The 56,540-nt window shown below is 39.3% G+C and overlaps 2 protein-coding genes across 2 annotated transcripts; both read right to left on the bottom strand.

Annotated features, from left to right (window-relative positions):
- Nucleotides 1–10,088: 10,088 nt before the first annotated feature.
- Nucleotides 10,089–26,408, bottom strand: LOC121398003. Its single transcript, XM_041576327.1, has 8 exons — nucleotides 26,395–26,408; nucleotides 25,640–25,704; nucleotides 24,258–24,356; nucleotides 19,447–19,620; nucleotides 17,720–17,787; nucleotides 15,325–15,655; nucleotides 13,191–13,397; nucleotides 10,089–10,552 (listed from the first exon to the last, which is right to left on the bottom strand). The coding sequence occupies exons 1-8, from the start codon at nucleotides 26,406–26,408 to the stop codon at nucleotides 10,098–10,100; spliced, it is 1,413 nt and encodes a 470-aa protein (XP_041432261.1). The 3' UTR covers nucleotides 10,089–10,097.
- A 773-nt stretch (nucleotides 26,409–27,181) lies between these two features.
- On the bottom strand, nucleotides 27,182–34,457 carry LOC108701973. Its single transcript, XM_018236985.2, has 4 exons — nucleotides 34,015–34,457; nucleotides 32,691–32,817; nucleotides 32,045–32,118; nucleotides 27,182–28,545 (listed from the first exon to the last, which is right to left on the bottom strand). The coding sequence occupies exons 1-4, from the start codon at nucleotides 34,328–34,330 to the stop codon at nucleotides 28,247–28,249; spliced, it is 816 nt and encodes a 271-aa protein (XP_018092474.1). The 5' UTR covers nucleotides 34,331–34,457; the 3' UTR covers nucleotides 27,182–28,246.
- Between the last annotated feature and the right edge of the window lie 22,083 nt (nucleotides 34,458–56,540).

Here is a 56,540-nt window from a genome sequence, read left to right as displayed (position 1 = left end):
ATTCACTAACGAAGGCTGGCGTAAATTCGCTAGTGTTACTTCGCACCCTTACGCCTGGCGAATTTTCGCAAAGGACGTAACTACGCAAATTCACTAACGCGGGCATTGTACTGAACGCTACCTTTTACGCCAGACTTCCTTCGCCACCTCAGACCAGGCGAAGCGCAATAGAGTGCTTTAAAAAAAGTTCACATTTTTCCTAAGTCCCAAAAAACGCTGGCGTTTTTTCTATATTATGGGTGATAGGCTGAAAAAGATCGAAAAAAATTTTGGGGCTCCCCTCCCCCCCTACATTTCCTGACTCATGGCAACTTAACTATACAGTGGGCACATGTGTAGGGCAAAATAAAAATTTTATTTGATGTTTTGAAGGTTTTCTAGGCATTTGTAGTGATTCTACGTATTCCTCCATTGTAATTTGAATTTGGCGCCGTATGCAAATTAACCATCGCTAGCGTAACTTCGCTTCGCTTAGCGAATCAATGCTAGCGCAACTTTGCAACCTTACGCTACCCCTGAGCGCAACTTCGGATTTTAGTGAATTTGCGGAGTGCTGGCGAAACTACGCCTGGCGAAGTGCGGCGAAGTTACGCCTGGCGCAACTACGTGAATTTGCCCCTATGTGAGAAATCACAACATGAGGGAAAGCCTTGCAGATTATATTCTGGATTTAAAACGACTATCTGCCTCCTGTGAATTTGGTAAATTTTTGGATCAGGCCTTGAGAGACAAGTTTGTGGCCCGCATGATGACTTCTACCTGCATAAGCTGCTAAATGAAAAGGATCTCACTTTCAAGTCTGTTTGTAATATTGCCTTGGCTATAGAACTAACCAATGTGACTCTCAGCAAACTAGTTGTTTAGTTATAGGTTTCCTAAAATAATTGCAATGTTTAAATCCGTTGCACCAAATTCACCGCAGCCACCTACAATGTCAGTCACAGATGAGCAAGCACTTCAGACACAGAGGGGCAAATTCACTAACCTGCGAAGTTGCGCTAGCGCAGGCTTCGCCACACTTCGCCAGGCGAAGTTTCGCTAGGGCGCCGCTAATTCACTAAAATCCGAAGTTGCGCTCAGGGAGGCGAACGGTAGCGAAGTTGCACTAGCGTTAATTCATCAAGCAAAGCGAAGTTACGCTAGCAATGCCTAATTTGCATACGGCGCCAAGTGCAATGGACGTATATGTAGCGGCAAATACATTACACTACACAGGCCTGGGAAAGCTTCATAAAATAAAATAGAGTTGTTATTTTGCCCTACACATGTGCCCACTGTATAGTTTATGTGCCATATGTTAGGAAATGTAAGGGGGAAGGAGGGTACCCCAAAATTGTACAATCTTTTTCAGCCTATCACCCTTAAAAAAGGAAAAGACGCCAGCGTTTTTTAAGTTAGTGAATTAGCGTAGTTACGTCCCATCGCCATAGCGCAACTTTGCCTGGCACAAGGGTGCGAAGTAGCGCTAGAGAAGGTCCACTTCGAATTTGCGCTAGCTTTAGCCACTTCGCGCTTTAGTGAATTTGCCCCAGAGAGTTAAAAATCTGCTACCGCTGTGGGGGCTTCATCAGCAACAGAACTGCAGATATAAATCAGAGGCCTGTAGAAACTGTGGAAAGTTAGGTCACATTGCTGGTGTCTGCAGAAGTAAATCACGCAAACCCAGGGCGCGAAATGTGAATAGTTGTAACAGCCCAGAAAGTGACTGCACAGACTTGAATACAGTAAATACTACAAATGGGGGAGATGATGGTATACATATTATTCTAGAAATTGATAGGCATCCAATAAACATGTTACTTGATACAGGTGCATCTGTATCGCTGATATCAGAGACTGTTTACAAGAACTGTGTAAGTAGAATTGCATTGCAGAACATTTACATCTCACTTCTTATACTGGAGAGAAGATTCCGGTGCTTGGAGAGATCCTAGCACCAGTCACATATGAAGGTCAGCCATTTACATTGCCCTTAGTGATTGTGAAAGGTGACAGGTCAGGTAGAAAATGTTTGAAGCGCATGAAGTTTAATTGCTAAAATATTCACTATCAAACAAACTCCAGCTACCTTTCACAAAAATCTGGAGCAGGTGTTGAGTAAGCATGACTCTCTCTTTATGGAAGGTTTTGCCAATATAAAGGGGCTAAAAGCAACTATCACAGTAAATCCAGATGCAAAACCCATTTTTCATAAGCCACGTCTCTTGCCATATGCCCTTAAAGAACCTGTGGAGAAAGAACTAGAAAGAATGGAACATTGTGGTATTGTGTCACGTGTTAAATACAACAACTGGGCTGCCCCAATCATAGTGGTTCCCAAGAAGGACAAAACTATTAGACTTTGTGGTGACTACAAAGTCACTGTCAATAGCTGTATAGAACCAGAACCCTACCCTCTACCAAATGCTGAGATCTAGTGATGGGCGAATTTATTCGCCAGGCGCGAATTCGCGGTGAATTTGTGCAATTCACCGCCAGCGAATAAATTCATGAAACGTCCGCGAAAATTCGCCTGAAAAAATTTGCCGACGTCGAAAAAAACCGAAGCCGGCGTTGCAAACCGTTTCGCGAATTTTTCGCCGTTTCGCAAACGACGCAAATTCGCCCATCACTACTGAGGACATGTTTGCTACACTTGCTGGAGGTAAATACGTATTATTATTTATTTATCAAATCAGCTAGTGCTGTATTCGGATTCAAAACCATATCTTACCATCAACTTTCCATTTGGAGTATCAACAGCACCAGCAATTTTTCAGCATGCCATGGATCAGATTCTGCAAGGAATCGATCATGTGGTCTGTTTTGTGGATGACATATTGATGACATATTGATTACAGGGTCATCTGAAGATCACTTCGCACTGTTAGATAAGGTGTTATAAAATTAAAAGCATCTGGGGTGCGAGTAAGATTATCTGTCACTTTCTCCAAGAGTCTGTAGAACACTTAGGATATCACATAGATGCACAAGGTCTTCACCCAACAGAAAGCAAGTTAACTGCTATTGTTATTGCACCCTCACTTTCAAATGTGTCTGAACTACCTCTTTCTTAGGACTGATAAATTACTATGGACGTTTTTTTTCCAAATTTGTCCACATTGCTGCAACCCTTACATGAACTTTTGCAGAAAGATACCAAATGGACTTGGTCAGCTTGTAAGGGGAATTAACACAGGCCCCCAACATAAGAAAGTTGAGAACACCAGCTCTTAAAAAAAATGAAACTTTGTTTATTTCTTGTACGTCACTGGCAGTCACATACAAAACTCAACAGACCTTTCAACAGTCATTTCCACTTAAAGTTTTACAATTGCTTTCCGACTTAGTAGTCTGTGCATTACTACCCAGCGATTAGAATAGGGTTTACTTTTTACTCAGAACCTGCTGGTCCTCATCGGTCTGGCTCGGTGATCCGGTGCACCACTACACCCCTTCACCATTCCACCAGTCCCCCGCTTCGATCATCCCGCACTCGACCAGTGCCCCTTAACCACTCCGGCGGGTACCAGCCACCTTGACTCGAAGTCTTCTACTTCCACCATCTCTTGTCTAACAACCTCACCACTATCACCCTATCTTGGGAATTATTCCCCGGATCCTAATCCGACTACGCTCCTTGTCGGGGCAAAAGACTACCCTTTCTTGCTCCCTATCTCTGACACCTAGTGCCAGCTATTACTGAAACTTCCTATCTAGTTAACTACCTGATTCCGGCCCGGTGTTCTTCTTCTCAACAGAACTCTTGCATCACTTCGCCTCCTCCCATCAAAAGCCTCTGACTATGGGTGTGGCTGCCCTTTTATACCCTATTTGGGGAAATTCCCTCTAGTGGTAGAAAAACAAAATTGCTTCTAACTATAACACTCTACTGCCACCTAGTGTTTTTTTTTTTAAATAACCATTTACACAGTTTTACATACAATCTCTCATTAACATTACATAGTTCACAAATAACATTTTAACTCTTTCACCCACCCACAACACAATTCACTCTCTTACAAGCTGAGTGCGAAAAAGCATTTCAGGATGCAAAGCAAAGACTAACCAATAGCAAGTGGCTAGCACACTATGACCCTAGTAAGCCACTAAGATTATCATGTGATGCCTCACCCTATAGAGTTGGAGCAGTTATATCACACATACTGCCTAATGGAGAAGAACATCCAATTGCTTTTGCATCTAGAACCCTAACTCAAACAGAGCGCAACTATGCTCAAATAGACCGGGAGGCACTAAGTATAATTTTTGGAGCAAAAAAAATGTCATAAATATCTTTATGCAAGGAAATTTTCATTGATCACTGATTACAAACCACTTCTGGCCATTCTTGGGCCAAAATCTGCCATCTAAACATTGGCAGCACTTCGAATGCAATACTGGGCACATCTCCTATTTGCATATGACTATGAAATTGTATATAGACATTCTCAGGATCATGGGAATGCAGATGCTTTATCACCACTTCCATGACCACATACAACAGATGTCCATGAAGAAGGTGTCATTTTTCAAGTTTCTTTTGCAGAGGAACTACCTATTTCTTGCAAACAGCTGCAACAAGTCATGATCCCCTTCTGGCCAGAGTGTGGGATTTTACTTCCAAAGGTTGGCCCAACTACAGCTCTGACAAAGTGCTTACGCCAAATTTTGAAAAGAGAGATGATCTTTCCATAGATCAAAGTTGCTTACTGTGGGGAATACGGGTTGTCATACCTCCAAAATATCAGCAGAGGCTCCTGCATGAACTCCATGAGGGCCATCCAGGTGATGAAAGCACGAGCTTGTGTTTACCTTTGGTGGCCAGGTCTGGATCAGGACATAGAAACCCACAGACTTGTGCTACATCGGTATGGGAAAGAATTCATATTGACTATGCTGAAATAAACCAGCAAACAATTCTTGTGGTTATAGACACAGGAGGTGTTACCCACTAAAATGAGTACAAGCGAGAAAACTATTGCTTTGCTGCTTAATTTGGTCTGCCAAAGGAATTGGTTTCTGACAATGGACCTCAATTCATATCTCACGAATTCCAATCGTTTTTGAAACAAAATGGTATCAGGCACAAATTGACCCCCACCTTATCACCCAGCTTCAAATGGTGCTGCTGAACGGTCCGTTGAAACATTTAAGAAAGCTTGGATGAAACACTCATTTGCCAGTGAGTCGGCTGGCACTACAGCAGAGCTAAGACTATGCCGATTTCTGTTTAATTATTGGAATACTCCACATTCAGTCACTGAAAGTACCGCAGTGGAACTGTTTATAAAGTGGCAACTTCGAAGCAGATTGGATTTGCTTTATTGAAACAGCAACACTGTGCTCCATAAAAAATAACGCTTATTTAGTCCATAGAAAACAGACCACCACTAGACCGACAACTTACACATTTTGGGCATTACAGGCCTTAATCATAGGCATAAAGCAGGAATATACCTGGAGCTGGGAGAGGCAGTTCTGTCTTATATGGTAACATTTTGCCTAGGACGGCTCCCATTGACTCCTACATTCACATTTTCTTAGCTTAATAAATATTTGAACTTAGAGTATAGAGGTACCAGCTCTTTTAATAATTTAAAAATGAAGTTAAAACTTGCTGTACCTCCCCCCCCCCTTTTTCTTTTCTGTATCCCGTTTTTTTTTTTTGGTTTTTCCTTTGGAAATGTTAATAAAAAGTTACCTATTAAAAAAAATGAAGTTAAAAAGTAGCAATGACTTTGTGATGAAACCTTGTTCAGCTCAGCAATTGAAAAGCATGAAAACACCTGATTATGAAATTCGTCTGAGCTGTGAAGCCCATTTTTGATGTTCCACTTGTGCCTTGAATTCAGTATTAGGGTGTTATAGTTTTTAGAATAAGTTGAAGCATAACTCTATACTATAAAAGAATGTCCCCTCCTTCAAAACTTGAGTTTGATAAGTACATTCTTCTGTGATATTTGTCTCTAATAAGAATACTAAAGGCTTTTTAGAACCTCCGATGGTTTTTATACAAACGTTGCATAGCAATATATACAACAGAAAAAAAACAATGAAGGACGGGTTATTCTGTTTATTCATTACACTTAACCTAGAACCTCTTTGCTGATGTACACAATGTTGTGTTATTGTCCTCCTATGGAGATGGGATGGAGTTTATGTCCTTGTTGCACATTTCTTCACTCAGCGAGGAGCACATCTGCAATTGTCATATGTACGGGTGAATATACTATAAACACAACTGATTCTAAACAGTTCATACACTGAAGAATTTAATCATGGGAATAAATGACACCACATATATATTTAAAAACAACTTTGACAATGCCTGCCCTGCTTCACACCGACAGATATGACAATATATGTGGCTACCAGCTGCTCCTCATATGCATGTGCAACTGTCATTTACAGGTGGATCACTGCAAGCTGATCTGAGCAGGCTCGTCTCATACACTAAACAATATAGAAAACAACAAACTAAAGGCATATATAACCGAAAGACATTGTAACTGAGTTTTAAAAGTAGCAGAACAAAGCCTACTTTGCTGTGCCAATTTAAGATGGAAAACCAGGGCACTTACATTTTTGTGCTTTAGTGGTACTTTTTCCTAGGAACCAAAAAAAACCTCTATTTTTCAGAGACAACACACAATGCAGTGCAAAGTGCCACACACACAAAAAAAAATGTTTTATGTTAGGAAGACTAGAGTTGAGTGGCCTATTTCAATTCTTTATGCTCTATTATATTATAAGAATTAGTTTTAGTATTATTTTACTAACACTACTCAACTGTAGCAATTATAGGAAGATGTACTCCAACAACATCTTTCTGCTCAACAACTCAACAGTGTCAGACTGGCCCACCTGGATACCAGGAAAAGTCCCGGTGGGCCAAGGTGTCAGTGGGCCCTCACTGCTAGACATTTGGCATATTTCATGGCTATTCCCAAATTCTATGAGAACAAATTGGCTAAATAGATGGAATAATAGATTATAGTATGTAAAAGAAAGAGACTAGGACAATAGAGGTTGAGTGAGGAGAGGAAGAATAATAGTACTAAGAGTGGGACTCTGATCTAAGATTAATTAGTGGGCCCCTAATCAAAGGTTTTTGGGTGGGCCCCTGGTGTCCCAGTCCGACACTGCAACTCAAGGAAATTAAATCACCCAAAATAAAGTTTAACATTTGTTCATATTCCCCAACAACTTGCCTCTCATGTTGCCACATTGTGGTTTCCAGGATATGTTTAATGTGATGTTTAACTCTGCCTTGTATGACAGTTACTTTCACAGCAGTTATTACAGAAACTGGATAGGGAGTCAAGCACAGCCTTTTTGTTAACTCACTTCCTTATGGAAAACAGCAAATCTGGGAAGGGATATCAAGGCTTTTTGCAAACATAACATGTGGCACAGTCACAGTTTGATCTCACCCTATAATAAAAAGACTGCATATAATTTGCTTCTCAACTGGATTGGGATAGGGGGTCATATATGGCCATTAAAGCATGATCGTGCTTAAATGGACATAGTCCTTGCACATATTCTTTAAAGGTACTTGAACCCAAAGCTACTCCTTGCGCTTGTGCATAGTTGTGCACGGAACTAAACTGTCATGTTCCAAATTGTACACAAGTGCACGTATTGATGCAGGAGAACACTGGAACTACCACCAGTATACCCACTGTGAGCTGGGTCTATAGACACAGCAGATATGTAGTGATGGGGGATTTTTTGCCGTTTCGCTTCGCCGAAAAATTTGCGAATTTCGCCCGAAATTCGCGAAACGGCAAAAAATTCGCGAAACGGCACCGGCGTCTCGTTTTTGACGCCGGCGGGTTTTTGACGCAAATTTTCGCGGGTGTTTCGGGAATTTATTCGCTGGCGGCGAATCGCGCAAATTCGCAGCGAATTTGTGCCTGGCGAATAAATTCGCCCATCACTACAGATATGTGCCTGAGAATTGGGCGCAGGTGCCATTTTGACAGCAAGCTTTTCATAATATAGTTTTTAATGGTTACATAAGCAATGGCACTGGAGTAAGGGTAACATAAATTAGTGTCTTACAATAAGCTTCTGTATTGGCCACTATCAGTGATGGAATGACCATTGCCACCCTTGTTGTTTTTACTGTACTTCACTTCACTGACATGTTTACAATATTTATGAAAATGGAAATGTAAGACACTAATTTATGTTACCCTTACTCCAGTGCCATTGCTTATGTAACCATTAAAAACTATATTATGAAAAGAAGCCAGTGGTTTCTGCATAAGAGCTTATTAATAATCAGTTTAAGAATCTCGTTTTCTGCTTTGAAATCACGGGCACCATCGTCTTTCTTCGGTCTTTTTTGGAAGATTCGGTGCATGTGCAGTTGGAGTAAATTTCCAGTCCCGTACCACTGTGCATGTGCCGAAAGTCACAAAAATTTGCAAACAAATTTCGGAAATTTACTGCGCATGCACCGAAAAATGCCGTCAAGACACAAAGATTACCGGAGAAGAAGAAGATGGCTGCCGTGAACTCCGAGGCCAGAATCTGCACGGAGTGGTGAGTAAAAAATTAGGGGCATTAGCCCGGGGGAGGGCAGGTAGGCTGGGGGGAGGAGGGTCTACCCAGGGTAGGGGGAGGGGTTTTTTTTATTACAGGTTGAATTCTCCTTTAATTCCCCTCCATAAGTTACCCTCCCATTTAGTCTGAAATCTTTTTTCAACCTAATTTACTATGTTACTATGTTAAACCATTTGCTTATTTGCCATTTGCTACACTTAAATAATAAAAAGGGATCTTGTTGTGGTTAGTCTGGGAAAAGGTATGGGGTGTCTCAGGCAGTTTCCCCCTATATAGTTGGACACCTAAGTGTTCCTTTGATCTACCAAGCCAGCTATGTCTCCCTTCCTGGGTCGACTATAATTTGATCTAGTTTATTGTTGCCCAGTAGGTGGCAGCCTTTAAAAGTATAAAAGGGTAGAGCACAATGTGCTCAGGGGATATCCTGGGACCTCACCTCTAGTGCAGGGTATTCAGTGGCTGAGTTGAGGACCAGGTAGGGTGCCAAGATACAAGACCCCAGACTGAGGATCCCTACCCACAGTGCTCTACTCTCAGGGAGTAGTTGCCTCAGGAGTGTGGTCACTTACTCTTTGCCTATTTTACCTCTGGGAGGATCTGTCACTATTGCATTTGAATTTACACCAAAGAAGTGATTACTGACTGCACTTATATTTTTGTTCACCGTAAATAAACAAGTTATTGTCGCAAAGAAATCCCTGTGACTGGAATCCATGCTGCCCAGAGGAGCACTCAAGGTAACAGGAGTTGCCCGGGTACAAGTGGGTCTGTGGTACAACACAAGCAGCATAATCCTGTCCACACACTATGAAAACACACAACTCAGGCCCACCTACCAGTGTGCTACATAAATATATGTATAGAAAGATCATTCAATTGGAACAACACTCTTTAAAAGGTGAAAAAAGTCCAAAATGTGTCCCTTTTTCCCCAGGTGGGACCGGAACACTGGATTAAGATGTGTCTCACCATGGACTTTTTTCACCTATAGAGAGTGTTGATACTGTACAATCGTATGATAAACAATTAATTTTTGGTCACCTCGTGAAATCGTTGTGGATTGAGTGTTGCCATATTGGATGAAATATATATATATATATACAGTATATACAGGTATGGGACATGTTATCCAGAATGCTCGGGACCAGGGTTTTCCAGATAAGGTAAGGTAATCTGGATCTTCAAAGTAGAAAATCATGTAAACATGAAATAAACCCAATAGGCTGGTTTTGCTTCCAATAAGGATTAATTATATCTTAGTTGCGATCAAGTACAAGCTACTGTTTTATTATTCATACAATACTTTTGCGGCGTGCACTCAACAGATCAGTAGAGAGCGTTTACTGTTTGATTATTACAGAAAAAAGAAAAACATTTTTATTGATTATAATGGAGTCTATGGGAGACAGCCTTTCGAAGCCTAATATTGAGCTTTCTGGATAATGGGTTTCCGGATAAGTATTTGCAAACTTGAATATTTGATCAACAATATCTCATTGTGATCTAACCATGATAATTCCCAGGAACAGGATTTCTCAATTTTAATACATGCCAGTTCTTTGTATAATCATCTGGTTTTGTCGCACACTTTGGTCATCAAATCTCCTTGGCTGATGGTGAGAGCAGTATGTACAGGTCCTCATACTGAGTTCTTCCACTTGTTGTTTCAGTTGGAATATCTCTGAGCTGTGCATTATCATTAAATCTTCAATCTGTTGTTCCAGTTTGGCTAACTCTGATTGATGTTTCTTCTTCAGTGTGAATATTTCTATGGAATGTTCCTTCTTAACCTCTTCTAACTGTTTCAAGTAGGCTGCCTCTCTGGATGAATGCTTTAACATTGAATCTATCTTTTGGCAAGAAACATTGTTCATAGGTGCCGCGGCTGATTCTAACTGCCGGGAAATGTGATCAGAGAAATGTGCTGTGGGTACAGGAGATGAGGAGATACAACATTCCACTTTGTTCAAAGGAAATTGAGTAGAATCGCCACCATCTTGGGAAACAATAGATACGTTTTTTTTTTTAAGTTTTTATTTTTGCATTTTCAAAACAAAACATACAGACACAGACATGAAAATAATAAGAAGACATACATATCGGAAGCAGAACCAGCAGTCAGAATACCGTCACATATTCAATACAATCCTAGTGCGTCTCTTCATACTCCAACCAAGCTCCCCAAATGCCCTCGAACTTCTTGGGGCATCCCCTTGCGACATAAACCAGTTTCTGGTAAGGGAGGATATTATTAACCTGTCTCCTCCAGAAGGTAACGGTCGGGGGGTCCACTGATTTCCAGTGTAAGAGGATAGATTTTTTAGCATAATATAAAAGCTGTAGGTAGCATAGTTTAACTACAGATTTCAAACGCCCAGGAGACAGACTAAGGGGGTTCTAAAACTTGGGACATCCAAGACTAGAGAGATGTGCTGCAGAACCCCTTCCCAGAACCCCTGAATCCTCGGGCAATCCCAGAATACATACATAACAGTGCCTACCTCCTGGCTGCATTTATTGCATTGGTCCGAGACCATAGGATATATTTTCGCTAGTCTACACGGTGTAAGGTATACTCTGTTTAGAAACTTGGTTTGGATATACCTGTCTCTAACTGATATGGTGATATCTGGGACCTGCTTCAGTGCATCAATCCACATCTCCTCCTCCAGGCCTGGAATATCCCTAGCCCATTTATCCCTTATCTTGGTTAGAGGATCCGGGCCAGCCTGTTCTAGTATGACATAGAACCGGGAAGTAGGTTTCCGTAGGTCCTCCTTTCTCAGATAGACCTCTAAAGTAGTCTCAACCATTGCAATGGGATTAGGGAATTGGGTGGTAAAGGCATGCCTGAGCTGGAGGTATCGGAAAAACATGGAGTGTGGTAAGTGGTAAGTGCCTTGGAGGCTCTGGAACTGCTGCAATTCCCCATTTACTACAATATCGTTCAAGGTTTTAACCCCAACAATAGATAAGTTTGACATAATTATTTTTAGATAAAGCGTTATTGAGCTGAGTCACCTTGTTTTCTTCCATAATTTAAGGGGAACTATAGTGAAAATGAAAATTCAATACAAGCTTCATCATACTGAAATAAGAAACTTTCTAAATACAATCAATGAAACATTATGTATGATTTCTGAAATAATCAAGTTTATCTTCACTCTTAGCATCTGTTCATTCTTGCAGGAGTTTGGTTTCAGATTTTCATTGACAGTTAGATCCAATATATCTTTTAGCGAGGAACTACTTTTTTTAACAGATGTGTTAGAGCTCACTCAAATTACATAGAATGAAAAAGACTGTAGAGCCTTTCAGTGTGAATAAATTTAGTTTTTATTAAAGCACTACATGTTTTGAACCACACAGTTCCTTCCTTTGGTGAAAATTACTTTTTTATTTTTGTAATTTGCACCAGAGGAAGGACCTGTGTGATCCGAAACATGTAGTGCTTTAATAAAAACTACATTTATTCAAACTTGAAGGCTCTCCAGTCTTTTTCACTCTATATGATACGGATGTGGAGATGGCTACTCTACTAAACTGTTGAAGAGCCTGACTAGAAAGTCTTTTGGAGGATCGTTGGGGAAATAATCAGGTATATTGTATTCACTCAAATAATTGACTCCAGCACAAACAAAATATAAAACAATAATTGATTTTGGCACGAATCCTGCATGTAGAGAGACAGAATTTCTGCTGATTTTAAAAGTGTGCACTCTAATATATCTTCTAGGCAAAAGGAGTCCCCCCCCAAAGACTGCATTGGACCTAACTGTCATTCAAAATCAGACTCCCAACTCTTACATGAAGACAGAATGAATAGAAACATGTACTGAGTGTGAAAATTATCTTAATTTTTTCAGAAAGGGGTCAGAATTTGTAATTGATTATATTTATAAAGTTTCAAATTTTATTATGAAGAAGCTTGTATTAAATTTAAATTTTCCCAATAGCTCCCCCTTTAACAATGCAGTATATTTGCAAGTTCATAGTATGGGTCACTTTAAGGGGCAGATTTATCGAGGGTGGAAGTGAATTCGAGGGAATTTTCGAAGTCAAAAAATGTGAAATTCGAAGTAATTTTTTGGATACTTCGACCATCGAATAGGATACTACGACTTCAAATCGAAGTAAAATCGTTTGAATATTCGACCATTCGATAATCTAAGTACTGTCTCTTTAAAAAACTTCAACACTTCGCCAAATTAAACCTGCCGATGTGCTATGTTAGCCTATGGGGACCTTCTAGAGCATTTTTCTACGTTTTTGGAATTCAAAGTAAAATCGTTCGATCGACCTCTGAAATCCTTCGAATCGTTCCATTCGCAGGATTTAATCGTTCGATCGAACGATTTCACTTCGACTGCAGGATACCCAAAAAACGTTGACTTATATTGATATTCGAAGTCGAAGTATTTCAATTTGATGGTCGAATTTCGAAGTATTTTTAACTTCGAAATTCGACCCTTGATAAATCTGCCCCCAAAAGAAGACTTTACTCTTTCAGTCCTGTCATATTAAAGTATAACTGCAAGTTGTATTGTTATAATGTAGAAAATAAGACACAGTTTTCTATTCTGACATATTTTTTATGAAGTTTCGGCTTATCTAATGCTATGTAATAAACTTACGGCTGGTCTCCAAGGTTTTTTTGAGTGCCTCCAGTTGATTCCGTACAGTGTGAGATGTATAATTTCCCACCTTTGTTTCTGTTTCACTGAAGAGGAGAAGTTCTTGGGAATATCGCCCAATGCTTGGCTGTTCACAGAGTATATTTCTCTTCTCCTGAAAACTGCTATCTTTCAAGTCATCAATAACCACAATAACTTTCTTCTTGCCTACAAGCCCATTAAAGAAAAATATTCATAAATATTACAGATATTTAGTTGGTAGGAAACTTGGTTTTTAATTCTCAATATTAAAATATGTAGGAAAAATTAAAACATCAAACAAGTGGCCTATTAATTAAAATTTGAGGGTTTTTTCTGCAATTCAAGAAAATCTAGGAGAAATTTTTCATCTTGCATTCATTCATCTTGAAAAATTTTTTCCGTATAAGTCAATGGGAGAAGTATTTTCAACATTCAAGTTATTTTTTTTAACAGTCAAATTTATAAAAATAACGGATCAGGTCGAGAATGAACACATCAGAGTATTTCTAATCAAGAAAAAAATTGCAATACCACCAAAAATCCAGCTTTAAGTTTAATCACAATTTTTTACTGCAAAAGAATTTTGATAAAACTTTTTTAAAACTAGTTGGAATTTAATCATTTATTCCATGAATTGTTATAATCTGCCCTAATGTCTGCTACTTAGTCATTTTTTAAAAAGAATAATGGTTGATATAGCGGTAACAATTATGACAATATGGCATTATGCAAGTTGAGCCTACAACATAAATCCCATAAGCCAAGTAGATCAATTATCACAATTCCAAGGGAACGTCAAGTGACAATAAGAAAATGTTAATTGGGTGATATTTACTACTGTGTCAGACCTCAGAGATGCACTAATAATAGTCCAGCCAAATTTTCCATTGCAATTTAAAGGAAAAACAATACACCCAAACAATGTAGGTCTCTATAAAAATGTATTGCATAAAACAACCATGCTTCTTCTAAATAAACCATTTTTTTATAAAAAAAATATACTATTGAGTAGTACTGTATGTGCCATGGGGAAATCCTAAATAGAAAATTACCATTTTAAGTATTATGGGCCACCCCACATTAGGTCACACGAGCCAATTACTGGACAAAGTTCTGTTTTTTACTCTCACATTTCATCTTAAAGGGATACTGTCATGGGAAAACATGTTTTTTTCAAAACGCACCAGTTAATAGTGCCGCTCCAGCAGAATTCTGCGCTGAAATCCATTTTTCAAAAGAGCAAACAGATTTTTTTATATTCAATTTTGAAATCTGACATGGGGCTATACATATTGTAAGTTTCCCAGCTGCCCCTGGTCATGTGACGTGTGCTCTGATAAACTTCAGTCACTCTTTACTGCTGTACTGCAAGTTGGAGTGATATCACCCCCCAGCAGCCAAACAAAAGAACAATGGGAAAGTAACCAGATAACAGCTCCCTAACACAAGATAACAGCTGCCTGGTAGATCTAAGAACAACACTCAATCGTAAAAGCCAAGTCCCACTGAGACACATTCAGTTACATTAAGGAGGAGAAATAACAGCCTTTCAAAAAGTCACATGACTGGGGGCAGATGGGAAACTGACAATATGTATAGCCCCATGTCAGATTTCAAAATTAAATATCAAAAAAACTGTTTGCTCTTTTGAGAATTGGATTTCAGTGCAGAATTCTGCTGGAGCAGCACTATTAACTGATGCGTTTTCCCATGCCAGTGTTTTGGTGTCTTCTATATCTCTGTAAACTATTTGATAGAGGTCTAATCACCAATAGCAACCAATCAGCATTTAGTTTTTACTAGTCACCTGTGTAACAGCATACATTATTGTTCACTTAGACCTGGACAACGTTTGCACCTTTTAAAATACCCCACTTAGGGTCCAATATCTAGTCTGGTGATCAGATAAAATATTTTCAGCATATTTAAAGCTGTGTTAAATAAATTGGACCTTCTGAGATTTTTTATACACTCGGCAAAGCACATACAGAAATGCAGGTTGGTTAATCTGTAATGTGCAACCTTGAAAAATATTGTACAAAAGCAATTCCCATTGAATTACAATGTGCATGTGATTCCTTCAGTGGTTGGACAATACTTAGCAGAGACTCACCAAAGCGCTGAGATAAGGTCTCCAGGTGTTTATCATACAAGGAGTCAGGCACATCGGTGAGGCTTACACGTCCATAGTTGAGTGAATGATACAGAATGGCAAATGTGCAGTTACTAATATCAGATAAAAATTGTGAATAGCTGTTCGATATTTCTACAGCATGGACCTCCTTCACTAGGCCCCCAAAGTCTTCACTTCTCAGCAGGGCCACAAGCCATTTAAAATCACTTTTTGCACACCTAGAGAAGACCCTGACTGAATGACTGTGGCCAGATGGAAAGTCCATCTTTGGATTCTTCCTGCTGAATTGTTCCACCTCACCAGCATCAAACTGCAACATTCACAAAAGAGAATATTCCAGATTAGCTCTTTCAAAAACAGTCATGGGAGCTTTATTTTAGGTAAAGCAAGAATTCTTAATTCAGCATGCAAATAATAAAACAGATGCAGCCAGGCTTCCCCTCTTCATAGGACTTTCTACAGTAGCTCTGGTATTGCCTTGGCCAGCATAGGAATTCCTTTGTACCTACCTGATTCTGTTTTCTGGCTTTCAACCCATTTACACCAAGTTATACATATTGGTCCAAATTGTACAGTTGTAAGATCCCTTGTTCCATTAATCCCATCGTTATATAGTGATCACCATAATGGAGGGGACATGCTACAGCTTATTGTACAGACAAAGATGTATATTTGGTACACAAGGCCAAGCTTAGGTGGGCTTCAAAAATAAACACCAGCTCTTCATTAGGCATGCTGATTAAATGAACACTTGAGGAACCAAATCTGCAAATGTTCCCAGAGAAAACTATCATATCAGAGATATAACTTGTCTCCTAAAGATTTTGACACACCATTGGAAAAAAAAGTACAGCAGGACAGGAACAGGGACAAGAGTTAAAGAGGTGTGAGAACATGCTTGCCCTATGACCTAAAGAGGACCCACAGGTTTATAAAATTAAGTCTTTCTGGATAACAGTCCCGTAGCTGTACACTTTAAAAAAAAAATGTTTTTGTTTACAAAATAAAATTGATCCCTCCTTCCCTATAGTGACTATATTTCTCCAGATGAAACTGAATGGCCATCATTCTCTAGAGTAACAACTGTAGCCCGTGAGAACAATAGAAACCATTCATATTTTTCAAGAATAGAAACATATGGCCTGAATCTCCTATAGGCCATACGTAAGATAAGAGGTTGCAGGTAGGTATCAGATGTTCATTTTGCAACTCTAGTCCAGCAACTATACTGTAGGTCTCCTTACTAGGGGATTACCCTCTTGTATCTCTGGCAGGTGGTGGAAAAAGGAGACTATCATTGTATCTGGAATTTAAAACCCCTTTACTGCATTATCATATACATTATCTTTTAGTTCATTTCCCCCCACTTCAGAGAGTACTCCTACATTCCTTTTGTAGGGTCTCTGTAAAGTTTTTGGTAGGCATCATCTGACAGTTGGCCTTCTGGTGGTAATCCATCACCACCAGTAGGCCACCCTTATCTGCCCATCGTATAACCATAGACTTATCTTTTTGTAATGAAAGAAGGGCTTTTTTTTTAAGTATTATTCAAATTTGACTTGATTTCTGTGCTTAGTTCTATTTTGTTATGATAAAATATATTTTTTCACTATATGTTGAAAAACATGTATAATGCTTCCTCTACATTTCCTGGATAGAAGCAACTTTTAGATTAAAATCATTCTGACTTTTGCCTGTTTTACTAAAGGCTTTTTCATACAAACAAAAAAGCTTTTTTTTGTTTGTTCTCCTGTGTGGCATTGGCTTCCTAAGCTGATTGTCTGGGCCTTGAGCACCCGGACCTCAACAGAAAATGTGGTAAGCAATCACATAAATGACTTTTGTATTTGTCTGTGACTTAGAGTAGAGTAGAGTTTCTAATATGGACATTGTCTGCATCTCTTGGAAACCTGTTAAATTTAATGATATTAAACTTTAATTTTTGGGTGTTACTGTTCCTTTAATAAGCAAAGTTCATGCAAGTGCGGCCTTACTAAAATGGAAGCGAATGATATGTATATTGATGCCAATCATTAAAGGTATTTGCATTGCTTGCACTTACAATATGGATTCCTGCAGCTTAGTTTCCATCAAGTGCAAGGTTCTGTATTATTACAAGAAGCCATCTTTAAAAATTACCGTATCTTAAAATGGACTCTATATGGGATGGTCTTCTTGTAACAGATTTCCGGAAAAGGGATCCCATACCTGAACTATTATTTCAATATATAAACAGTATTTTCCATTTCCAGGTTTCTCCTTAAGTACTGTACTAATATCATGTGTCCTTGCTAGCCAATCACATGACTGATCAATATCATGACTATATTATATCATCGCTCTTATTAACACTTCATAGAATTTCCATACTTACGGAGTTTATATGAGTGTAGCGAGCTATAGAATCACCCAGTGAAGAAATTGAGGTTCCTTCGAACAGGCCTTTAGGAGGAAAAGTAACACAAAACAAATACATTGTAAGTCTGTAGCAATATCATTGAAGGTATTTAGTAGTTTGAGTAATAATTGAGGTTTCCTAAACATTAAGGGGGGTTATTTATCAAAGGTCAAATGTTAGAGTTTTTTTTATACCTCGAATGAACTCGAAACAACTCGAATAGTATTTTATTAAAGAAATAACTCGGATGTGAAAAACCCAATTCTGTGAGTTCAAGTCCCGAAACCCGAAAACTCAAGTTAATCGAGTTTTCCACAGGACAAAACTCGAATCACTTGAATTATTTGAGTTTTTGGGAAAAACTCTCGTTAAAAAACTCCAACATCATGCAGGCTGTTAACCTTTTCAAATGGTTCAAGGGACCACTGCCATTGACTCCTACAGGAACTCAACAGGTTTTATAGATGGTGTATTTTTGGATTCAAGCTATTTCCATGGTCAGGGTATAAGAAATTGTAAGAAATTTGAGGTTTCTAAAAACGAAAATATGAGTTTTGACCAAAAAATACAATACACATACTTTTGTGGAAAACACAACTCGAACCTTAATAAATCTGTCCCTTAATAATGTAGTGAAATTCTGTATTCATGTTATAGCTAAGTTATGACTCTGTTTCGCCTCTCACTCTGCTATGCAGCCAGGATACCCTCTTAAAGGAGAACTAAAGCCTAACTAAAGAAGTAGCTAGAAATGTTGTACATTATGTTTTGTGCTTCTGTATAAACCCAAGGCAACCACAGCCCTTTAGCAGTAAAGATCTGAGTCTCCAAAGATGCCCCAGTAGCTCCCCATCTTCTTTTCTGCTGATTCACTGATTCACATGCTCTGTGCTGCTGTCACTTACTGAGCTTAGGGATCCACTCACAATATACAGTACACATAGAATAGAAATGTCACAATATAAGTCTGATTAGTAATTAATACAGATAATTACTACATGGCAGCACAGAAACCAGTGCAATTAGCATCAGAATTTAATAATCAGCAAACCTGTAGCATCAGCTTATATTACAGCCAGGGAAGCTCATTTTCTGCTGGATAATTAGTGACGAGCCCTAAGCTTAGCTTCTCAACAGCCAATCAGAGCCCACTGAGCATGTGAGTGTCACAGACACTTTCCAAGATGGTGACCCCCTGTGACAAGTTTGAAGTCCTGGATCATTGCTGCTATTGACAAGCTCAAACTTTAGCCTCGTGCAATAAGTTCACTATATAAAATATAGCATTTTTAGTCATATTCATTTTTAGGGTTTAGTTCTCCTTTAACAACTTCAACAAACCCAGTTATACATGTGGCCATCATTGTTTTCTGTGACAGAGGTTCAGTGCCCTTTGTCTAATTCCATTTTCTACTGTTACTGGGTATCTAGAAGTTATCCAGAAAGTACAGTCTTGATGCAAGAGTGTCAACAGAGGAGGGCCCGTATGTAACAGACAGATGATAAAGGGTGTTGGTATTTAAAGAACATCAAATGGAGGTGCTGATCAGAGGTCGATTTCTTGTTAGATCTCATCAGAGTAGCACAAGACTTCTGATTCTCTGTCTACTATAGGTATAGACTGCCTTATATTATCATATTATAGAAAGATCTTACGACCAGTATTTGTACACCCAAGAGCAAATAATAAAAAAGTATATTACCTCTTTTGAAAAATTCCGATAATGAAGCATTGTGGGCCTTAAATGCCCTTTCCTTACTGTCATTTGGAATAAGTAAAATAAGAGAGATGGTGGGAGTTGAACTCAGGATTCTCTGATTTTCTTTCAGGTTAAATTGACTCACATCGTCCAACACAACCATGACGTTCTCCTTGCCTGTGTGACAAGTGAAATGAGAAAGTAAATACACTATGGGTTTTTGTTTGGTTTTTTTTGCCAAACTCCGAATGCAAAAATCCTGAAAAAGTTGTGATTTTTTTTTATAAAATTGGCCTTTTAAAAAATCACAAATTTTTTGGAATTTATTAAACCCCGAGGATGGAAAAGTCCAAATCAGAAAATCCAGCATCTCAGACCTGTCCAGGTTGCATATAAGTCAATGGGAGACGTCCCAATGAGTTTTCGGGTGAAAAATCCAAAAAAAATTTGAAAATCTGTTTTTTTTTTCCCGCAAAGCAAATTTTCGGGAAAAGTGTAATAATAAATAAGCGTAAAAACCCTGAGCGGATTAGATCGGAGTTTGTAGCACAAAATGTTGAGACAAAATTGGACTTTGATAAATAACCCCCAATGTGTATTGGAAAGGAACTGCTCAGACAAATAATATGTTGAGGAAACAATAATTCTGTAAAAATGTTTTCTCAAACCAAAATGAATTTGAAAATAGACCAGAGAGTGCTGTTACCTAGACAACTGGACATGTGGTTAAGTTCCTCCTTGTTTAGAACTTTGACCATATTGTGTATGTTGGTCTGTCTATTTTTCAGGCTGTGGTATAAGATACCAATAGAACATGTCTGCACATTCTTCTTCCACTGGTTTGAATTAGTGACTGGAATATACTGCACCCTTGACACGAGCTCAGAGAAATCTGAATTAAGCAGGTTCATCAACCACTGAAGGTTATGCTTAGGACATCTGGAGATGATCCCTACATGCTGCCGTACTCTATAAGGAAATAAAGAAATGCTCAGATTAGAAAACCCTTGCACTGCCCACAATGACTTGCTCCAGTGAGTAGCCAATGCCTAATTCCACTCTGAAGCAAGGATTTGGAGCAAGGATTTTGGATATCAATGGCCATTAAAACCAAGGTGCCTTCCAGGATGTATGGATGGAATTATGTCTAGACTTGGGGGATTCTCCAAAGAATCATAAGATAACTTAGATAACTCAGGAAGAACTATGACCTTTACGGCATTCGATTGCTGCTGTACCTGTGGTCCTGTGGACTACCTATTGGCTGCAATGGCAAGTAAGGTGACTAGGTATTAAATTAGAACCCCTGGAACTTACTGGTAGAAATTAAAATATCTAGTGCACCGTAGCCCTACTTGTGTCTATGTGGAACGCATGGGTAATCTTGTGTTTCTGAGACTACTCTTAATATACAGTAACTTGGTGCTTTGTCCTGACTCAAAAAGAAAAACGTAGATTTCGTAGGAGCTTTGAAATGCAACCACAATTCCGAACGTTTATATACACGTATGGGATCCGTTATCCAGAATGCTTGGGACCTGGGGTTTTCCGGATAACAGATTTTTCCGTAATTTGGCACTGCATATCTTGTCTACTAGAAAATCATGTAAACATTAAATAAACCCAATAGGCTGGTTTTGCCTCCAGTAAGGAGTAATTATATCTTAGTTGGGATCAAGTACATGGAATTGTTTTATTATTACAGAGAAAAAGGAAATCATTTTTAAAAATGTGGATTATTTGGATAAAGTGGAGCCTATGGGAGACAGCCTTTCTATAATTCAGAGCCTTTTGGATAACGGGTTTCTGGATAGGAGATCTTTCTGTAATTTGGATCTCTATACCTTAAGTCTACTAGAAAATCATGTAAACATTAAATAAACCCAATAGGCTGGTTTTGCCTCCAATAAGGATTAATTATATCTTAGTTGGGATCAAGTACAAGCTCCTGTTTTATTATTACACAGAAAAAGGAAATCATTTTTAATAATTTGGATTATTTGGATAATATGGGGTCTATGAGAGACAGCTTTTCCATAATTAGGAGCTTTGTGGATAACGGGTTTCCAGATAATGGATTCCATACCTGTACTGTTTTGGGAGATTAAAAAATATTATGAATTGTTAGCATAGCCACCTATGCAAACATGGTGTGTTCTGCCTGAGCATAACAATGAATTCAGGTTTTGATTGGCAAGCATTGTAAGAGTCTTGGAAACAGAACAAACAACAAAGCTCTTGTATTTGTATTAAATAAATTGCACATAGCAACTGTATGGAACCGCTCATCTCTATGCAACAATATAACATGTACAATGTGCGAAATCCGTTGCAGCGTATTCCGAGTATCAGTCCATTGTTGATATTAAACATCTCTCCTTAGCCCAAAGGTCTGAAGTTTTAGGGCTAGCCCTTCTGGAAGCCTGAATTGGGATCAGGAGAAGATTTGTGCTTATATGTAAATGCTAAAATGTTTCAATCCTCTGGAAGCAATGTATTAATGAATCTATGACTTGAGATGTTGGCATAGAGGGTTACACCCCAAAAGCTAATAAAGTATGATAATCTTGGTTTGGTCTGTATGTAGTCTTCATTTATATTATACATTTATATTACTGCCATTATACAACCAAGATAACCACCTTGCATACCTCTCTTTTCATATTGTTCTAGTAAATATGATTGTGCCCAGCTCTCTCCGCTGTTCTCACATATGGATTCATATATTTCTATACTCTCTGCGGTTAGGATTTTCTAACATCAGTGGTGTAACTACCAGGGGAGAAGGAATTGTACCTAGAAACACATGCGCTCAGGGCCAACCAAAGACCACATCACAAAAGTTTTTTTTTTACCATCGAGTGCTTCCAGAAAATGTTTGTCTGGAGGGAAAGGGATCTGGAACAAGGATAGTTACTGACTTAACACATCACACTGTATACTTATTGTACATCTCAGACTCTGCACCTACATTTTAGAGTTGTTCACTCTAACCAAATCTACCAGCTCTTTAGCTCCTCTATACTTGACATTATAGATACTTACAGTCTTAGACCCCAGAACCCCCTGAGGTTAGAATGATTGAATATATAGAGTGTCTTACCTCTCTTGTGCACAGCTCATGTTTTTCTGCTGCCAGGGGCCTCCAAGATGTTTCTAGTTTGCTTGTTTTTGTACCTGCTCTTTTCTTTCTCCCTCTCTTTCCTCCGGTCTCCTATAGACTGTGATGCTTGGATTGCTGCACTTTCACTTTCATTCTTATTAACCGTTGCTACAGTAGCTGTTGTTGCTAGAGTGTCAGTTTAACATAGTTGAGACTCTTTGGGCTGGTACCTTATTGCAGAGGGTAAGTGCTCTTCTAGATAATAAACATTTAAAAGGTGCTTTGATCTACCTGTACACATTTTAAAACTTTGTGAGGCAGTGGACTCTAAAGTTTAATAACATGAATTAAATTACTGAACTAGACCTTTCAGGAATAAGTACCTATAGTAACAGTGGGATAATAGTCTCTGGGAAGGGAGTGTGACTGTGGGATAGCAGGTATAGTAGGGAGAGATGGTGCCTATAGTAACAGTGGGATAATAGTCTCTGGGAAGGGAGTGTGACTGTGGGAAAGCAGGTATAGTAGGAAGAGATGGTGCCTATAATAACAGTGGATAATAGTCTCTGGGAAGGGAGTGTGACTGTGGGATAACAGGTATAGTAGGGAGAGATGGTGCCTATAGTAACAGTGGGATAATAGTCTCTGGGAAGGGAGTGTGACTGTGGGATAGCAGGTATAGTAGGGAGAGATGGTGCCTATAGTAACAGTGGATAATAGTCTCTGGGAAGGGAGTGTGACTGTGGGATAGCAGGTATAGTAGGGAGAGATGGTGCCTATAGTAACAGTGGATAATAGTCTCTGGGAAGGGAGTGTGACTGTGGGATAGCAGGTATAGTAGGGAGAGATGGTGCCTATAGTAACAGTGGGATAATAGTCTCTGGGAAGGGAGTGTGACTGTAACTTAATATAACAGTTGGCACCCTAAATCTAGAACCGATGCCAAGCACCCTGGTCTCAGCTCGTGCTTCTGCCTGTAGCAGCCGCCTTTGGTCTCGGGAGGAGTCCTCAGCTGCCACCAGGTCTTAAAACGAGAGGTGCAAGGCGAAGGGGTTCTAGACAGGCAGAGGGGCTCAACTGTAAAGCAAAGTCTTTGGGCAGAAGGTCGTAGTACAAGGCGTTAGGCAATAGAGTAGTCAGAACAGGCCGGGTCACGGCAGGCAGAGAATAAACGTAGTCAGGCAGGCAAGGGTCAAACCAGGAAGTCAATCAGAGGGGCTAAGCAGCATCAAAGTCGGTAATCAGGCAAGGGTCAGGATTCAGAAGTCAGGGTCAGGATTCAGAAGTCAGGATCGTCAAATAGCCAGGCAGGGGTCACAACAGGAATCAAGCAGGTTCAAACAGAATAGCACAACGCTCAAATAGCACCAGGAACAAACTCCTATAACGGCGTCATCACGCCAGCGCCTATAATTAAAGAACAGGCACACGGCACGCGCCCTAGAGATCCAGCGCCATTGAAAAATTTCGGCGCTGCGGGCATCCCCGCCAAGGGGGCACTAGGCATCCCTGCCGTCCCCCCACTAGACTACCAGGGTTAGTTGTCACATTACCCCCCCCCCTCTAGGGGAGGCCACTGGACCCCCTGGTCTCTCAGGAAACTTACGATGAAATTGCTTCCTGAGACGATAAGCCCTAACATCACCAACATGAGCCCAAGAATTCTCCTCAGGGCCGTAGCCCTTCCAATGAACAAGGTATTGTAACTTACCCCACACAAGGTGAGAGTCAAGGAGTTTTTGGATTTCAAATTCAGGCTGACCTTCTACCAACACTGGGGGAGGCAAAGACTGTTGGTGCACCTGTGTAGCTGGTTTCAGGAGAGACACATGAAAGGAATTAGAAATTTTGAAGTTATCAGGAAGTTTGAGACGAACAGATGAAGGATTAATTATTTCAATGATGGGATATGGACCAATAAACCTGGGCCCCAACTTGAGGGAAGTGACCTTTAACTTAATATTTTTTGTAGACAACCATACAGAGTCTCCTACCTGATATTTGGGTGCCTCTCTACGAGACCTATCAGCTTCTTTTTTCTGAGCGGCTGTAGCTGTAGAAAGAGAGTCGTGCACCCCAGACCAAATTTTTGCAAACTGTTTGACAGAAGCATTAACAGAGGGTAAAGGGGACTATGAATCAGAAAAAGATTATGCTTTGGGATATAAACCATTAACAATAAAGAATGGCGATTCACCAGTTGAAGAATGAGTTGCATTATTGTAAGCAAATTCTGCCCAGGGTAATAGTTCAGCCCATGAGGACTGGTTGTCAGAAGCGTAACACCTCAAAAATTGTTCAATGGACTCAACCTGAGTAACACCTCCTGCACGTGTTTACAGTGATCACTTAAATTGGAAGAAAAGATCAGGATATCATCTAGATAGACCACTACGAATAACCCCAGCAGGCCCCGGAAGATGTCATTGACAAATTCCTGAAACACTGCGGGGGCGTTACAAAGACCAAACGGCATTACTAAATATTCATAGTGGCCGTCCCTGGGGTTAAAGACCATCTTCCACTCATCTCCTTCCCTGATACGGATGAGGTTATAAGCACCTCTAAGATCAAGCTTGGAATACATTTTGGCATTTTTAACCTGGTCAAATAGTTCGGAAATCAGAGGACGGGGGTAACAATTTTTTATGGTGATCTTGTTAAGACCCCTGTAGCCTATACACAGGCGAAGACCACCATCTTTCTTGCTGACAAAAAGAATCCAGCACCGGCAGGGGAACTAGAGGATCTGATAAAACCTCTTTCAAGGTGTTCACTGATATATGGGCTTCAGGCAATGAGAGAGGATAAGTTCTCCCTCGAGGGGGAGAAGACACAGGGATGAGGTCAATTGGGCAGTCATACTGCCTATGTGTGGGTAAGGTCTCTGCAGCTTTCTTGGAAAAAACATCAGTAAATTCGGCATATGCCGCAGGTAAACCTTCAAGGGATGCAACCACCATTACCTGAGGAATGCAAGGACCCTCACATTTTAAACTCCATTGTAAAACCTTCCCAATTACCCAGTAAATATGTGGGTTATGTGTTTGGGCCCAAATTTGGGGATCACCCTGTAATAGGGTCATTACAAACCTGACTTTTTCTTTGCCAGTAGCGAAAGATTGAGGAAAGAAGCTGAGGTATAATTTGCATGCCTCCTGGAACACAAAAAATTTTGATCTATCCCCATTAAATTTTTTGGGGAAAATTTTTTGGGTTCATGGGTTTTTGATACGTTAGCCATCATGGCAGAAGAACCCACAGGAACGGCCATAGGAGGGGTGACTACTGGAGCTGGAGACTGTAAGGAAGTATCCAGTCGGCGGGTCGGATTATGGAAGCCTTGCATCAAATAATCTTGCTTCCACTCGTGGTCTTCCAAGCGCTGTAGCAGAGTAGCGAGGAGCGCTTCTGTAGTGGAAGGAGTAGCGGCAATAGTGGCGTGACCTTCTTCGTCCGTGGCTTGTTATAATGTAACGGTTGGCACCATAAATCTAGAACCGATGCCAAGCACCCTGGTCTCGGCTTTTGCTTCTGCCTGTAGCAGCCGCCTTTGGCCTCGGGAGGAGTCCTCAGCTACTCAGATTCCGGCAGGTCTTAAAACGAGAGGTGCAAGGCGAGGGGTTCTAGACAGGAAGAGGGGCTCAACTGTAAAGCAAAGTCTTTGAGGGGTTAAGCAGAATCATAGTCGGTAATCAGGCAAGGGTCAGGATTCAGAAGTCAGGATCGTCAAATAGCCAGGCAGGGGTCACAACAGGAATCAAACAGGTTCAAACAGAATAGCACAAAGCTCAAATAGCACCAGTAACAAACTCCTATAACGGGCAGTGTGGAAATGAAAAATTTACCGCGCTGGCGTCATCACGGCGTCATCATGCCAGCGCACCTGCGTCTATAATTAAAGAAGAGGCACGCGGCGCGTGCCCTAGAGAACCGGCGCCATTGAAGAATTTCGGCGCAGCGGGCATCCCTGCTGTCCCCCCACTAGACTACCAGGGTGAGTTGTCACACTTAACTCAAGTTTTCCGGTTTCAGGACTCAAACTCACAGAACTGTTTTTTTCCCAATGAAGTTTTTACTTAAAATAACATTCGAGTTCATTCAAGGTAAAAAAAAAAAAACCTCTTAACACTTGACCTTTGATAAATAACCCCCAATATGTAACATCAAAAAATAAAAGAGAGAGAGAGAGAGCACTTGAAAGAGCAGCCAAGACAGATAGATAAACTTTGTTAATATAAAAAATAATAATAATAAATGTAAGAATAAAATATATTTTATTATAAGATTTAGTAGACATTATACTAAAATAGTACAGGTGATAGTACTTATCTTTTAGATCTAAAAAAAGATCCAAGCCAGACTTGCCTTTGCCACCTCAGACCAGGCGAAGTGCAATAGAGTTCTTAAAAAAATAGTTGATAATTTTTCCCAAAAAACACTGGCGTCTTTTCCTTTTTACAGGGTGATAGGCTGCAAAAGATCGTAACTTGTTTTTGGGGTAACCGGCTTCCCCCCTACATTTCCTAAAATATGGCACCTAAACTATACACTGGGCTCATGTGTAGGGCAATAAAACAACTTTATTCTATTTTATTAAGGTTCCCTGGACTTGTGTAAAGTAATGTAGTTACTGCAACATATACGTCCATTGTATTTTAATTTCCCGCCGTATGCAAATTAGCCAACGCTAGCGCAACTTCACTTAACTTGCTGCGGTAACGCTAGCGTAAACTTTGCCAGCTTTCAGCGCCCTGGTCGCAACTTTGTATTTTAGTGAATTAGCGTTGTCCTGAGGAATCTACGCCTGGGGAAGTGTTGTGATGTGAGCGAAGCCGTCGCTGGCGCATTTTCTGAGGTTAGTCAATTTGCCCCAATGAGAGGCAGCCATAGGGCAAGTGGCAAGTACAGAGCCCTTTGTGGCCTGCACCTGTTATTTCTCTGTAACTTGTGTGTTTGGATGATGTGTAAGTTAAGGGATGGGTAAGGGTACCAACATGCCACCTGCCTACCCCTTATGAATACAGTAATGCCAAATACCAACACTGCTGTATTTATGGGGTAAACTCAGCTCGTTCCACTCCATTCTGAGGATGAACATGGCTAGATATAACTATTTTTAATTCATATATTTAGCCCTGACTCTTCCTGTTTCCTGTGCTTGTATTGGGTAATGCTGGGCTCTACAATAACAGGGTTAACATTGGCCAGGTTCTGTAGAAGTCAATTAGATTTATAGAAGCCATTTAGATCTAGAAGTCAACCAGATGTTTTTCTCCTGTTTATTTTTATAGTACTAGTCCATTAACATCTTTATTGGTTGCTGATGGATACAAGGTGTAGGCACTTTGCTCTGTTTCTACAAAATCCCCATAGTTTCTCTCTCTTTCGGGAATGACAGTGATAAATGTGAAAGCACGGGCAGTAAATGAAATATACTTGTTTTCTCCATTTCCATAACTCAGCACTTTCAGATCTGCTCTTTATGCCGTGTCCCAATCAATTTAATCAAATGTTTTATATTGGCAAATTTGCCTTTTCCCCATAAACTCTATGCCATAGAACAAACTTACGTCAGTGCATGAATTAGATAAGGCTGATTTAGTAAAGAAAATGAGTTGGGTTTACAGGGGTAGAAGTCTACTGTTAGAATGTTATAATCATATCATGCACAGTACTGTATATTTTTTTTCGAGTAGCTTAGTTTATCCTATATTTTGTATAATATGCCTTTGCTAATTTGAGAAGAGTCTCCTTGTTCTTTATCCGTTCCAGCTTTGGTTCCTTGGGTCTGTCCATACAGAATTTGACATTTTCCAAAGCATAGTTGATAATATTTAAGAAACTTGAATGTCTCTCCTGAATGGGATCCTTTTCAGTGTAGTTCTCCACTTCCATCACTGACTCTGCTCCCATAATCTCAAACGTTTGTTTCCATCGCGTTATTGTTTCCACGTCAAACTCTCTTGTGAAGGTGAGGACAACAGTGGGCACAAAGCCTTACAAACAAGAGAAAAAAACAAAGATTAAATACATGTAAGTGGGCAGAAACCCTTATGTAACAGGAGTTCAGTGAATAGTGCTGAACATAGTTTTAGCAGTTATGTAATAAAGTACCTGCTCTGAACTGTATTCATCTTTGTGTAATGTCCCACTTCAAGGATCATTTATTATTCCCTTGGGCAGAAATGCAATACCATTAAAGGCTGCGAGACTGCCTATGTACCGTCCCCTGCCTTCCCAGGTGAATATACTGCTGCAACACAGTCAGCTTTATATTCATTTTTTATATTTTATATCTCATTTGTTTTTAATTATTAAAAAAAATCTATGGCTTTTGTTATTTCTTGAACTAAACAGGGAAACCAAACTTGTACCATATTTGATCCTTGGAGGGTGGATAATTAGATTGCCAGTATATAACCCATATCTTTACCCTTTGCTGTGACTGTTTTGTTAGCAGGAGTCTATTGTGCTATGGGAATGTAATTATTAGTGATGGGCAATTTGTCCCGTCACATTTTTTGCAAAACGGCGAAAAATTTGCAAAACACATTCAAGTCAATGGGCATCAAAATTATTTTGACGCGCATCAATAAAGACACCCCGCGACAATTGTTATACATGTGCCTATTTTGGCCGACGTTCGTCCGAATAATTTTGACACGCAACAATATTTATGTGAGCAACTATTCTGACGCGCGCCAATTTTTTTTTGACGCATCAAATTTTTCGCCGGCAAATTTTCACTGCAATTTCACAAAATGTATTTGCCCATCGCTAGTAATTATCTACATCGCAAGGACCAAACATAAACTAGCTTTAATTTCCTTCTTTACCCTGTTTAGCTTAAGAAATAACAAAAAATAGAGATTGAGAGTGCCCCTTAGTACTTCTGCACTTCTGCTCAGGGGAATAATAAATAACCCCTTGTGTGTGACATAGCCCTAACAAAAATACAGTTCAGAGCAGCCACTTCATTTCAGCTTTTAACAGTAATAGTGGTAGGATGGACATGAGAGAAATATTAATTGGTACAAGGCACAGTGGGCAATTATGTGGCTGCAGGAGACCCCTTTTGATCAGATGTTTATTACAGGGCAAATGGTATTGTGTGTTTGTGAGTTACATATTTGTGTAACCATAACTGAAAAAATTACATACATGTACCAGTAGGCTCACGCCATGCCCACATGATGCCAAAGTCATTACAAATTCAACATGTCCACAGTTTACATTGTTTGCACCTAGCATTACATGCAAATATTAGTGAGGAAATAGAGCATATACTACAGTAAGAAAATAATAAATTTATAAATGTGTAGAGTACTTACAATTAGTTTCCACATTTAGTATGCATTTCCCTACAGTTTGGCCACTGAAGGGCCCCTTAGATTATACAGGAGCTAGACTTCTCTTCCTGAGTCAAAGCATGACCCCTAGTTTCCCAAATTTAGCCACTAGATGGCATTGTGTGATCATATATAAACTGATCACACGTGCTCAGTGTCCATTTGTTAGATCCCTTTCCTGAGCAGACAGGAAGGGTGAAGTGAAACCTAGACAGGTCAGGTCTAGTAAGCATAGGCTTAATAGATCATTATAGCAGTGATGGATAATCAAAGCTATTTATCTGAGCAACAAAGGCTCCACCAAGAAGTGTTGAGTGGGATTAGGATCCCAGGTACCAACAGCCTAGAAGTAGGGACTAAGTGTCAGAGCTAGGGTCTATAGAGTGTTACCCAGGAGCTCCACTTAGGGTAATGGCAGAAACCAGAGAGTGCCTCTGTTTACGCTGAATATTCAAACTCGTACTCTGCTGGGATTTATACTGACCATTAGTGCTTGGGAGTGTATCCAGGAATGTTCCTGTTTTGTGTTGAAATCTAAAGTTGCAGTTGCACTACACCCTGCCTCCACACCAGAATCTCATTCGGAGCAGATTTATGGTAAAGCTCAGGAGAAAAGGTGCCGTTTTTATTTTACTATGGCCATACAAATGTATATATTACAAAAGGAGTAGGTATGCTCTTTCTTTTTATTTACGTTTTGCAAACTGGATCATTGGACACTCCCTGAAATTGAATGAATGATGATCAGTGTTCACTGTTAGTGGAGTACTGCAGGGCTCTGTACTAGGTCCCTTGCTTTTCAACTTGTTTATTAATGACCTGGAGGTGGGCATTGAAAGTACTGTTTCTATTTTTGCAGATGATACTAAATTGTGCAGAACTATAGGTTCCATGCAGGATGCTGCCACTTTGCAGAGTGATTTGTCTAAGTTGGGAAACTGGGCAGCAAACTGGAAAATGAGGTTCAATGTTGATAAATGCAGGTTATGCACTTTGGCAAAAATAGTATAAATGTTGGGAGTTTCTTTAATTGAGAAGGATCTGGGGCTTTTTGTAGATAACAAATTGTCACATTCTGGGCAGTGTCATTCTGTGGCTACTAAAGCAAATAAAGTTCTGTCTTGTATAAAAAAGGGCATTAACTCAAGGGATGAAAACATAATTCTGCCTCTTTATAGGTCCCTGGTGAGGCCTCATCTGGAGTATGGGGGCAGTTTTGGACTCCAGTCCTTAAGAGGGATATAAATGAGCTGGAGAGAGTGCAGAGACTAAGTGCAACTAAATTGGTTAGAGGGAGGGAGGAGTTAAATTATGAGGGGAGACTGTCAAGGTTGGGGTTGTTTTCTCTGGAAAAAAGGAGCTTGTGAGGGGACATGATTAGACTTTACAAGTACATTAGAGGACATTATAGACAAATATCAGGGGACCTTTTTACCCATAAAGTGGATCACGTACCAGAGGCCTCCCCTTCAGACTAGAAGAAAAGAACTTTCATTTGAAGCAACGTAGGGGGTTCTTCACAGTCAGGACAGTGAGGTTGTGGAATGCACTGCCGGGTGATGTTGTGATGCTGATTCAGTTAATGACTATAAGAGGGACTTGGATGATTTCTTGGTAGGGATGCACCGAATCCACTTTTTTGGATTCGGCCGAACCCCCGAATCCTTCAGGAAGTATTCGGCCGAATACCGAACCGAATCCGAACCCTAATTTGCATATGCAAATTAGGGGTGGGAAGGGGAAAACATTTTTACTTCCTTGTTTTCTGACAAAAAGTCACGCAATTTCCCTCCCCGCCCCTAATTTGCATATGCAAATTAGGATTCGGTTCGGCTGGGCAGAAGGATTCGGCCGAATCCGAATCTTGCTGAAAAAGGCCGAATCCTGGCCGAATCCCGAACCGAATCCTGGATTCAGTGCATCCCTATTTCTTGGACAGACATAATATCAAAGGCTATTGTGATACTAAACTCTATAGTTAGTATAGGTATGGGTATATAGAATTTAATTAAAAGTAGGGAGGGGTGTGTGTATGGGGCTGGGTTTTCATTTGGAGGGGTTGAACTTGATGGACTTTGTCTTTTTTCAACCCGATTTAACTATGTAACATATAACTATGTAACTATTTAAATATGTAACTATGTACCTGTTATGTCTTTGCAGGTTTGAAGGAACGATTTTAAGGAGAGTTTCTCTTGGTCCAATAATCCCTTCTGTGCACTGAAACAAAATTAACATTTTATGAAAACATTTAAGTATCCAGTGCTTGAAATGTTTGAGATTCTTGTGGGGTCGGTGTTATGGCTCTTCTAAGCCATTTATGCTTCCTACAATGTTTGACTATTAAAGGCAGTTGTCTAACTGGTAGCTCAGGGGCCCCATTTAAATTATGGAAAGCCCTTCACTCCTGTTATATTTCCCTTATCCCATTTGTGTATAATTGTGGCATAATTGTGGCTTGGCCATGTTGTAATAGTAAGAATAAATACTTTTACCTATGGGCCCATCTGAGGTCTTTAGACAAAATATAAAAGTTACATGCAAGACCTGGGTTGGGGTACTTACCATTAATATTATTGCAAAATATCATGCAGCTACATTCATGGACTCCTTACGGCAAAAATGAATATTGTTGGAGATCTGAACAATTTGCAGGCAAAGGCTAGACCCTCTTGTAGGTCCAAATGCTTTTGATGGAAGAGTTTGGGGCCCAGGTTTAATAACAGTAATTATTTATAATCCTTTGGTCATCATCCTATATATTTCGAAATATCATAAAAAGAACCATTTACCTGTAAACAAATATTGGAACTACAATATCTGTGTCATTTGGATGCAGTTCAGCTTCCTCCAGTCTGGAAAGGTAATCACTGAAGTTCTCTTTCCTTTCAACCTTCTCATTGATTGGAAAGAAATTACCTGTGGTGGAATTATTATAAATATATTGCTGTAAAGATATCACAGCCATAAAACAGAAATGTGATGTATAATGGTTACAGCACAAAATCTTTTGAAAACTGATACTGGGTACAAGTATGGGACCGGTTATCCAGAATCCTCGGGACTTGGGGTTTTCCGGATAAAGGATCTTTCCATAATTTGTATCTCCATACCTTGTTTACTAGAAAATCATATAAACATTAAATAAAGCCAATAGGCTGGTTTTGCTTCCAATAAGGATTAATTCTATCTTATTTGGGATAAAGTACAAGCTACTATTTTATTACAGGGAAAAAGAAAATCATTTTAAAGAATTTGAGTTATTTGATTATAATGGAGTCGATGGGAGGCTGCCTTCTGGTAATTTGGAGCTTTCTGGATAGTGGGTTTCTGGATAACGGATCCTATACCAGTACTAGTGAAGACAGTTCTAGGGATGACCGCACACACTGTCTGGTAATTGATTAGTATCGGGTGCTGTGCTGTAGTTGAACAATGCGCAGGAACAGAGAGTAGCACGCACACCGATTCGGTGTAGCATGATACCCTATCCATATACACACACAGACAGACACACGAGTACTCTGCACTCAACCCATTATCAATATATATAAGACAGAGACATTTTGTACATACTGCTACTGAAAAATGCCTTACCCTTTAAACAACACAAGGATAGTTTGTCCATATATTGCAATATATTTAAGCTGAACAACTACGTCAAAGTCATCCCATATCTGGCCAGTCCTACGCTCAATTTCATCTGATTCATTAAGAATTCTATTGCTTCATTATACATTTTACAAAGGGACTGAGTTTTACCTGCAACTTACTTGCTGCTTTCAAAGTAAAACTCCCAAACTTGGCTGCCCTTTTATAAGACACCAGTGGGATCACCTGACTATAGTTGGGAAGGGTGGAGCTACAACATGGAGCTGGTCACTGCTCCTGTATAAACTATAACAAACAAGGGAAAGTTGTGCTCACCACTAATTTTTAAAACCATTAGGCGGGGGTGCAATGATTTTATATATATATATATAAGTTTCCTCCCTGTGTGTTCTTATATATATTGTAAGACAGAGCTGAACTTCTTTTAGGCGCTTTATAAATAAAGGTATACATACATATAAAATTACACATATTGGTAAATAATATTTGCAGCACCTCACTTACCCAGCTGAGCAAAGATCTCCAGCATCTCCATGTGGTCCAGTTTTGTACAGCCTTTGTTGTCCACAATGGTGAGTGTGGGGGTCAGCTGATACGCTGTCCTCTCCATTGTGACACAGCCATCGTTTGCTTCTGCCTTAGCATGTATCTCATACTTTCCTCCATTAATAGCAAACATACAGGAGTTGATAAAGGCAGACTTGCCATGTCCTGTGTATCCAAAGAGCTGTAGGAGAACCCTCTTGTAGCCCTGGTCCCCCTGCTTACAGTCTTTTAGCCTGAATTTCTTAACACATTCTCTGAGCTGTTTTTCATCCATTTCCAATCTACGTTCTGATGGTTCTTCTGTGTTGTGTTCACTTTCACTTTTAATACTTCATCTATTTCCTTGTTTGAAATACTCGTTTGACCAGACTCAGCCCTGATTGCTGAAAACAAACAGCTTTAGAGAAAACTAATTCAGGAAGGGAGGAGGGAATCTTTTTTTCACAGGTGCAAATATGGATAATGTCCAGGTCCTTTAAAACTAAGAAAAAAAAATAGCACTGCCACCAACGGATGTGTTTCTTAATATAAAAATATCTGAGTTTCACTTCAAGCCGATTGAATATTTGCTAAAGGTACAGTATGTACAAAGAGATAACATACAGTAATAGTTTGCAGATTTGCATATGGTCACAAAGCAGCAGAGAATTTATGATTCCTAAAGGGCCAATTCTGACCTCAAGTGAAGTGGGCAAAGTGCAATTTTGAGCGCAATTCATTATATTTTTCAATCCAGATGGCAGTATTTTATTCTCACAGTGTGATTGTGCAAGTAGGAGTAGTATATGATTCATTTGTGCCTGAATCAGATACAATGGAGCTAAACATTTTCAGATGTTTTAAATCACAATGAAAAAAAATACAATATTATTTAGTGTGTAACCACCAAAGGGTTGAAATAACTCACCAGTAACCACATGGGGTCTGGGTGCACATGCCCCAGACATAAAGCACAAGAAGAAAGGGTCATACCATGGAAGAATGGCAGGCACTCTACTATAGACTTTATTTTAAGCAAATATAAGTCATGTTATAGCCTAGACTAATATGTCTTTTGCATGTGCCTGCTGTTCTTCCATGGTATAAAATGTGTAACGGTCGGCACCCAAAACCAGAACAAATGCCAAGCACCCTTGTCTCGGCTCGTGCTTCGCCTGTAGTGTGACCTCCTTTGGTCTTAAACGAGAGGTGCAAGGCTAGAGGTTCTGGATAGGCAGAGGGGCACGACTGTAAAGCAAAGTCTTAGGGCAGAAGGTCATAGTACAATGTGTTAAGGCAAAGGAGTAGTCAGATCAGGCCGGGTCGGGGCAGGCAGAGAATAAAAGTAGACAGGCAGGCAAGGGTCAAACCAGGAAGTCAATCAGAGGGTTAATCAGAAGAGGTGGTCGGTAATCATGCAAGGGTCAGGATCCAGAGGTCAGAATAGTCAAAAGCCAGGCAGGGGTCACAACTGGAATCAAAAAACAGGTTCAGACAGATTAGCTTAAAGCTCAGAAGCACCAGGAATAAATCCTATCACGGGCACTGAATATACACTGAAGTCCCTTTAAATACACTTTGAATTTCGTGCCACTGCACGCTAACGACATCAAATCAGGATGCGGTGCGCTCGCTCCCCTAATGGAACCTAATGGCGCCTGCAAAGGAGCAGCAGCTCGGCGCGGTGGCCGTCCCCACCGAGGGGGCGGCAGGCGTCCCTGCAGTCCCCCCACTAGACTACCAGGATGAGATTTCATTACAAAATGTTTTAGAAATAGGATTGCATTATTTTCAATGATGATGTCTGTGCATAATTGTTTGGGTGCAAGTTTGCTGTTTATATGTACACAGTCCATAGTGGAATCCCTGGATTTACCACAAGCTGCAGTAGCATCAATAGAGGCCCTTACGCACAATTTAGGAACATAAGGTAGGACAGATGTACCCAACGATGTCCTCAGGTTTACTCAAATGGGAGGAGGTTTTAGCAGATGAAATATCAATCAAACAGGTAAAAGATGACACAGCTGAGGAATGTGACTCCCATGGGGCATTGTAGTCAAGCAGTATGACAATCGCCAGCAGATATACCTTGCAGTGGTCCGGATCTCACCCAGCGGAATGGTCAGGGAGAAGGAGTCTAGCATGATACCCTATCCAGTGTGGTCCCTTCACTAAAGGCAATCAAGAAGCCTTTGGGAAGCTACTCCCTGCTACAGATCCTCGTTGGAGCTTCAGCTGCTCTTTCTATATACACTCTCTGCCTTACTCGTTAGAGTGTCGATTATAGCTCTATCCTGCTAAACCTTATTCACGGGGTTCCCTGGTCCCCGACTTATACACTAAAGGTGCTGTCCCTTTAGGGTGGTGGCTTTACTGGGCTGTGGTGTACCCCAGTAGGTTAGGACACCAGGAGCCAAAGAGGAAGATCCACCCTTTTCCACACACTAAGTGTGGTAGGAAGTGGTCATTACACATCTTGGCCAATAACACTGATGTAAATACATAAATGAATACATACAGGGCCGGATTTACAGAGTGGTTGTCATTCATTGCATCATCCCCTCCCTTTTATTCACTCAAATTTTCATAATTGGAACAGAAGCAATGGGTATTGGCGCATGGGAAATTTAAAAAAAAACTATTGTATCTCCTGCACATCCCCAACATTTCTTAATCAATGTGGGTGTGGTTGGGCAGCATGCCACCCCCTAAATTCCTGCTGCCCTAGGCCCTGGCCTTTGTGGCCTCACCACAAATCCAGGCCTGGATACATAGGCTTTTAACTAGTAATTAAGGAAAAGGAAAAAGGGTAGGACTTAAAGCCATAGGAACACAGAAAACCTATGGGTGCTTCCATGTGTAATCTAAAGAAAGAAAGATTATGTACTTTCTTTTTCCCCATTTCTGGATATGTTTAAAGCTTTGCTTGTACTCCTTTTGTATATATTTTTTTTTATTGAACAATTCAATAGCATAGTTTAATAAAATAGTTTAATAAAACCTGCCACCCAAAGAAATAGCCCTGCCTATTTTGAAGCATTATTCCATGTGCTATTTTACACTCCACAAATCATTCCTTGGGACACATGACATAACAAATAATTTCTTGTACTGTTCTCTCATGTGGGAAATGATCACTGTCTACTCTCTTTGCCAACAATGTTGCATCAATTGTTTTGACTAGTCACATATCAGCATTCCACAGGGGATGAACAAATGCTACAAAACATGTATTTTTTATCAGTTCTGAGCTTCAATATGTCATTGGTTTACCGCCAAATCTCATGCCTCCCATCTGAACAGAGGGTACCATTTCATAGTATTAGACAACTACTCTCAAGGCATTGGAGGTAAAGAACAAAACAAAAACTGTGGTATTGTGTTGGCCAGTAGCAAAAATAACAAATAAAAAAAAAAAAAACAAATACAAAAAGTATTGCAGAAGTGATACCTATATTGGCTAACAATAAAAATAGATTGCAAGCTTTCGGAGCACCAAGGCCCCTTTGTCAGGCAAAATACAAATGAGAGCTAGAAAGGCACAGCATATATTCTGTTAGATCAGTGTAAGGGATTCATGGGCAATACATTAGGAAGTTACAGATAGATAGAGATCAATTGTAGAGATAATACAATGAATTAGGGTGGGTTGTAAATAGTCCAGGAGTCTGGATTCAGACAGGTCACATAGTGAGACATGAAACCTGACCCTAAATTAAGGCCCTGACCTAATGTGTTAAATAACTCCATACATTTGAATTCATAAATCTTCCTTTCACCGTTCAGTTTTAAAGTTCCCTTTTAGAATTAAGACCCTCCTGTCCTGAAGACTGTGATTTTGACTGCAGAAGTGTTGCCCCACTGGTGGATCACATGATCCTAATTTCTCGCACAACTTGTATGTTTAGGATCGTTGTCTTGCTGCATGAACCACAGTCTCTTGACAGTTCACAGACAGATGTAGAATTCTCAGGTATAGTTCAGAATCTATTGTTCCCTTCTTGCTCATATGCAGCGATAGAGGCCCATACTACCACCATCTTTCACAGGTGGAATAAGGTTCTTATGCTGAAATGCAATGTTTTTCTTTTTCAAAATGTAACGCAGCGCTCCTTATTTAAGCAAGGTTCTATGTTGGCTGCATCCACCACAAAACATTCTTCCAGTATCCTTCTGGTTTGTCCACTTGATCATTACCATATTGTAGATGGTCAGGTATATTTTTGGAGGGATAGTAGTGACTTTCTCCTTGATACCCTGCTATACACACTATTGCTGTTCAGTGCTCTCCTGATGGGGGACATTTGCCAATGTGAGACAGGCCTTCAGTTGCTTAGAATTTACCCTGGGTTCCTTGTAACCTCTCAGGCATTATCGTTGCTGGCTAACTACTTCTGGGTAACAACAGTCTTGAATTTCCTTCATTTGTACACAATCTGTTTGACTGTTGATTGGGGGATTCCAACCAATTTAGAGATGTCATGTAAACTTTTCCAGCTTTATAAACATCAACAACTCTTTTTCTGATGTCCTCGGACACCGCCTGTGTTCGAGATGTGTTATACATCCACAAATGTGTTGTATGTGTGATCAGGCTTTTTTCACAAAATAATTATTCCATCATTTTATCATTCTATCGTTGTTTACCCCAAAACAGTTTTTTACATAGAAAATATACAGCAATTCTACACTTCTTTTCAATATGCATTACGATTTTTCCATGATTATATCGAAGAGTCCTCAATGATTGATTTCAAATTTAGTTGCAACTAAAGACAGTACCTAAAATGAAGGCAGTACATATGAAACTTTGCGTAAGTTGGGTTTCCCTAGCAGCAGTAATATGATACATCTTGAAATGAATTTTATATGACACATCTTGAAAAGTAAAGAAATATAGAAAGGTAACTGCTTTCACTTTTACTTCTTTTTGTCAACTGTGCTCTGCTGTTCAGAAACAGATGAATGAAGATGGCTGGATTTGAGAGACCCCTGGATCAAGTGAGGGACTATATCCAGCACTTCAGCCTTGATAACTGTGCTTTTGGGAGCCAGGGCTATAACCGAGTTCTCCTACAGCTGTTTGGGTTTATGGGTCATGGCAAGTCCTCCCTCATCAACTCCTGCAAGTATGTATTACACAATGAAAACTATCACATTCATGCAAAAGCATCAGCTTCCAACAAGAGTGTCACTTACAGCAGAACAGCCTACCCACTCACTGACACCTTTATGATGGTGGATAACAGGGGGTGCTCTACATTCAACGCGTATGAGACTGGGGAAATTTATGCACAGCTGGGTAAGTGGCATTTGATCAAAACGTACTTGGCAGAATTGAAAATTGTTGTATTAAATTGCATAATTACTTTGTAACATCTGAGAACAATGGTTTAAATGTACAATAACATGGTACATTATCCCTTACAGTAAATGAGTTGTGCTTGAAGTTCCCTGTATAACTCTGCAACCTTGTACCTTTATATGGTCACAGAACTCCTCAGTGACTTCTAATATCCTTATCATTTACAGTAGGGGGTACATTATCCCTTATAATACATGAGTGATACTCAGAGTTCCCTGTATAACTCAGCCTGCAGCCTTGTGGCCTTCAATGTCATGAAACATATTTAAAGAATTCTGGTATTCTCATAATGTACATGAGTAGGTATGTTGTTAGTGTCTCCTATGTATAACCTACAACAAGTCTATGAATAATATTGTTCTGTTTGTGTAGGTAACTTTATTCCTCTAAATCAGAAGGTTCAGTGGACAAATGACTATGCAGCGATGATAAACAGACTGGAGGACTCCGAAATGGATCCTAATTTCACAGATTTTACTATTCCAGTGTTTGTTTACAGGTAAAATAAAGTGAATCTTGGTTATTCTCTTCCACATCTCACACTTGTCCACTTATCACTGTTGTCCTATTTTGCACGTTAGACATTCGTCTTCCAGTGCTTTATGTATCCGCACTGTTGGAGCAGGCATTAATGCTATATATATATATAAGTACTTGTGCTTGTTTGCAACTTGTGTCAGCCAGCCTGCTCTCATGAATTATGTAAACACATGTGCAAGGGAACCCTGAAAATTCAGTCAGCCAGAACCAGCAACAGGGCAAAGTACACCATTCAGTGGTCAAGGTAGCTACTACCAAGAAGAAAATCCAGTTTCAGCAGAGTCTTTTTGTTATTCTGTTTATGGAAATAAAAGAAAAAAAAACAGCCTTATTACTGATAAGTGTCAGGCACAGTTTAAAAGCACTCCAGAGATAATATTAGGACCCCTAAATGTTGGGAATTCCAATGTCATCCAAAAGCACCAAAAGGTACTTTAGCTCCAAAAGTAAACGTGCATGCATCATTTCTATAATGTCAAAATGTAGATAATTAAATACCCATAACAACCTGCATGCCTGACATTGTTGCAATGACCTCTTAAATGAAAGCCATTCCCCACCAATCAAACTGGAGATAAGCTGCACAAAGCCTAAACAAACACTATATAATGCTCGGGTACTCAACGGGGCTGAGATATTAATAATCAAGTGTCAAGATTGGATTTACTGATGTAAAAAAAACTCCAGTTTTTCCATGTTTGTTTTTCGAGCACCCACAGCTATTTTTTCCTGCCTTAATTTAGTAGTAGTATATATTGTAGAGGAAAAAAGGTCCAAAGGAAAACAGATGACGAACTCTGCATGTTTATTCACACCATAGACACAATGTCATCCAAGAAGACTTTTTTCTTTATTAAACACATGCGGTTATCATCCCAGAAATTCTAAAGCAACCAATTAGCAGGTAGCATTTACTGGTCACCTCCTACATTCCAATAGGGATATGGATGTATGCATAATCTATATGGCATTGGCCTGTAAGGTCCCGTCGAATGGGATGTCATTAGAGAACAGCATAACCTTCCTTTGCCAAATGTGTTTCACTCAACAATTAAGAAGCAGGCATAACCCTGCTGGGATGCTACATCTTATTGCTCCCTAAATACCACTATTAAAGACATCTTGGTACATGGTTCCTACACACCCTCAAGGATTAAACTGCCAGCTCAATCCAAACTTCTTTGCTGGAGGCACTTAAAGGAGACATATGTAGGATAAATTAAACACCCATAATTTTGTAGGCAATAATGAATACTATATGGTGATGGTTTTACTTTTGGGTGCAAATTACTAATGCCCCATTTATTTGAGCTCCCCATAGATGGTCTCTGGTCCCCGTCTGTGTTGTAAATGAGAGGTGGGCGTGTCCCACTAGTCCCTGCCAATCACAGCCCTGCAGTCACACAAGAAAAGACAGGCTTCAGTTCCCTATCAGGTCAGCCTAGCTGCTGATTGGTTCCGATCATACAGTGCAGAGTGCTGAGTGCCGCACAGCCAGACAATTCAGCAGGCAGGAACTGGAACAGATGGGTGGGACTAGTAGGGGTTTTGCAGAAATTTTCAATAAAGTAGCAAGAACATTATTTTTATACCTAAAAGAGTTTAATGCACTGGTGCATTGTTGCTGTTTACATAATATGTCTCTTTTAATAATGCAAGGCTCTTAAAACATACTAATTCATTTTTTGCACTTTTGAAGCAGTATTTAATTAGTGGGATCTCAGTCTAATAATTGGGGTGCAGATCCCTTGTGGAATCCATAGCGCTCTTGTGAGTTGATTAGAAATCTGAGATATATGCTATTACTTTCTCTACAGGTTCAGAAATACTGGGGAAGCGCAGGAGATAAAATCGTTTTTTAAATGTCCCGTTGCTCTGGTACCGATGATCAAAATTTGCGTGAATAAAAGGGATGGGACAGGGGCGACAAACGTCAGTAGGCCTAGGGGTGCCCACTATGTAAATCCAGCCCTGCCCAGGCTCGGACTGGGGGGCCCGGGGCCCACCGGGACTGCTGTCCAGGGGCCCCCCGCCCCCTACTAAAACCCGTCGGCCCAGCCGTTCGGCGTGCATGCGCAACAGCGGCGTTTGGGCGCAACAACGCCACTCGGCGCTGCGCATCACCGAAAATAAAAAAAAAATTTGCGATTGGAAATATCGAGAGAAGGGTTCTGGCCCGGCGGGGGCCCACGAGGGTCGGGGCCCACCAGGTTTTTTCCCGGTATCCCGCCGGGCCAGTCCGACACTGGCCCTGCCCCTATCTCTTCCTAAAATGTCAGAATTATCCTCTTCCCACACCTTGCCTCCTTTATTCTATGATTCATTTTGAGTTATAGATGAATCATACTTGATGTATCTAAATTCTATCTGACACATCGGCTACACTATAAGTCTCCTATATTCTATATACAGCTCAATAAAAAATTATCGAAAAGAAAAATAAGGCCCCAGCTCAACAATTTAACATTTTTTATTGTATGTGTTTTTGCAGTGTTAAAAAAGGCCTCGCTGAAGGGGAGAAGAAGGAGACAAAAGAATTCATTGAAAACTGCCGGAAAATGACAGGTGGGTTTTCTACAGGGATATCATTCATTTTATTTCTTCTAAGAAAAGCTCCTTGTGGAGCCTCTGAAATAATGTTGTCAGTAACGTAACTGCAGGGGCTGCAGTGGCTGAAATCATGCTAGTGCCCCAGAATCTGAGATGGCACTGTGGGCATAATGGGAATTATCTTTCATTACAAAATATGGTATGAATAGGTCACTGCACAAGGGAGTTTGATTAAGAAACTGGAGTGTTTGGTCATGGGTATATTTAGGCAGACAAAGGGGAACACCCCAAATTTGCAGTTGGGTCCATAAGTCTCTGGTTACAACATTGACTGTTACCATCACAAACACATTAGCAAATCATAGTTCTAATCTAGATATTCCTAGTCAGACCTGGATTTATGGGAAAGCCACAAAGGCCGTGCCCAGGGCAGCAAGATTTTAGGAGTAGCATGCAACCTAGCTGCAGGAGACATGCAGGACACTCTGGCTTAAGGGCTTCCAAATCAGAAATTCGAGCCTGTTCCCAGTAACTTATGGTACAAGAGTTGAAAGTATGTTACAATTTACAGAACCCTCTTTAGAGATGTTATGGACAAGGGCAGAAGGGCTTTGTCAGATCATAGATCATATTCTCTACATTCTACAGCCTTTCTTTTGTAGCTGAAATACAGTACTCTATGGTACATCTTGCAGAAACAAGGTGATTTTAAAACATTTGCCCGGAAAAAAGTGTGCCCTTGACTTCTTTTCAAATGTATCACTGGAGTTTGCTTTGCGCCAATCAGCACCCCCTTCCTTCCCAAATGGCTCAAAAGCTAGAATTCCCACCAAACTCTACACATTGTTTCATATTCTATATTAAAAAGAGAGTCATCAGAAAACCAACCTTTTTGGTAATGTTTTGTAAGTTCATCTTTTAAAATTGTCTTATACTATTTTATGTATTCATTTTTCATACAAAATAACCACAAGACATTAACATAGTATAAAAATGAAACACTATTAGAAGCTTGGTTGCTTACATTGCTTGGTTGGCTATAAACAGAGGATTTAGGCTTTTCTATTTTTTATAGAAACAATGTAATAATCAACAATTTTTCCCAGGCGTTTATCCAATTGTGGTTCTGACCCACAAAACCTCTGGTGACGTCTCACAAGCTAAAAAAGAGTTTGAACATATGGGAGTAGAGAAGATAATTAAGATAGAAAACTACACAAAGGAGGATCATGGCAGAACACAAGGGCGCCACAAGGAGATCTTACACTTTCTCTACAGCGCTCTGGAAGATGTCAACTTTCAAATGGGCTATAGGAGGAACCCAAGGAAAGAGAGGGTTGAGCGCAAGAAATTTCTGCTTACATTTCTGCATGAGAGAGAGTTGAAGCACAAATTGGAGCAAATGAGTATGCAAGTTTTGTAAAATTAACGAAACAAAGCACTGATCTGGGAGTATCACCAGCTTTATTGCTCAATGTACACTAACATTTTATAATCTCTGTAACATGATTGTTATTCTGGACACCCTCATGGCACAAAATTATCTAAAGCAAACCATGGCCTCCGCCTTGGATGTATAATTGTACCCTCTTAGTTCTTGAATCATTTACACTAGCCACATGTCTTATGTGAAACACTGGACATTCCACTTTTACTTTTTTTCTCAGTTGCTTTGATTTAATCGTTACGTTAGGTTTTCATGTACACAAAAGTGAAAAAAAAAAATACATTAACACATGACACACAAGTTGTGGAAGAGCAGTAGGAGGCATTTACCACAAATTATATGTCCATTGTGTGATACCATTTTTTTTTTTTTTGATGTATACACATGAAAGGTAGGCTATAAGCTGGATATGGATGATGACCAGATGGCAGTAACCATTACAATAAACAGAGTTCCTCCTTTGTATAAAGTAAACAGTTGGCAGGAATTGTGCTATGGATTTAACTATGGTTTTCCCAAACATGTTGCCTTCAAACCAAGTGGCCTTATTCTCTACTTCAGTTCCCCCTTTTTTGTATAATGACACTCCACTGACTTTAATCATTTATGTTGACAGAATAATCCTCACATACTGTATGCCTCACATGGTAGATCACCTAGACACAAAATTGCTCCTAAAACCTCATCGTCCAGCCCCCTAAACACAGGCATTAGGGGATGGCGATAGAACAGCCTAACATTTCTAGGACAGACAGTGATCTTCTAATGGATGGTATCATCGAGCCGCGTATACTGAAAACATATCTTTTTTTATGTTTTCTGACTTCCGTTATAGCCTGATAAAAAGGCTCCTTCTTTAAAAGAATTAGGGGGGCAAGAAGTGTTCCTTATCTAAACAAGGAACAACAGACCCTTCATTCATTAGAGTAAATGTGACATATATATATAAATGGATTAGCTGCCTCATACTACCTAAATGATTGAAAAATGAGTTGAAAAATATTTAATGTTTTGGAATGATTAGGGCAACTAAATCCTCAATTTGTCTTAATCTTAGACACTGTGTAGTATAATTGTATCCATTGTTTACTTCACAGGAATGAGTTTTGATGCACTTTATAAATGAGTATAAACAAAATATAAGAATTGCACTGATGATTTCAATAAATGACTATAGATTTGTTTGGTTTCCTCTTCATTGTCTAAATACTTTTATTTCATATATAGGTCATGACAGACTGTCTACAGAGCTGAAGTTTCTATTCAGCACTTTAGTACGATTTATGAAAATGTTTCTTAAAACTGGAAAAGTTTGAGCATGCATTAAAAACATTCATATTTTAAGGGTAGGCAATTTGTTTAATCACTGTTCACTTTGGGGATTGGTTGTCAACGTGTCAAGACTCAAGATTCAATCCCTGGTCTGTGTGATAATCGGACAGTGCACTCTCCTGCTGAGCCACTGGAGGCATTCAGAGTTCACCCTTCGAGGCTATCCATATAGATCATTGCTCTCTCTGTTTCCTCAGTCTCCTCCCTCATGCTCATTAAGGCCAGATGTCTACAATTTGGTAATTATTGTCCTATATATACAAGTTCCCTTCTGTCTCCCTTTGCTGGATCATTGATATTAGTTTGTGATCTTGCCCACATGCTTGTTTTATTAGGCAGTAAACTTGAGGGGGGGGGGGCACATGGGTCATAACTGTTGCTTTTGAATCTGAGCTGAATGCTGAGGATCAATTACAAACTCACTGAACAGTTATGTCCCATGTGGCCCCCCTTATAGTCACTGACTAACTCAGAGTTAGAGAGCTGAAAAGCAGGAAGTAGTGTTCTGGCTTTTATGTTAGACATCCAGTCACTCCAGTCTTTATACATTACATTTTTGGCTAACTAACTATATTAGATACATTTTTTATTTTGCACAGCCTGTCTATTTACCCAGTTTTTATTTTTATACTGAACTGTTCTTTTAAGAGGGGCTTGGATGATTTCTTATATCCAAGGCTACTGGGATCTCAAGATCTAAAGTTAATTAGTATAGGTATAGGTCAGGTATGTGTATATATGTGCACTGGATTTCATTACGAGGGGTTGAACTTGATGGACTTTGGTCTTTTCAACCCAACTTAACTATGTAACTATGTGTAAACTATTTTCTGTTTCCCAAAAGAATGTGATACAGCATTAAACTGCTTAGCGTGCCCCCTCTAAACACCAAAACATTTTATTAACACTTACATATCGGTATGGTATGATGGTATGATGGTATGAGGTATGATAAAAGCTGTCACCATTGGCACATTGCAATGAACATCTTCTGAAATATTTTGTGCCCCATTTCCTGGCTCTTCCTCAGAGAATAATACAATATTTAAAATTCACAACTTTATAGATATCCCCACTTCCAAGCAGTATCTTAAAGGGATTCCCTTAAAGACATATTCTCAAATATCACCCTTTAATGTTTTTTTTCTATAAAAAAGCTTGAAAATTAAAACAACCTATACTTACAGAGCAGAGAAACATGCAGAGAAACATGCATATTTACGTCACCCCTCTAAAGAGTTAGAATTAGTGATGGGCGAATTTGCGCTGTTTCGCTTCGCTGAAAAATTTGCGAAATTAGCAAAACGGCGAAAAATTTGTGAAACTGCGCCGGCATCCAAAAAACGGATGCCGGCGTCCATTTTTTTTTGACGCCGGCAAATTCTCGCCAGCTAATTTTCATAGCCGGCGGCAAATCACGCAAATTCGTGCCTGGCGAATAAATTCGCCCACCACTAGTTAGAATGTACCATTGTGATTGGATTATTGAAAGAGTTTATATGCCGAGAGCTTCCCACACCAGTCAGTTGAACTGAAGAAGCTGCTCGGATGAGTAGTGAAACGTCTTCATTGATTACTCAGCAAGTCCAGTTGTTTTAGAATTACATAGTTACAGTAGCCTTTGATTATGTCTGTCCAAGAAATCATCCAAGCCATTCTTATAGTCATTAACTGAATCAGCATCACAACATCACCCGGCAGTGCATTCCACAACCTCACTGTCCTGACTGTGAAGATCCCCCTACGTTGCTTCAAATGAAAGTTCTTTTCTTCTAGTCTGAAGGGGAGGCCTCTGGTACGGTGATCCACTTTATGGGTAAAAAGGTCCCCTGCCATTTGTCTATAATGTCCTCTAATGTACTTGTAAAGTGTAATCATGTCCCCTCACAAGCGCCTTTTTTCCAGAGAAAACAACCCCAACCTTGACAGTCTACCCTCATAATTTAACTCTTCCGTCCCTCTAACCAGTTTAGTTGCACTTAGTCTCTGCACTCTCTCCAGCTCATTTATATCCCTCTTAAGGACAGGAGTCCAAAACTGCCCCCATACTCCAGATGAGGCCTCACCAGGGACCTATAAAGAGGCATAATTATGTTTTCATCCCTTGAGTTAATGCCCTTTTTTATACAAGACAGAACTTTATTTGCTTTAGTAGCCACAGAATGACACTGCCCAGAATTAGACAACTTGTTATCTACAAAGACCCCTAGATCCTTCTCATTTAAGGAAACTCCCAACACACTGCCATTTAGTGTATAACTTGCATTTATATTATTTTTGCCAAAGTGCATAACCTGCATTTATCAACATTGAACCTCATTTTCCAGTTTGCTGCCCAGTTTTCCAGTTTAGACAGATCACTTTGCAAAGTAGCAGCATCCTGCATGGAACCTATAGTTCTGCACAATTTAGTATCATCTGCAAAAATAGAAACAGTACTTTCAATGCCCACCTCCAGGTCATTAATAAACAAGTTGAAAAGCAAGGGACCTAGTACAGAGCCCTGTGGTACTCCACTAACAACACTGGTCCAATTAGAAAATGTTCCATTTACCACCACTCTTTGTAGTCTATCTTTTAGCCAGTTCTCTAACCAGGTACAAATACTATGTTCCAGGCCAACATTCCTTAATTTAACCAGTAACCTTCTGTGTGGCTCTGTATCAAATGGTTATACTTACTTATATAAGATAAACCATGACCTGGATGAATGAAAATCTTCATAGTCATGAATATTCACATTGCTATTGAAAGTATCTTGAGATTGTTTCTAAAATACATAGTTCATTTAATGCGCTTATTCTCATTCACTACTATTTCATCTCACTCAAATATATCTTCCTATATTCAGTACTTCTGTTAATCTGTATGTATGTATTTCCCAATCTTTATTGAGACCCAATGCTTTTCGATTTTGTGAAGTCGCTTGATGTTTGCCAACTTCAGATGTCTTCAGAAAGCCAAAGTGACTCTTATGTTTTACCATCAGCGATTTACATTATTGCCAATGGTAAATGTTTTGTGGCCTGTTTTGTACAAAAAAAAATTGATAAGCCACAGAAAATTTTAAGAAATGTCAAAATGTTGTCATTTCATGATTTCTTTTGCAGTTCCTCTAAGTTTCACTCCTTTAACCACTGCATGTTTTTTCTTCTTTCACTGAATTCCTATCATTTAGTATAAATGGATAGGAAGCATGTGCCCAAAACTACACAACTTTAGCAATTATTTACATAGTTACATAGTAAAGACCTTCTGCCACAACTTCTTTCATTTTCGTTCAACCCAAGGAATTGGAATTACCTGAACATTCCAAAATGAAACATTCAACAAACCGATGTAATGTTGCGATACTATAGTTTCCAGGATACGCGAGTCTTCAGTGAGATGTGTAAACACAATGCATTTTGTGTGTAAACAATTGAATAGAAAACCATACACAGCATATTTATTAACAAACAGTGGCTAGCCAAAACAGGTCTGAGAAGGAATATCAAGACTTTTTTTTTTGTGTAAAGGTTTCCCTGTACATACAGTAGAAGTGGCACCGTCCCAGTTTGATCTCTCCCCATAGTACAAATAGATGAAATAAAAATGTGTACTCCTGGAACTGAAGGTGCAGCCCTGCTAAATGGATGCAGTTCTTGTGTTATTGAACACAACTATACCTATCCATGTACAATTTGCACAGGTAAATGTACTATAAGCACAACCAATAGTGATGGGCGAAAAATTCACGGAAAAATTGTGAAATCAGAACATTTCACGAAAAAATTGTGAAATTCTGACATTTTCACAATAAAATCTTGAAAATCTGACATTTTCATGAAAAATCATGAAAATCGGAAACCGACGTTGGCGTTAAAGTAAATGGGCGTCCGAATAGTGTTGATGTGCGCCGATGTTGACGCAAGTGACTTTCCAAAAATGTTGACACCATCGAATTTTTGCAGAAGTTTCACGAATGTGTTCGCCTGCGGCGAAACACGGAACTTTGCCGCAAATTCATGCCAGGCAAGTTTATTAACAACCAATTCTAAACAGTTGATACATTAAACATCACAGAATATTGTTACATATTATGAAGGTTTAGGTATGCTGGAAGCCATACAATTTTTCCCAAACTTTTCCCCAAATCTCCACAGCCAGCGGCTGCATTCATATGCAAAATAATTATTGAAGCAGAATCCCAGCGGATCTGTATCAATCTGACTCCAATCTGACTCTTTGTTCCTGCAACTGGAGTTGGAAGCTTTAAGTTTCCCAGCACTGAACAAGTCTGTCCTTTATCCCCATGTCTGATTCCAGTCTCATATAATGAAGAATAAAATGATATAATTATCTCTATATGTAACATAACAGCAAGATGTCTGATATAGTTGCAACCCTATTGACACTCCTTCTGTCTATGTTACACTCCGTGTTTGGCGTTCACCTGATGGCACGGGACACAGTAATGATGTACACCCAGACTATAGTAAACAAAATAACTTTAATAAATTTATCTAAAAATCAATGGCCAACCAATACAAGCAGCACTCCTAACAAGGTGGTAATAGGGGCCTCCCTAACTAACGATGCAGATGCAAACAGTCTGACTAATTATTTGGGCCCATAGGCAACTCCCTGATCTCTTTCTATGCCCACTGTGTGGCTTTCTGAAGCCCTGAGATCACTGTGCAGCGGTTTGTTAGGCAATAACTTACAGCAGACAGACAAAGGTTCAGTGCTTGCTCCAGTACAGGGGCTGCTGTAGGAGGGTGGAAAATGCAGGGATGTTGCACTGCCTCCCTAAATAGTGCTGGGACCCAACATTCTTATTTTGCAGTTCTTTTGCATTTATAATGAAGTTTTTGATCAGTAGAATATATATATATATATATATAACTTTTCTGGCAACTTCTATATAAAACTAGGGGGCACTGGCTGGGTTACAACACCTGTAAAGTATTCAATAATGGCAAAAAATAAGCCTAGTATCAAAACACCATATCACTACTCCTCCCAATTAAACATTCCACAAATAGCTCGAATGTTGCGATACTATGGTTTCCAGATGGTTTCCAGGATACCTGAGCATTTAATGAGATGTGTAAACATAGTGTGCCTTGCTAATTGTTTTTGGTCTCTTCCCATAGTAAATAGACTAAATATATATCCCCTCTCAACTGGGTTCAGACATTTTAGGGATCTTTAACTACTGCAATTAAGATTGTGGATGTATGCAGTGCTGTTGCATCCATCTTCTGCTCTGAGTTTCACACAGATATTCAACAATTATGGATCCACACACACCAGTTTTTCTGCAGTGGGGAAACCCCCTTTCTTTTATTTATATTCACCATCAATATCAACGTTTCAGGGGGTACAACCTCCTTTCGTCAGGATATAAGTCCAAATGTGAAAAAACACCTTTATAGGCTTAACTCCGCCTACAACATTACATGTGATCTAATTAACATTTTACCTTAATACCCCCTTCAGATTTTTCCCCACTGCAGAAAAACTCGTGTGTGCGGATCGATAATTGTTGAATTGCTGTTGCTGAGAGGCCTTGTCGGGTCGGCGGATAACCAGCACCACTAGAGCAGCGAAAGTGAGTAAAGTTCTGGGTGTGCGGTGGAAATACTACAATACTATTGCACACAGATATGCCTATTCATGCAGGGAAACCTTTGAAGCCACTGCCACCTCGAAGGCACAGTTGCGTCTGATTCAGTAAAATGTATAATTGCTTGTTTTGTGATGCATTACTACATTAATGTCAGTTGCCATTCCCCCTCACAGCCACAACACTGGGGCACTATGAATAAACTAACAATTTTAAAAAAAACTTGAAACTCCAAATTTTAAAAAATCTTGATTGAATATCATGGAAAAAAACTTGAATACCTTGAATTTGTGAGTTAACAAGCTCAAAAGAACTCGAAAAACTTTAAAAATGGGCTTGAATTGTGCATAGGACAACTCCCATTGACTTTTGGATGAACTCCCAATCATTTAGATGCCGATTTACATTTACGTTTTTCAAGTTTTTTTGTGCTTAATAAATACCAAACATTTAAGTTTTTGAATTATAATTTGAATTTGTGAGTTTTTGTGCAAAACATTTTGAATCATGGCTAAAATTCAAATTCGAGCCTTGATGAATCACCCCATAGTGTATGACTATGAAGATTTTCATTCATCCAGGTCATGGTATGTCTAATATAAGTAAATTGAAAAAACAACAATAATTTTATTGAAGACGTTTCACTGCTCATCCGAGCAGCTTCTTCAGTTCAACTGACTGGTGTGGGAAGTTCTCGGCATATAAACTCTTCCACTAATCCATTTACAATGGCACATTGTAACTCTTCAAAGAGGTGACATCTGAAGAAACTCACAGAGGTGTTGATTCTGTGTAGTTACTGTGATAGGATTATCCAATGTGTCATGCAACTCTTATAAACAGGTGTTACTTGTGAGAGTTGCATGAATGGATGTGTGAAGTGTTCTGAAACCGCCGGGGTACAGATGTTAGAACAGCATTGTATGTAGCAGACAGGTGGTGTCGAAGGCCCCCACCTCTGTTCAGAGATGGTCTCTCCACCTTGACATGAATCGCCTCTTTCACGCCTCGTTCAAACCAGCGGTCTTTTTTATCCAAGATTTGGACCTTGCTGTCTTCAAAGGAGTGTCCCTTGTCTTTTAGGTGTAGAAAGAGTCGAGCCGAGTCTTACCCTGTAGAGTTTGCCTTCCTATGCTGATCCATTTGCTCAGTTGTTTTGTCTCTCCAAAGAATAGCGAGTTTAGAGTAGCGAGGAGTGCACTGATCTATGCATTAACATATCTTAGAGTTGATAAATAACTTGAGAATTTTCATGCATTATATACAAGAAAGGGATGGAAGTCTCTTTGGACTTCCATTACTGGGGCTTTTAGATTTAACAATTCATTATCCACCCTGAAATGCGGATATGTTTCTGGAAGTAAGGATTTGGAAAGATAATAATACTCAGCACTGCCGCAGAGCACTACTAGTCCATAGATGAGAATAGTTTCTGAACTCTTGCTTATTTTGATCTTAGGAGACTACAAGTTGTTGGTGCAACTAACAGAAGAGGTGACTGAGGCCTAGGTCATTGTGTTGCTCTATAAGGATTTGTGGAGCTATGTTGGTCTTTGTTGTGTTACTTTCTGTCACTCAGATAAGGGTCTGTTTATTGTTTTTCTTATACATATTCTGAACTGAGGAGGCAACTGCAGTTACCCTGTAACTAGAAGAATCTATTTCAAATTCATGTGATTTGAACCAATGTATAATCTCAATAATATAATAATTAACATTTAAGAATGCTACTGATTCAACCTCACAATCTATTCTAGGTCTATTCTAGGTATATTCTGTTCTTCTGGGGAATACAGTATTTACTAACATTTGAATTTCTATTTTTTTCACAAATCTAATTTTTTTTTCTCTAAAAATCAGTGTTTTTTTATTTCTCTAAAACTTGAAGAATTCTCAATTTATAAAGTGTAACAACCAAGAAAAACTCTAATGCAAAACTCTGGCAAGTAAAAGCAGTGAAGGTCCTATAATAATCAGTAGGAAGTGTGTTGATCCTATTGGACCTCTTTTTTAGCCATTCTGACTTTTAAAGCCATTCTGACTTCTCTGCTAGTACTTGTTCAAAAACTTGAATTGCTTTTATTTTTCTAGGTTTTTTTTTTTTTAGCACATTGTTCAGTATTTTTTTTTTGCTTGTACTTTTTATATTCAGATTTTTTGATGAATTGCATGGTTTTATAGAAAAAACTTTAAAACCACTGAAATTTGAATGTTGATAAATGGACCTCCATATGGCCCTCAGCCAAACGCCTCCATGTGACACTACAAAAGAGGATAAAGAGCTGAGCATGCTCGCTGACCAGGATAAAAGCATTTGGTCTCTCTTTTCTCAAATCCATCTAAGGACACACAAACCACATCTTTGTGAGTAGACGAATAACTAGAAAACATTTTATTTTTCACTTTTACTGTTCTTTAAAGGTATATTCATTTATTTGGGATATTTGGGTTACAGAAATAGCACGTACATTTGAATTATATTCTTAAAATGTACTACATTTTGTTGCGGATATATTTATTAAGTGTTTATTATTTTATTGTAACAATAATATATCTATTTAAGCAAAGCTCGAGTATTCACAAACTCAAACATTTGATATCTCAGCATTAGGATCTAGCCATGATAATAATGACAATATCGTTTTTTTCAATGCAAGTTCACATATGAAGAGGCATACACGTCACTTCTTTCTATGATCACCTTTAGTGATGGGCGAATTTGTGCCGTTTCGCTTCGCCGAAAAATTTGCGAATTTCGGGCGAAATTCGCAAAACGGCGAAAAATTCGCAAAACGGCGCCGGCGTCTCGTTTTTGACGCCGGCGCCCGTTTTTCCGACGCCGGCACCCGTTTTTGACGTCCGTTTTTTCGGAAAAATTTTTTGGACGCCGGCGAATTTTTTCCGCGAATTTTCACGGGCGTTTTGCAAATTTATTCGCTGGCGGCCGAATAAATTTGGCCGAATAAATTCGCCCATCACTAATCACCTTGCTTTGTCCCAGACTTTGGTCATCAGATCTCCTTGGCTGATGCTGAGAGCAGAATGTTCATGGCCCCATCCTAGACTCTTCCACCCGCTGCTTCAGTCTGAATATCTCCAAGCTCTGCTTTTCCTTTAGCTCTTCAATCTGTTGTTTCATGTAGGCTAACTCTGATGTTTATGATTCATTGTGAATATTGTCATTTGTTCCTTCCATACCTCTTCTAACTCTTGCTTCAAGTAGACTGCCTCTCTGGGCAATTGCTTCAGAATGTGATCAAACTTTTGCCAAGAAATATTAATTGGTTTCCCGGTTATTTCTAAATCCCTGTAAATGGGATCAGAGAAACTTGTCGTGGCCACAGGCGATTTGGAGACACCATGTCCTTCTCTGTTCAAAGGAAATTCAGTAGAATCACTACCATCTTGGGGAAAAAAGAATATAAGTGTAACATAACTATTTTTTATTTTTAGATAACACTTTATGGTGCTTTTTTCCATTTAACAATACTACATGTTTGCTAGTTCATAGTATGGGTCATTGTAAAATGAGAAGCCTTCACCCTTTCAGTCCTGTCATATTAAAGTATAATGTTAAATTAAAACACCACTCCATTTGAAAATGACTGTTGGAGAAAATGAAGGGTCTGAAATAAAGCTTGCTACTGTGCCATTTAATTATTGTCCTTGTGCCCCCAAGTGAATAAGGTGTTTTAGGTATAACACTACTAAATTGTTCTTTATTTCTTCCTCATCCCATTGGAGATATAAGGATTAATGAAGCACCATATATCTGGCCAGAAGATCTTGGACTAACATTTTATATGGGGTTGTTCTACAGTACATTGACATAACATTTTGTTTTGGTCACAGGACTGTAAGCTGTTTAATACTGTACACCATCCACTGGGTGCAAAATTTCCATCATCTGTACTTTTTTAGTTTATTTGGCAAGAGATATATAATATAGAGTTTTTAATTAATTTAATTTAGAGTTTTTTGTTCTAACATATTTTTAGTGAAGCTACGGCTATTCTACCGTATTTTAATAAATGTACCACTGGTTTCCAAGCTTTTTTTGAGTGCCTCCAATTTATTCCTTATAGTGTGAGATGAATAAATTCTGTCCTTCTTTTCTATTTCATGGAAGAGGAGAAGTTCTTGAGAATATTGTCCAATGCTTGGCTGTTCATGGATTATATTTTTCTGCACCTGAAAACTGCTATCTTTCAAGCCATCGAGGACCACAATAACTTTTTTCGTTGCCTACAAAAAAAATTTATAAATATTTTGATATATGAAAAAAGGAAACTTGTTTTAAAATTCTTAAGATTAAACTATGCAGGAAAATATTGAAAAGTCAAACAACGATGGACCTATTAATTAAAATTTCAGATTTTTCTCTGCAATATAGAAAAGTAAGGGAAAAATGTATTCTTAAATTTTTTTCAAATTCTAATTTTCTGACCTTGAACTTTCAAGAGTTTAAAATATTCAATGTATTTTTTTCATTTTTTTAGTCAAATTTGTAAAATTAGAAAACTTAAATTCTACTTGCAATTGAGTTTCTTGTTTGTGAATTAGCAAGATTGAGAAGTTCTGATCAATAAATATTACTATATATTTTTATTTAGAAATGTATACCAATAATTTTCCAACTTCTTTTCCCCACTTGACTGTGAAATGTTTTTGATAGGAAAGTCTTGATAATAATATATTTCTACTTTTCATATGCTTTTGTAAGATTTTCAGTAGCAGCTGTGGCATTGGCTTGTCCATCAAATGATCTCCTCACTCTCTGTACATATGTAACATCTGGCTTTCACTAATTTACTTGATGAAAATGCCTACCCTAGTGTAGCATATTTAAATCTGTCAAAAGTAGCAGATCTTAGAAACAGTATTAACACACCCAAGAGAACATAGTACAGTAGCATATATCCTCTTATTAGAAACTCAAAATTTAAAATTACTGAAGTCTTGCAGTTTTTAAATGTCCTTTCCTTATTGATCTTTGGAATCAGGAGGAGAAGAGATGAGCAGTCAGTGATGGTGGGATCTGTACTTAGGATTCTCTCAATTTGTTTCATGTTTTTTTGATCCACATCATCCAACACAACCATAACATTCTGCTTGCCTATGTGACAAGAGTACACTCTGTGAGACCGAATGAGAAAAGATGTTTTTGATTGCTATATTTCCAATGGTCTCCTATAGACTGTGATGTTGGAAAAGCTGCAGTAACACTTTCACTTTCATTCTTAGTAACGTCTTAAACAGTAGCTGTTGTTGTCAGAGTGTCTGTTTAACATGTAATTTGAAGCTTTATAGCACGGAAAGCATGCATGTGACTGTTTTAACTGATCCTTCAATGTAGAGGGTCAAACTAATCCACATAAAAGTGAGATACACAGCCTCTGGGAAGGGAGTGTGACTGTGGGATAGCAGGTATAGTAGGGAGAGATGGTGTCTATAGTAACAGTGGATAATAGTCTCTGGGAAGGGAGTGTGTCTGTGGGATAGCAGGTATAGTAGGGAGAGATGTGTCTATAGTAACAGTGGATAATAGTCTCTGGGAAGGGAGTGTGACTGTGGGATAGCAGGTATAGTAGGGAGAGATGGTGTCTATAGTAACAGTGGATAATAGTCTCTGGGAAGGGAGTGTGACTGTGGGATAG

Source organism: Xenopus laevis, chromosome 9_10L (assembly GCF_017654675.1).
Source record: "Xenopus laevis strain J_2021 chromosome 9_10L, Xenopus_laevis_v10.1, whole genome shotgun sequence".
NCBI classification, from domain to species: Eukaryota; Metazoa; Chordata; class Amphibia; order Anura; family Pipidae; genus Xenopus; species Xenopus laevis.
The sequence above is the reverse complement of the archived record's forward strand: the minus strand, read 5'-3'. Positions and strand labels throughout refer to the sequence as shown.

What these genes read in the sequence shown, in the direction of transcription:
- LOC121398003 (XM_041576327.1), bottom strand. An exon ending in TGACTCTCACCTTGTGTGGG is followed by an intron (nt 19,621 to 24,257) that starts GTAAGTTACAAT and finishes CTTGTCACACAG; the next exon opens with GCAAGGAGAACGTCATGGTT. An exon ending in ATCGGAATTTTTCAAAAGAG is followed by an intron (nt 17,788 to 19,446) that starts GTAATATACTTT and finishes TTCCTCCTAAAG; the next exon opens with GCCTGTTCGAAGGAACCTCA.
- LOC108701973 (XM_018236985.2), bottom strand. Translation starts at nt 34,330, where the DNA reads ATGGATGAAAAACAGCTCAGAGAATGTGTTAAGAAATTCAGGCTAAAA. An exon ending in GTTCCAATATTTGTTTACAG is followed by an intron (nt 32,119 to 32,690) that starts GTAAATGGTTCT and finishes ATTTTGTTTCAG; the next exon opens with TGCACAGAAGGGATTATTGG. An exon ending in AACCTGCAAAGACATAACAG is followed by an intron (nt 28,546 to 32,044) that starts GTACATAGTTAC and finishes CTTGTTTGTAAG; the next exon opens with GCTTTGTGCCCACTGTTGTC.